The sequence below is a fragment of the Nelumbo nucifera genome, chromosome 3 (genome assembly GCF_055504915.1).
Source record: "Nelumbo nucifera cultivar China Antique chromosome 3, China Antique-T2T, whole genome shotgun sequence".
NCBI lineage: Eukaryota > Viridiplantae > Streptophyta > Magnoliopsida > Proteales > Nelumbonaceae > Nelumbo > Nelumbo nucifera.
The window spans coordinates 55,572,311-55,633,258 of NC_142651.1; the positions used below are offsets into that span (position 1 = coordinate 55,572,311).

General features: G+C 36.2%; 4 protein-coding genes across 7 annotated transcripts; 2 read left to right on the forward strand and 2 right to left on the reverse strand.

Moving 5' to 3' along the window:
* The first annotated feature begins 8,512 nt into the window (after nucleotides 1–8,512).
* Nucleotides 8,513–13,039, forward strand: PSB28 (photosystem II reaction center PSB28 protein). 4 transcript variants are annotated; one of them, XM_019198342.2, is made up of 3 exons: nucleotides 8,513–8,679; nucleotides 10,557–11,035; nucleotides 12,916–12,933. In XM_019198342.2, the coding sequence occupies exons 1-2, from the start codon at nucleotides 8,607–8,609 to the stop codon at nucleotides 11,027–11,029; spliced, it is 546 nt and encodes a 181-aa protein (XP_019053887.1). In that variant the 5' UTR covers nucleotides 8,513–8,606; the 3' UTR covers nucleotides 11,030–11,035; nucleotides 12,916–12,933. The 4 variants fall into 4 exon arrangements, with proteins under 4 accessions (XP_019053887.1, XP_019053886.1, XP_010262462.1 ...); XM_019198341.2 differs by having other exon boundaries at nucleotides 8,514–8,679; nucleotides 12,901–13,039; XM_010264160.3 differs by lacking the exon at nucleotides 12,916–12,933 and adding an exon at nucleotides 11,225–11,608 and having other exon boundaries at nucleotides 8,514–8,679.
* On the reverse strand, nucleotides 12,081–15,676 carry SDD1 (Subtilase family protein). The gene has a single exon (XM_010264163.3). The coding sequence runs from the start codon at nucleotides 14,612–14,614 to the stop codon at nucleotides 12,311–12,313; it is 2,304 nt and encodes a 767-aa protein (XP_010262465.1). The 5' UTR covers nucleotides 14,615–15,676; the 3' UTR covers nucleotides 12,081–12,310.
* A 22,037-nt stretch (nucleotides 15,677–37,713) lies between these two features.
* Nucleotides 37,714–46,857, forward strand: LOC104600985 (beta-phenylalanine coenzyme A ligase-like). The gene is made up of 6 exons (XM_010264165.3): nucleotides 37,714–39,545; nucleotides 44,089–44,275; nucleotides 44,657–44,802; nucleotides 44,926–44,993; nucleotides 45,164–45,266; nucleotides 46,140–46,857. Exons 1-6 carry the CDS (start codon nucleotides 38,526–38,528, stop codon nucleotides 46,272–46,274), a joined length of 1,659 nt encoding a protein of 552 aa, XP_010262467.1. The 5' UTR covers nucleotides 37,714–38,525; the 3' UTR covers nucleotides 46,275–46,857.
* Nucleotides 46,858–48,459: 1,602 nt separating this feature from the next.
* Nucleotides 48,460–50,978, reverse strand: LOC104600984 (xyloglucan galactosyltransferase MUR3-like). The gene has a single exon (XM_010264164.3). It carries the CDS (start codon nucleotides 50,474–50,476, stop codon nucleotides 48,821–48,823), a length of 1,656 nt encoding a protein of 551 aa, XP_010262466.1. The 5' UTR covers nucleotides 50,477–50,978; the 3' UTR covers nucleotides 48,460–48,820.
* Nucleotides 50,979–60,948: the final 9,970 nt, after the last annotated feature.

Here is a 60,948-nt window from a genome sequence, read left to right on the forward strand (position 1 = left end):
AAGCAAAAAGGGGGTTTGGAAAAAAGAGAGGCATGCTGATGTGGATATTTTTGTTTAATATATATAGTACTAGCGGGGACCCATGTGTTGCATGGGATTTGTTAAGCAAAAGCTAAATAATAGAAATGATCATTTACTAAAGCACCCCCTATTGTATCATGGATTTACTAAAATCTACCCCATAGTTTGTATTTTACTAAAACACCACTTATAATCAGCAATGAATTTAATCAATCTTCCATTAGATGATAGTGTCGACCCTAGGATGGCAATTTTCCCCATCCCCGACGGGGACACGACTTCCCTAACCCGATGGGGTCGGGGATGGGGATTGAGGTCCCCGTCCCGCCCCAACCCCGATTATGTATATATATTATATTATTTATATTATATATATTAAATATATATTATTATATGATTTATATTATATATAGATATATCAAAACATATTTAAAAATTATTTATAATTTAAAAATTTTATTTATTTTAAGTAAATTTATTTTTCAAATAAATATTGTTATCTAAAATAATTCGGGGATTCGGGTCCCTGCGGGGAATCCATTCTTGTCAGGGATCGGGAATGGAGGACAAATTTTATCCCCAACGGGGACCGGGGGCGGGGGTTAATTTCATAATCGGGGTAGGGGACGGGGAATATGATCCCCACCCCGAACTGACCCCTAATAAGACACGGACAACCACTCTATTGGCTATATTTGGTCAATTTTGTTTCTATACAAAAAAGTATTAAGGGTATTTTTAGAATAAAAAATCATGGGCTTAATGGAAAAACAAACACTCCTTAATGAAAGGTTGATTAAATAAATAACTTGTAAAATATATACGATATTTTAGTAAAATGAAAACTTATAAGGTTGGTTTAAGTAAATATGTAAAACTATAAGGTGTATTCTAGTAAATGACCCTAATAGAATAGATAAGAGCATACAATTGTTTTATATTTTCAACTTTTAAATAATTAATAGTTATTCATATTTTATATACTACTTTTAATATTTTTTTTATAATACAAAAATAACAATAATTAATTTTAGTTAGATTTATTCATCAAAATGATGAAACCGACCAACCTGATCAACTTGACCACAATTGGTTGGTTTTCTAGTATTTTAGGTCGGCTTTGGTTAAAAAATTTCCCAAGTCGACCAAGTTGGATCAGTTTCGCTTTGGCCATTTGTAAACCAACCAAAATCGGATGACCTTACAATTGATATATTTTAATATTTTATATTTTTAATATAGAAAATGGGAAATTTCCCATATTTCTTAGTCTAAAATGTTTTGTATCATAAATTTAATTTTTAACAATTGCACATGAATTTTTAAAATTTAAATTTAACTTTTAAGTTTAAATCTTTTGAACTGATTAACCAAACAAAAAATTTGACCCAACCCTATACAACCTGAGTTGGTCAGTTTTCACAAATGGTCAGTTAGTTTCAGCTGACCAACTCGCCAACTTGACCAAGTCCATTCGGTTGGCCAAACAGCCTACAACCAAACTGGACCAACTCATGAACATTCATAGTTTTAACTAAATTAATAGTATCATCTTTGATAAATAACAATAGTTTAATCTCCAATAATTATTGAAAATTTATAGCAAAAATACACAATTGTTGAAAATGTATTGATAATGAAAAGTACAATAATCACAAAAATAAATAAGTACTAAAAATATATTAAATTAATTAATAAATAGTATAATCTCAAATAATAATTTAATCTCTAATAAATATTAATCAATAATAGTAGTTTAAGCCCACTAATTATTGAAAGTTTTATGTTAAATAACAAAACAAAAATAAATTTACACATAATTATTGAAAAAACATTTATCAAAAAATAATAAATAATTACTGAAATTCAATAAATACTATATTAGTATATATAATTATATAATAAATATATATTAAGAGTTTAAAATTTTTATTAATAAAAATTAATTTTTATAGCAAAAATACACAATTATTGAAAATGTATTGATAATGAAAAAATACAATAAATACTAAAAATACATTAAGTTAATCAATAAATAGTATACTCTCAAATAATAGTTTAATTTCTAATAAATATTAATCAATAAGTTATAACAAAAATACAATAAGTACAACAAACAAAATTTAAAAATTTCAATAATAGTAGTTTAAACCTAATAATTATTGAAAGCTTTCTGTTAAACAACAAAACAAAAATAAATTTATACATAACTATTGAAAATACATTTACCACAAAAAAAATAAATAATTACTGAAATACAATAAATATTAATTTAGTATACATAATTAAATAATAAATATATATTAAGAGTTTAAAATTATTATTAATAAATATTAAATTTTATGAAAGTTATTTTCTCAAAATTTTAATTGCTATAAGTGAAATTAGTTATTTACAATATTATGTAAAAACATTAAATTATTATTAAAGTTAGTTCATTACTAATTTTGTACAATATTAAATTATTATTAATTTCAATATTCTGTTATAATTATTTTTCTACTTTTCAGTTTTTTTAATTTATTACATAACTTCTGTATTTTAATTAATTTAAAATATAGTTATATTAAATATTTTTTATTTAAAATATTTAGTTATTTAAATACTTAAATAATATGTAAAACATTTAAATTTTAAGAAATTAATTATTTATTGAATTTAATAGTCCATAAAATTATAATTTATACTAATATTACATAATTTCATTGTTGATTTTGTAAGATATTAAATTATTATTAATTTCATTATTATGTTATAATTATTTTTTTACTTTTAAGAATTTTCTTTTTTAATTTATTTCATAGTTTCGTTATTTTAACTATTTAAAATCAAGTTATGTTAAATATTTATTTATTTAAATAATATGTAAAATATTTAGAATGTTTTGTTACTTATTGAATTTAATATTTCATAAAATTAGAATTTATACTATTAATACATAATTTCGTTAATAATTTTGTAAGGTATTAAATTCTTACTAATTTCAATATTATGTTATAACTATTTTTCTACTTTTAAGAAATTTTTTAAACTTATTACATATTTTGTTATTTTAACTATTTAAAATCCAGCTATGTTAAATATTTAGTTATTTAAATATTTAAATAATATGTAAAATATTTATAATTTTTCGTTACTGGAATTTTATTTATTTAAAGCTATTGCATGTTACTAAACATTTTGTTATATAATTATTTATATATTTATAATATTTTGTTATTTAAGATATTTATTTATTGAAATATTTAAATAATATTTATTTTTTAATGTTAAGTTTTTATTATTTGAATAACTTTTAAATTGATAATCCGGAAAAAAAAATTCAAATTATTAGTACACAATTTCGTGATGTATTTAAAGTTATTATATAATTTTGTTAGAGTATTTAAATAATTCTTAATTTTTTTAATCCAAACTTTATTTTGAAAGAAATAGATAAAAAGTGGGGGAGAGGAAAAATATGAATTAGAGATAATTTAGGAGAGAAACTCTCTACTAAATTAGAATTAATTTTTTAGATAAATAAGAATTATAGATAATTTAGAAGATAAATAGGAATTAGAGATAATTTGCCAAAAAGTGGGGGAGGTAGTTTAAGAGAATTTTAGGAAAAGAGATTATTTAGGTTGTTGGGAAAGTGGATTTCATTGATTGTATCAAAAATGATATGGAATAAAAAAACCAAAAAGGTGAAAAATGAGAAAATTTCTTGACCGCTTTATTTTAATATATATATATATATATATAGAGAGAGAGAGAGAGAGATTAGTGGTCCCCATGTGATGCACATGAAAATTCGATGTCTAATATGATGACAGAAGGGATTATAAGAATATAATCATTAAATATTTTTTCTGATAACAAAAAATAATAATAGAAAAATGAAAATTGATCAATTAATTGCCAACAACGTCACAGAGGAATGCTAAAATTTTAGCATATAAAGTGGTGGCAAAAATTTTAGCTCTCCGTCTGAAGAAGTGTCTACACTCTCTCATCACCCCTTTCTAGAATGCTTTTGCACCTGGAAGGCAGATTCATGACAATAGAATTTTAGCTTCAGAAGCAGTTCATACAATGAGGAAAATGAAGGATTTCTGGAAATTCAAGGAGCTCAAGCCTCGTATTCAAGCCTGAAAGATATTGAAGATCTTAACCACCTCTTCATTCATTGTGAAACTATGAGGACTGTTTGGTTTGGTTCATGCCTTGCTCTTCACATGGACCTTTACCTAGACTGGAGTCTTGAAAGGTGACTCTCTCCTTGGTGGGATAAGAACAGTGAAACTCTTGAGGATGATATATCCTTTTTGAGTAAGTTTGCAATTATTCTCTGGAAGATTTGGAAAGCTAGGTGTAAAAAAGTCATCGAGAATGTGCCATTTGATCCCAAGACTTAAATGGAGAACTTAGTAGGACTTAAAATTTGCAGAAGGATGCATGCTCCATGCTAAGGGTGTCAATGGACTGGTTTTGGATTGGACTTGGATTGGACCCGTCCAATCCAAAACCAATTTGGACGAATTGGATAGATTAACAAGATATATTAGATTGGATCAATTCGATCCAAGATATTCATTAGATTGGACTGGACTCAATCCGTCCGTAATAAATTTATATTGGATTGCATTGGATTAAGCTAAAATCTAGTCCATTGATATAAGATAATGAACCGAGTTTGAGTTGAAACCAATATAAATTAAAACGAATTTGAACAGATTGGACAGTCCAAATATTGAATTGGACTGGTCTAAAATTGTCTAAAATATTCATTGGATTAGATTGAACCTGGTCCATTTGTAATGGATTCACACTTGGACTGGATCGGATTGGACCAAATCTAGTCCAATTGACACCCCTACTCTATAGTCTATACAACTCCACTCTGAGATCTCCCCCAGCTACTTGGAGTCTTGGTCAGCTCCCTCGGTGCCGTTTATCAAAATAAATGTGGACGATGCCCAGGACCCAAATAGTTCTGGCTTGAGTATTGTTTTGAGAAATCATCGAGGCGGTTTGGTCTTTGCATGAGTTGTAAGAACAGAGCTTTCAAATCCTGAGATCACAGAAGTACGTTTAGAACAGGACTACAATTTGCTTCAGATCTGAACCTGAACTATATTTGGCCTGAAGGAGATGTTCAAAAGATTGTTTCTTGCTGATCTTATTTTCATGGAAATAGATGCTTTGTTGCATCCAGTATCCTATCATGAATTGTGATGTAGGAATGGTAATGGGGTGGATTCGGGGCCAGCGTGGACAAATATCACCCCCACCCCATCCCTAATCCCCATTTAGGTTTCCCCAAACCTCAATCAATGGTAAAAAAAACCGCCCCGATCATGGCGGAGTCTCATAGGGACGGGTCAAATTGTCATATCTATTACGATCTTTGGTGCTATAATTGGATTTAAAAGGCACCACACGCCTTCCTCGTTGATAACATCTCTAGAAACTGGCATTCTAAATGTAGAAAATAAACAGAATGTAGAGAAAAGCAGAATGCAATAAACAATGTATACACATCTTTATGGGCTATGCAAGGATGAGGAAAAACTGTTTATGCATGCATAAAAAGGAGGTGGTTTGCTAGAGAAATAGAGATATGGCAATTTCACCATATCTATTATGATGAAGTTGGAAAGGGGTGCCACTTTGCTACATGGGAGGGCTAGGAAGGGGGACTGGAGGAATGATAGAGAAAGATATAGAAAATTAAGAATGAAGTTTGAAAAGGGGGGGGGGGGGGTTTGGAGAAAGGAGAAATATGCTGATATGGACAAACTTACTTTATATACAGGACTAGCGGGGACCCGTGCGATGCACGGGAAATTTTGAAAGATTGAATAATTTTATTTACTATTAAATAAATGATAAATTAATAATCAAAATTTGTTGTTAATTAACTAAAAGTATTCAAAGTTATTGTTAATATTTAAAGTTTTAATAATTCTATTTTCCATTTAATGTTGATTTACAAAAAATAATTATTGTTAATCTAATAAGAACAAATCTTTTTAATAAATTTAATTTTATTAATCATTTGTAGTAATTTTAATAACTGTTATTATTTTCATTATTTTTAAATGAAATTTTGATTGGCATTAAGTAAATAAAAATAATTACAAAAGCTAATTTTTTTATTAATTTCACTAATAATTAACAATTCTATAGGAATGACAACTATATGAGGCACCCCATCCTTGTCCCCACCCTATAGTCAAGACACTCTACTCCATCCTCGCCCCATCTCTAGTGTTAGGTGGGTTCAAAGCCAGGCACCCACTCCTCGCTAGGAATTGGGAATCCTTGAATTCCCCGCCTCGTTCTCAGTGGCGGGCGAGCTCATGGCAAGGCACCCATTCCTCATTAAGGATGGAGAATCCTTGAATTTCCCTACGCAATCTCTAGAGTTCAAGGCAAGGCACCCACTCCCCATTAACGCAATATTCAATTTGATGACAAAAATGATCAAAATGATATATTGAGTATCGACCACATGGTAAATTTCTAAAATTACACTAAATTGTATTTAATTTTCAAAAATGTAATTTTATGAAAATTTTGGAAAATTTATTACATTTGTGTAATTTTGAAAATTTATTCAAATTTATTTTTAAATTGTTATTAAATAATTTATTTTCTTTTTAAATGGTTTACTTACAGAATTACACTAATTTACCTTATATTTTCTAATATAAATTAATCAATAATTTCCTTTTTCCAATATTATACTAATTTATCTTAATAATTTTTGTAATTATTTGTTCAAATTACATTTTCCTTTTCCCATACTCATCTTTAATGATTTTCAATAATTTACAATGAAAATTATATAATTTTTAATAATTTTCTAAAATCTATCAAATGTAATAAGTTTTCCTAAAATTTCTAAAATATTCCAATAATTTTTAATATTTATTTAATACATTTTAAATAAACTTTCAAAAAGTTTATATCTTTTAATTTCTAAAATTTTATTTTATGAAAATTTTATTACATTTATGTAATTATGGAGATTTATTGAAAATTATTTTAAATTGTTACTATTATTTATTTTTATTTGGTAGTTTACTAAAACATTACACTAATTTTCTTTTTTTCAATATAAATTAATTAATAATTCCATTTTCCAACATTATAATATTTTATTCCCCATATGAATTCGGTTATTAAATATAATAATAGAAAAAACTAAAATTTTATACTTTTTGATAATTGTTAAATATAATTCTCAATTTTATAAAAATTAGTTAAAGAGTTTTCAATTTCTATAAAATTTTGTTAATTAACACGAATATAACAGTATTTATCCAAAATACTTTAAAAAGTCATGATGAGTTAATTAATAACAATATTTATTAATTTTTGGTAATTCACTACCCGTACTAATAAGAGTATTTAATTTTTAGTAATTTTACTAAGTGTATTTATTAACTTTTGGTAATAACACTATTTAATACACATTGAATATGAGTTAGATTAAATATTAACCGTATTTAACTATTTATTAATTAATATGAATATTTTAAATGAGAGAGTGGATATAGATTGGGGGAGAGAGATTTTAGGAATTGATTGGGGAGTGAGGTAACCTAATGGCTTAGAGGAGATACTTTAGGAGAGAAATTCTGGGAATATTTTTAGGTAGTTGGGTTGGGAATGGTGATATGGCTTAATGGGAGTGGTGAGAAGGAGAGAAGAGAGAGTTAAGGAAAATGCAGAGTATGGTAATGGAATAAGGAGAGGCATGCTGACTAGACCGTCTTGCCATAAATAGAGAGAGAGAGAGAGAGAGAGAGAGAGAGAGAGAGATATGGGGCCAGAAACCAACTATTGTCCTCTTAGCCTCGAGTTAGAGGTTTGGGATACAGGAATCAGCTCAAGCCCAGCCCAACTCAGCCCATTTATATTTAATGGATTCTGTCTCAATGTCTACGATGCTATATTATGGACCCAGAAAACAAAGCCCAGCTATATTCTGTCTCTAGCCTCGTGTTAGAACTTTGCGATAAATCAGCTCAAAGCCCAGCCCAACCCAGGCCATTGAAATTCAAACGATACGCTCTGTCTCAAAGTCTACGACTACGATGCTATCCTCTTTAATGGCTGAGGAGGATCTGAACCCACAACCGCAAAGCCTGAACCAAATGAATTCTAGGGTGGAGCCCCAGCTTTATCTATCCATCAATCCATCATCTTAGGCTGTTATTGATTAGAACTCTGCTCCAAAGATTCACTATTTGAGGAACAAGCTTTGAGTTATTGTTTTCAGATCTATAAAATCACTTCTTAGTTATCATATTATAATGAGCTTCACTGAAAGTGATTTAGTTCTAATGATTTTCGTACATCCAAACTAGAAGTGATTCTTAGAATCACAAAAAGCATGGCTCTTCTGCATGCATGCCAAACGCTGCCTCAATTAAGCTTTTGAGAAATAAGCGATGAATGGTTCTCCTTCTTACACCACATCACATTAAAATCTCCAACCCAGTACTTCTCTTCCCTCCACATGTAATCCTCCGTCTCCCCTTTTATTCCCTCTCCCTCCCTCTCTTCCTACACAGGCACACATACTCTCAATGGCTACGCTTCAGTTCCTTGCATTATCCTCTCCGATTTCCCACTGTTCACACCAGCAACGTTTTCCTTCAGGTAAATTTCTTGCTTTCTTTAAATTCAGACAAACAAATGATCAGTGCTGATTACTGGGTTTATCTATTTTGTAAAAATTCGACCGTAATTACTTGGCTAGATATATGGAGCAATGCTTATTTGGAGATGGGTGTTTTTCTATTCTGCAAACTTGGGAATTTACCTCTTCTTTTCTTGGCATCTTACACGAAGAAGCCATCTTTTTTGTTTTGGTATAATTGCAGATGAATTCATAAGAATGTAGGAGATATGTATGATATTTCTAGCGATTGATGAGGACAGGATAGTTGGAAGTTGATGAGGATGTAGGAAATAGTGCTGGGCTAAAAGTGGAGTTCATGATTTTGGTTAATCCATGATGCTTCCTGAGTTTTTAAATTGAGAAAGTACGGTTTTCCTGGTGGGAGGATTTGTTTTATTAGATATGATATCTGGAACAATTCACTAGTTGAAGTTAGAACACCAGCTGGCCAACTAAGATATGGATCCAGATGAGAAACGTATAGCTATTTATATATATATTTTTCAATTGTTTTCTTCATTCCATCAAACTCTAGTACTTATATAATATATATATATAGTTGAATAATGACACTGTGGAAGGCAATGGCTTTGATACAAAGAATGTGGGGGGTAAATAATAATGAAACTTGGGAAAATGTTATTTATTGTCATGAGAAATTGTTAAGGCAGCTTTATTTTCTCTTATTTGGTGGTTTGTCATGTTCATAAATAACCATAGGTTAAAATGTCTGAACAATCCATGTAGTTGGAAGTTTAACTGTGGAAACTAGTCTTAAGGTTTTGGGGAAGCTGCACTATCTCATCAGCTGGTGCTGGAAAGGGGGTTCATCAGCTCATTACTTCATCAGTTCGTCTTGCTTTTGTCCTTCCCTAGTGATTTTCATATTTCTTCTTTGATGAATTGAGTTATTTCTTGCATTTGAGTACTCTGAGGATAAGAGGCCCTGTAATAGTTTCTGTTTTATTGTATTGGGTGCAGGCACCTGATTAATCGATTCAAAGATGTTTTGTAATACTGTTTTCTGCAAATGAATTCTTTTGCTTGGATGTGTCACTTTTTTTTCTTAAATTGAGTTTACACTGGATGTTTTCACCAAAAAGTTAGTATCATGTGATGATGATTTTGTGAAGGGAAAATGTTTGTACTTTGACCATGCCATGGTGTCTGTCAGTACACCTGTTGCATTGTTTTTCTTTTCTTTTCTTTTCTTTTTTCTTTTTGTGTGTGTGTGTGTTCTTGATCTTGTTACTATGAGTTGTTTCCTTAACAAAGTTTCTGGTGTATACATTTGCCATTTTTATATAATCAATATGTAAAATGTTAATAGAGCTTGAAATTCATATTAAGTATATTTTAACTGTTTTTAACCAGACTTAATGCTATTGGTTGGTTTCAAATTGTATGTCTTGCAGATTTCTGTTGAATTGCCACCCTGAGTCACTATTTCTGTTTGTCTTGTTTTTATTCTTCGAAGATCTTTTGAAAACTTTCATCCCTCAGGTCTACCTGCTAATAAGTCCAAACAAAAATGTATGCATTTCCAGAGACTTTGCTGGCAAATCCCATCATTTTGGTTCCAAAATGTCCCCAGATATTAATCCAGATGTGCTTGTTTAAGTATAGCCTCCTTTTGATTTATGTTGCAACATAGTTTTTATGAAATTTCCAACAGCAATCAATCCGTTTGAAGTGAGACTAGTTGTATGTTGTGATATTTACTTTAGGAATAACATTAGTACTAACCTTAAACCAGGGAAAAGAATTTTTTAGCAGACGGGAGTACATAATCTGGGGAAAATTGTTTGGTTCCTGCTGTTCCAAATAAATTCCAAATCTCTTTTAACCTGTGCAGGTTTGGTTTCTTTACCTGGGGTTTGTCGGAGTGTGCATTCCTCCTTCAGTGGCCAATCACTGCAGCTACCCCATCTACGGTGGGCCTCATTAAGAGGAAGTTCCCAAACATCTGGAGTAATAAAAATGATGGTCAGGCCATCAATTCAGTTCATCCAAGGAACTGATGAGCAGACAATACCAGATGTAAGGCTAACCAAATCAAGAGATGGAACAAATGGTATGGCGATATTCACTTTTGAACAACCATCTGTATTTGATTCCTCTAGTGAGCTTGGTGACATCACTGGATTTTACATGATTGATGAAGAAGGTGTTCTTCAGTCAGTTGATGTTAGCGCCAAATTTGTTAATGGAAAACCAGCAAGAATAGAGGCAAAATATGTAATGCGGAGTCCTCGAGAATGGGACAGGTTCATGAGGTTCATGGAGAGATACTCAAATGAGAACGGATTGCAGTTCATCAAAAAATGAGGCAATGTACATCCTTCCCCCTTGTCTGCCCTCTATTTTCATTTACCGGTTTGTAGCTTTTGTAATTGGCTTACCTGAAATTTGATAATCTTGGCTACTGGCAATGTAACTTCAATTCAAGTACTATGTTTTAATCAGTTGCCTGTTTTGGTAATGTTCAATTCGTTTCTAAAAGCAGTTTTTATATATATACAGACTACAGAGTGGAAAAAATCATGCTCATCTCTCAATTTCAGCACTAGCTGGTTTTCATATTAATCAGAGCAATATAAAATAGTGCGCCATTAGAGAAGCTAGAGCATTGGCTCGCACTTGAATATCTCATTCAAGTGGGTACCCAGATCTGTCAATGCCTTAGCTGGCAACTTAGCAAGAAGTGGAGTTAACAGGTCTATTCTGCTATGGGGACAGGGACACCCGGACCAGGGATGCAGCAATGAAATTAATTGCTGCTTGTATTTGATTTCGGTGTAGCAAGTCTTGTATGTTGCTTTTTTATTTTTTCCTTCCTGTTAGAGATATTAACAACAAGGCTCTTCTTGGTTCTATTAAATTGATGAAATTTCTTTGGTCTTGCTATATATAAAGTAGTGCACCAACGTTGCGTGTTAAGAAAATGCTAGTTCAAAACAGTTACTCCTAGGGTGTGGTATTGCATAACTTTTGGACATGGAAATTCTCAAAATCTCATTGTTCCTGAAAATATGGCTTCACTTTGTTTAGCATTGTGCAGTAATGCTTACGTGTGCTATATAAGAATAAGATGCAAGCCTGGCTAATTTGTAAATCTAAGTGAAATGAGACTACTTATATGAGAGCATTATATGTGGCCTTTTAAGGGACATTTATTTTCTTATCTTCCAAATATTTTGCAACTTAGTACCAGACAAGTTAGGTAATAGATTTTATGCATTGAAGAATTCTGACACTCAAAACCTGTACTTCCCCATCTTATTCTATGTCTGATATAATGAGAATTTGGTTAGAGTATTCCATTAAATGAAGAGTGGAATATGCCGGGCATTCAGTACTGGTGGTTTGAAACAATCAATTTGACTATTTGAAGATTCAAATAAATCCAATATTGAATAATAGGAACACAATACATTTTCTAGAACTTAATATGACAGTGACTTGACTTTTCCCTCTATCGAACGATAAAGAAGCTTCACTTTTGTCTCCTATATGTAATTCTACTAGAGCCAATAATACAAACTGAATTCAGATAAACCATCAATGTCACCTTAGACAATACTATTGCCAAAGGATTTCTTACTCTTACTACTGCTGCTTGTTTGTCCAAGTAACTGAAATTGGGCTTCTTACCCTGTGATGGCTGAGTTGAGTATGTACCCATGTCAAGTATCCTTCTGCGTATGTGAGCTTCTCTGGTCCCTTCTTGGATATAAACCAGACATTGTATGTCAAACTGTGGTATACATGATTGAATGTCAAATGTTGTGGTTTAACTATTACTTTGACCCCTGGAGGTGCCATAATCTCCACTGAGTAAGTGGAATTAGGGGAACCCACATTTGTTAGTCGCCTTCTTATCATCTTCATTGTTTTCCCAGCCTTGAAAGTCACAGACATGGAGGGGTAATTAAGGCTGAAACCCCTGCTCTTCGCCATGATTTCATGGCAACTCACATTCATGTGAGTGATGGTGAAAATCTGTGAACTTGTGTATCCAAGAGTGCAGAGATGAGTTACATATTCACTTGCCCTGATATCGTAGACCAACCCTGGGTCAATTGCTCTATCAGGGTTTACATGTCCAGCTCCAATTGCTAACACTTGTGCTGGTTTTTCTCCGTCCATGATTGGCTTTCCCCAATGGTCTGTCACCTCAGCTGTTGTCATGATTGCAGATTTAACTGCTGCAGGGCTCCAGTCAGGGTGAAGAGAACGTACCAGAGCAGCAATCCCACTCACGTGAGGACAAGCCATGGATGTCCCTGACAAAACAGTGAAATTCACTCTCCTTGAATCTTCTGGTAGGCCTGAGGGACCCAAGTTTTGAGGCCAGGCAGCAATGATGTTTACTCCAGGAGCAATAATGTCTGGCTTGATGATTGAAGGATTGGTTAAACTTGGCCCTCTCGATGAAAACTGAGCAACTGCTGGTGCTCTGCTTTTCCCAATCACTGTTCCTCCGAATAAAATTCGAGCTCTGGGTCTCCTTGTAGAGTTTATGTAACTCTTCAATTGTAAAGCTTCTGTATAGCCAATCAGTGTTGCTGGCAAGACATGAACATCAACTGAATTCTCCTCCAGGTTGAGCTCCGTATTTGCTACAATCATCGCAGCACCGCCAGATTCCTTCACAACTTGTCCCTTTTCGGCCCTTCCATTGGCACCTCTGTCACAAACTACCATTTTCCCACGGACTTGAGCTCTTGGGAGGGAGTCTTTGAAGCAAAGTTCACTCCCCTTATCCCCGCCAGTCACATACACCAGCTCAAGCTCTTGCTCACTGTTGGGCAACTGGTCTCCTGGATACAGAGACTCTCCATAGAGGAATTGACCATTGCCAAGCCGCACAATGGCCGGAAATCTCCGGTCAAGTGTACTGGCACCGACAGTTGTTATCCAAGGAGCCTCATTGGCAACTGAACTTGGGATTGGACCGTTGTTACCAGCTGCGCAAACTACCAGAATACCCCTTGCCATAGCTCTAAAGCTGCCTATTGCAATGCTGTCATCAAAAAGTGGTATTGGAAAGCCGCCTAGAGAGAGGGAGAGGACATCAACTCCATCTCTAATTGCATCGTCCATTGCTGCTAGAATGTCTGAGCTATAACAGCCATTGAACCAACAGACTTTATATATTGCAACATGGGCCCCGGGCGCCATACCTCGAGCCACGCCTGCAGCATTTCCTAGCACATTTGCCATTGGGACAGAAGCTCCTGCTGCCGTCGATGATGTGTGGGTGCCGTGGCCGTGTGAGTCGCGTGGGGATATGTATTCTGTTACTTCAGTTGGTTTTGGGAGAGGTGAAGATGTCATGTGCCCTTTAGTATAGAACCGGGCACCTATGAGCTTGCGGTTGCAGTTGGAAGAGTTGAAGTTCTCTCCCTCTTGGCAGATCCCCTTCCACTTCTTGGGCACTGGAGGCATCAGATGATCATTGAAGCTCGGACTCTCAGGCCACACTCCAGTGTCAAGTACCCCTATGACTGTACCACGACCGAAGCCTGACCGCAACCAAGAACCATCTTCTGTGGGGCTTAGTCCTAAGAACTTGTAGGAGTAAGTGGTCTGTAACTGGAAAACATGATCGGGTCGAATTGCAATGACATGGTGCATGCTTCTCAGGGCTTCATATTCAGACTGCGAGAGACGAGCTGCGAAACCTTCCATGATAGAATGGTACGAGTAGAGAAGGCGGGAAGACGGGGTATCTTCTGAAGCAACGATTCGGTCGAGGAATGAGAGATGCCACTCCAGCCTTGTACTGAAGGCTGAGTTGAGCATCCCATGTGGGTGTAACTGAACAATGTAGGTCTGGAGATCAGAGGCATGAAGGGAAACTAAGTAGTGGAAGAAGGTGAAGAAGAAGAAAATTTGTTTGGTTTCCATGGAAAGATAAAGACTTGTGTGGCTTGGTTAAACTGCATGTGCTTGGGAATGAGTTGCAGGGGTATTTGAAGGTGATGGGTGAGAATTTGAAAACGAGTTCTTGGAAGCATTTCTGGGAGAAGAAGATGAAACTCGTGAGGTTTAAGGGCTCTTCATCACGGGGATCCTTTGTTGGGGAGAGTTTCTTTGTTGAGGAGCTGAAGCTCTGGGCGCTGATCTTGCTTTCACGAGATATCTTGGTCGGAGTTTATTACATCACATGGTTTATATACAAATATATAGCCGTTATATTCAAATTCCATCAACCTTGTTCCTATCGAGTTCCATGTTTTTCTGTGGTTGTGCACAGTAAGAATAAATTGTACTAGAAGTAACCAAAGCGAAGGCCGATGGGGGCGTCTTAAATGCCTGTTGTTCCATTCCAATGCTTTTATGTGCACGCTCTCGGTCCGACTTCTGTGGCAGCTCCCAGTTCACGTGCAGTTCGTGTGCTTGGAAGCCATGATTGCCTACATCCTACCCTTGTTTTTGAACCGTTTGATGGTTCACATGTGCAACCTCAGTGCCTGGCCCCACCAAATTCTATTACCATTTGATAATTTCAAGTAATTATCATCCTAAAGTCTACTAATTTGTGATAATTTCTTTTGATTTATTTTTAGTAATTTTTATAAATATTGGTAATTTATGCCTAATAATGGTAATTTCTTTTCATTTATATTCGATAATTTTTATAATTATTTGATAGTTGTTATTGTTACATTATTTGACAATTTTAGGTATAACAGTTATCAAATTTCAAAAAAAAAATCAAATAACAATATTTTTAACTTACAATATGTAACAATCTTCAAAGCACAAAATCTATAAATGTAAACCAAAGAAATTCAATGTTCAAAGTATCGACACATATCGGCCCGTATCAGTCGATACGTATCGTGCTGGTGGCTTCCCGATATGCCTCTATAGGGGTTGTATTGGGTTAGCCACTGGTTCAAAGGGTAGCCAAGCCTCAAACCGGCCCCTCCGAACCAATTTTGAAAAAAAAAAGTAAAACATAAAAAAAAGCACCGACATAGGGCGTATCGACCCATGTTGATATTTAGAAACTTAAAGCAAATCATTAAGCTAAATGCTAATAGCATTTTTAACTAACACTATGTAACAATCTTTAAAGCACAAAACCCAAAAACTTAAACCAAAGAAATTCAATAAGCAAAAAGACAAACATTATTTTTTCTGATTTTTATTAACATTATTTAAATATTTAATTATTAACAGCATTTATCAATAATAGTAAGTAATTATAATATTTTATTAAATAATTAGTAATGATAGTTTTAATAATATTATTTAGTTATTTTTATTATAACAGTAACTATTAAATTTATGAATATGATTTATTAACAATATTCATTAAATTAATAGTTACCAAAATTAAATTAAATTAACAATATTTATTAGTAATAGTCAGTAATTATAATATTTTATTAAATAATCAATAACAACACTTTTAATAACATTTTTAATTATTTTTAATATAACAATAATTTCTAAATTTGTTAACAATATTTATAATTTTAATTTAAAGTAAAACTAAAGTAAATATCTATTTATTAACAATATTTATAATAACAGTAATTATTAATTATTTATAATAACAATACTAATGGGGTGGCTGCTATTACCAACCACCCCATCAGTAATTAAATTACTGCCATTTGGCGAAAGGGGAGACCACCCCTTTGGTATAAAAGATACTTATTAATACATCTATCTTATATTAATATTATATATTATATTATACTATATTATATTATATAATATAAAATAGTTTTAGATAGGCGGGGATCCCTATTTCCCGACGGGAATGGAGTGAGGATCTTTAGCCCCGCCAGGATTCAGGATGAGTATAGGGTGGGGAATTTAAATTCGGAGTCGGATATGGGGCAGACAAAACCTGGCCATACCCACCCCGCTGCCATTCCTAACGAATATACCAGCACTTGCATTAGGATGATCATTTTTTACCCAATCTACCTTCTCTACAAATTTCTGGGCCAGGGTAGTAATTTTTCTTTCAGGCCCAGCCCAAAACTTACGTACAACATATATGGCATCATATCGTGTATAAAAATAAAAAATGAATAATAAATGATAGGCTTTCAGAGGTGTAATGTGGGTCATACCCACTTTTGCGGGCCGTGCCATGCCGGTACATAAGCTTGGGCATGCCATTCCATGCCAATGGGGCTGTACCTGCCTGGCCCAAAAGAGATTACGTCTCCGCCCCATAGTACATCTCCGCCATGTATTAGGAATATCTCCTAATGATGACATCGTCGATTCTGATACTATCATCCGAGATGTTCCTAAAATATGGCAGGAACGTACTGGGAGCTTATGTCGTGTTGGGCCATGCTTGGACCACAGACCATGTCATGATTGGGATGCTGGCTGTTCTGGCACGGGCCGCACAGCCCACTTTTTCGTATTGTGCCATTGTGGCCTCTGGCCTGGTGGCTTACGGGCCTCAAAGCCCAACACTCGTACAACACTGGGGTTTGGGCTGGCCACGTCACGTCTCACTTTACAGCTCTAACCAAGTTTGGTCAATTAGTACATTCGGTTATGTTTTGAAAATAATAGGAGAAACGGTGAGCAAGAGAAAATATTAACTTTTAAGACCAAAATACCCTTTGTTGAAAAGCTCACCTAAAAACATTCTTGTACTTAGTCCATGTGTCTTCAAATTCGAATGGTTTGGGGTTTTCTCCATCTCCCGTAGAAAATGTATGAGTCAGTCCTCATCCTTGGTTTCCATATGTTCATCACTGCTATCTTTCATGCTAAAGTAGATGAGGAAGGGTTTTCATATCAATTTGGTCGACAACAAAGCTCCAAAGTTTTTAACTCTTTAAGAATTCCTTTCCCATATGTATAGCTTGAAAAGTTTAGTTCTCCATAGATCATATGCATGCTCTAAATAATTTAGGTTGGTCAATACAAATTTTAGTTTCATGCTTAAGGTTGTGCTTGGTACCATTGTCACTTGCAAGTTTTAGGTTGGTCAATACAAATTTTTAAGAAATTGTTTTGTTACATCACACCAGAAGACCACTTTCACTAAAAAAAATATACAAATTGGATTGAGTGTTGACATCTATAGTACAAACATCAAATTCGATGTTTCGTTAAGAAACACCAATGGTACCAAATGTTGTATTAATAACTCAAAACACTTGTGATAGAAAAAAATATATTAATCTTATAAAATTTGTATTAATTAATCTAAAATGTTGCAAATAGAAATGACAATTTTCGCTTTTATTAGAAAATTGATAGACACGTTTTGAGAATCCAAACCCTTCCCATACATGAAAATGCAAAACCCTCTCCAATGCTACCCTCCCCACATTCATGGGTAGGGGTGGGTTGGATTTAGAACCTACATCTAATTTCCTATTATTTTTGACATATATAAGCAATAAATAAGTAAAATAACATGAATAAACAACAAAAATTCCAATTATTTGATTAAAATATATAAAATACACAAATTATCAGTTGTCCTTCACATAAAGTTCAAAATATTATTAAATCCAACACTTAATTTATAAAGCTCATATGCTTTCTAACAATATGCGGATCGGGGAGAGTCATGCTTAACCTAATACCATACCCGTACGATGTGAAGGGATGAGAGATCCATCCTATGGACGCCCAAAGATTGCGGAATAAGGGGCGAATTTCAAAAAAAAATTTATCTCTCCCTTCAACTGGGAATCGTATTCCCTATTTAGAAAATCATATTTTCAAGGATCAATCTTGAACCATAAACTGAACCAGATCTGAACCAAAAGGAGTGGGAGAGGATTATACCTGATACGGAGAAATACTATCTCCCAGTGGAGGTATTCACACCCAAGGAAGGATCCAAAATCTGCTCCCACTGAAGATGGTGCAGTGAAGGATGGAGCAGAATCAACAATGTTCTTCAAAAGAACTTGACCCTTCGCAAGAATCAACTGGACGGCTTGTGAGTACAGCTCCAACCAATCTTTTCCCAAAAGATTGAGATCAAGATCAAATCTTGATTGCTCCCAAGAACTGGAGATCGAACTGAAGGAATGGCAATGGCAGGAAGGTGGCGGTAGGAGAGAATTCGCAGTATGCAGGAAATCTCTCAATCTCTCTTTCTTCAAAGAGAAGAATGTTGTTGATCATGTAAAAGGCTGCCGCCCCCTTCCCCTTTTATAATCTCAAAGGGATCAGCTCCTAATCAGATTAGGAGTTGCTAATCCAAATCATATTTGGGTTAGAAGTCCCTTAATGATAAGGGATAATCCTTATCTTATCTGCAGATCAGATCAGCTATCTCCTAATATAATTAGGAGGTTTCCAGATCTAAATCTCATTTAGATCTTGGACTCTCTGAGTGGATAGGGTTTAAGCCCAATCCTTTTAGCTGACCCACTTCAGAATTCGCCCCCTTTAAATGACTGATCAAATCAGCCTAGTTCGAAATGGGCTTAAGGCCCATTTAAGGTTATGTACTCAAAAAGCCTTCCAAACTGTTGCCCAATTGGGCTTCCTTGTATGGCGTGGGACCCAAGCATTGATCTACACATCAGCCACATGGGTTCAGCCCAGCCTTTGTTACAAGGCCTGGCCGAATGCACTACTGAAGACAGTGTACCCCCTGAAACCCATCAAATGGGCTCTATGGGCCCAACACTTACACTAAGTGGTCCATGGGCCAAGCCACCTTGTAACACCCAGGGACTGTGGGCAGATGCAAGATTAGCCCATCAGGTGTTATTCTCAATGGTCTTACACTTAACCTCTTAGCCCATAATGATCATACACTGCCCGACAAGAGAGGACCTCTCCCTCGGCTGCAAGGAACAGTGTTGCACTCTCCACTCATATGGATCCCGGAAATTAAAACCTTCTTGCAAACATTTTAGAAACTATAATATATATACTTTTATATCTTATATAAAATATATTTTGCAAAACAAATCTCAATGGTTGAAATCGGCTACCGGCAGTCTTGGTTTCCATCAGTGAGAGTGCATCCCCGATCATTACCTTTGTCCGACAAAGGGGCTGATCCTGTCACTATGATCACCCACTTAGATGAATTCTCGGACTGTCCCAACATACCCAGGTTTTGACCCCCGCTAAGGATCTCACTGATTGGTACATCAAAGATAGCCTAATCCGACACCTAGTGTAGTATCATAATCAAGTCTAGGGGTCGGGTGTAACTTTCTAGTTTTGCCCATCAATCTCCAAGGTCCAGGGCAATACTGGAAATCTGGTCCAGTTCAAAGATTCAATTAATCCTACACTGTATGTGCCTAGGGTCTCACCCTGGCAGCTGAGACAGGCCACCCCAACCGACTTGGTGGCACCACAGTGTCAGCCTTGTCAGGATAGGTCTCCCCAGACCGACCCACTGGCTATGAACATTCTAAACTAACACGAGTCTCATTAAGTGTCCAATTTAAGGGTATTACACAGAAACATACCAAGGGAACATGAATCAAATATGTATCTTTATTCATTTACAATAAACTCATAAAGTACATCATTCTGATTGAAGCTAAGGGCATACAAAACTGTCTAACACGGTGTACAATCCAAAAATCTGTCCCCGCCCCAAAATCCATCCTTTAAGCATAAAAAAAAACTTGCCCCAATAGGATGGGTAGGGGTAAATACCCACTGGGTAGGATAGAAATTGCCATATAGAATCCATTATCCTATTCGAATGGGACGTGGATGATTTGATCGCCTTGGTCAGTAGGTTATTGTCCAAGTCAATGGATTTTAGTTAAGAAATGGTTCAGGGGTGAAACAAAACCGATTGTCTGGATGGTTTTTGGGTAGAATAGTCCAACCATCAGGTCAACAACGGTTCAAAAACCATGATTAATACAAAGACATGGTTGTAGTTGGTGTTGCTAAAACAAGGTCGATCAACATGGCTGAATATGATTGGACCGAGCATACACGACTCAAGGGCAACACTTCTAAACTTTTACTTACAATTAGGGAACGTGTACCAAAATCATTACAAAAATAATTTTAAGTCTATTTTGTATTCGAATTTTGTTCTATTACTTAGAGGTGTAAAACGGGTTGTGTCGTGCCAGCCTGCGGGCCGTCTTGGGCCATGCCTCCCTCCCCAAGGATAATTTGGGGGTTGGCCCAGCCCGGCCCACGGTCGAAGCCTATGTGGGCTGCAAGCCGTGCCGTGGGCGTAGGCCATGTCAGGCTGGGCCTTAAGCATGGGTCAAACCGGGATAAACTGGTTTTTTTTGTTTTCTTTAACATTTTTTATTTTTTTATTTCTTTGCTAAGTAAAACTAAAATATTTAACTTTCCTCTGGGAACTATTTGAAAAAATAAGAAATCTAACAAAGAAATAAAAAAAATACTTAACTAAATAAGAGGTCAAAGAGACAAAGACTCAAAGTGATGAATAACAAATTGGAAGAAAAATAGGAATTTTATTTCATTTAAATTTGAATGATACAAAGCATACAATGGTTGGATGAATGGAATATGAAAATTGGAAAATAGAATAAATTAATAAAATATAAAAATACAATATAGTTACAATTTGAAAATAAAAATTACATTATTAAAAAATATCAAATAAATTAAATAAAATTAAAACAAAATTTGCAATAATTTGAAAAATGCTATACAACTATTGAGTATACAAAAAAGATTGATTTTTCTCCTATTGTTCTTGACTTTGATCATTGCAAGAATTGAAAATGGAGGATAGAACTATTTATAGGAATAGTTGAGTTGGTGTGATGAGAATGGTGGAGGATAGGGTATTTATAGGAATTGAAAATACTTCAATTGTTCAAAATACCTTAAAAACTAGCCTTTTTTAGTTGTTGGGAGGGGTATTTTGGTCATTGTAAAGTTATTTATCACTTTACCCAAAATGCCCCCAAACTAACTGTTATATAGCTGTTGGGTGTCATTTGTGTCATTCTTTCTCCCCCCAAAACCAAAATATATAAATAACCCCCTATATATATAGTTGTTTATAATCGTTGGGGGGTATTTCTATAAAAAAAAACCCAAAAAGTTGAAACTAGCCGTTGGAATCATCGGGCGGGCCGAGTGTGGCCCATGGGCTGTGCCACGGGCTAGGCTGTGCCAACATGTGGGCTGTGAGCGGCACAACACGCATAGTCATGCCGACCTGTGGACTTGGAACCCTAGGCCTAGCACAGCCCGTGTGCCATCGTACCGTGCCGTGTCAGGCCGATGGGGCAGCCCGGCCCGACTCAATTTACACCTCTACTATTACTTCTAAAATGGCTGTTTAGACATCCAATAATCAATTATTATTATTGTTTAGAAGATTTTTTCCAAAAATGATGCAGTTTTTTTTTGTGTTTTTATTTTTTCCTTCTTTATACCTTTTCACAAAATCAATATCTTGAATTCTAATTACCAATCTGCTCCATGACCCAATCCAATAAAATTGATAAAAATACAAAGAACAAAAAGTTCATAGTGATTTATGGTAGAAGCAAAGGTCCATAGTTCACCCCACAGCATAGACTTGCAATGTTAAGGAAAACATAATTGAGTCAGTTGTATTCAATACTTGAAAGTATCCAGAATCGCTGTAATGGGACTCATTGGACTTTGGACTTGTAGCAAGATCTTGCGGGACTCACAAATCCGTTTCTTATTAAGGGTCCATTTGGTTTGTAGATGAAATTGGAATCGGAATTGAAATTCTCCAAAATCAGAATCGGAATGGCTCATTCCCATAGTATGTTTGATTTAGACAGGAATGAGAATAGGAATTAGAATTAATCGGAATGGCTAAGGGCACTCAAATGTGGGAATGCCATTCCAATAGAAATGAGAATGGAATTCCAATTCCGCCCAATCATTGGACCATTCCAATTCCGATTCCAAACCCCTACTCCCGCGAGCAAAATTTTGTTTGGCTGACCTGGTTTAAGGGTTTCTCATAAAAATAACCTTGTACCTTGCACAAAAATCAATCTTGTATCTTGGGTGCCAAGAAAGGAGAACAGGAGAATATGCGAGATACAGGGGAGAAGAAACTTCTGTATTGGGAGCTATGTTGAAAAGGCTATGTAACTAAAATTGTAACCGCAAATTTCTGTCCAGGTTTTGTGTTACTTTATTTTGCAAAATTTTCCTATTTTTTCTACTTGCCAATTGTTTATCTTGTTTCTGGGTTTATTTGTTTCACAACATTAATTAATAATTTATTTTAAAAACCAAAGTTTCATTCCTAACAACATTAAGAAAGAAGGTAAATATACCTGAAAGATAAATATGATATATAATGCCACAAAGGTAAGATATACGAATACCAACTGACTGGTTACTACTGTTGATATCGCTTATTGATTGGTTATAAGCAAAGTTCAAAATATCAATACACTTTGGGTGTATCTGATTATATTGAAAGGGATCGATTTAAGGCCTATCTACCATTTGAATCAAATTATACCCTAAAACACCTACGATACGATATGTATTAATCATCGATACATTTCGAAATTTTAAACCTTTATTTATAAATTTATTATTAAATATTAGATACGATGCCTTATCCCAGTATCATAATCGGGCCCAATATTTAATATTTAATAATGAGATTTAGAAATGTAACCGGTCCCATATAGTTAGTTAATGGTTGAGCTTGAGACATGGTTTAGATAGGATGGAATGAGTGGGCATAACTTCATAGAAAACAAAATTAATGCAAAAACTTTTCTCAACCATCGTTAGTTTTAAACCCGGCCCCTTGTCACGTTGCAATGCATTAAGGCATTTGAATAAGTCTACAGTTCAATTCGCAAATGTAGAGTGGACCAATTATGATACACCAGGTCAGTTCTATTTATACAGGTTCATATAGCAAACTACTGATGATTGGTCCAATATCCTCGTAGAAGACAAGACAACCTGTAAGGCTGTAACAAAGACATCGCCTTCAGCTAATTTCTGGGCCCGGGCAAGTGGGCAACAACTTTTCTTTCAGGCCTAGCCCAAAAACTTACATATATGCCATCATATCTTGTATATGGGTAATAAATGAAGGACTTCTTGCAAAAATGTGGGTGGTGCACACTTACATTGTAGCAGATAGTGTCATGTCGGTACATAAGTCTGAAATCCTTCAAAAGTGAAGCCTAGTACATCTCACAGCGTGAGGAGATTCTTCTTGATCAAATTTGTACTTTTTAAAAGAAATACTTTTATAGTTAGTTACTTTGTACAATCTAATATCCTAAATTATATATCTAGGGCAATATCATAAATGAAGCATAGTAATCTATAAACTAAGATAAAGAGAAGAATTTACAAGCATAGTAATCTACAAACTCTTTACTCTAGATAACTATAATTATTGACAAGAAGAAGCTCATACTAATAAAAGTAAAAGAGTCTAAAACAGAACAAAATGAATGGCTTAGAATTAAAAAAAGTTTAAAAACAAAAGCAAATGAAGTTATAAATTGAAAATGTCAAGAGATGAAAATTTTGATAAATACAAAGAATCTATCAAAAACAAAATGATTAAACTAAGCTTTAATAGAAATATCCCAAAGACGAAAGGACAAAAATACAGAAATGTATTAAATTCCTAGTAAAAATAAATATAAAAGAACTAAGATAACTAATGAAGTAATGAATCTACAAATATGGATGAAGCAATTATTAATCTACAAATTAATGATCACAAAAATCATTCAAAATTAAACATGCGTCAAAATCAAATGAATTTACAAACTAAGAGAACAAAAACTAACAAAACTAATAGAATGAAAATAAATGAACTTAAACTTCATTCAAAGTCAAATGAGAAAAGGAACAACAAAAGCTCAAAAAAACAGAGTTCGGACTTCCATAAGAGAGTGCTGGTTGTTGCTAGATATCACTGGTTCATTAAGCTAGAGACTGAGAGTGAGAAGTGAGAAAGTTAATACAATCGATCAAAAGAGGGAAAGGGTAAGTCGAGTTAGGGTTTAGAAATTATAGAAAATAATTATATATTTTATATTATATAAAAAGTCAGGTCGGGCTTTTTTGACAAATCCTGAGCCCGACTTGAAAAGTAATCGGGCTTGGTGTTTTAAGCCTAAGGTCAAGCCCGCGGACTAAAAAAAATGTCCAAACCAGTCCGAGGACTAAGCTGGGCTGCGCTACCCGGCCCATGAATAGGTTTATATGGGAGAAACCGCATTCAACCTAGCCTACGGTACGGAAGCAGTTACCCTAGTAGAAATCAGTCAATTGATGCTTCAAAATGAAGCATACAACGAGGTTGAGAACAATGGAGAGCTCCAAAATAACCTTGACTTATTGGAGGGTATTCGAGAACAAGCCCAAATCAAAGTTGCCACCTATCGACAAAGGGTGGCACGATACTACAACTCTTGAATCAGAGAGCGTCACTTTACGGAGGGTGACCTCATTCTTAGAAAAATCATCCTTCTTGAACCTCGCATTGAGAAGCTTGGCCCCAATTGGGAGGAGCCTTATAGGATCAAACAAGTAGTGGGACTAGGAACCTTTCGACTTGTATACCTCGGAGGAAGATTAGTACCTCGTACTTGGAATTCAAAAAATCTCCAACTATATTATCAATAATATAAGCCAATATACGCAACTACTGATGATAAAAGCAAGTGTTCCTCTTCACTACTTTGTTCTTGTTTATTTGCACATATACTTAGGCAAAATGCTCTTTATATTAATTGGAAATTTGTACAAGTGTATAAAAAAAAAGGGCACCTTGACCCTCACAAAAAAAAAGAGAGAAGAAAAAGGAGAAAAGTATCATAAAAAAGGGCATGCAGGCTAGTTGTACAAGTGTCAACAACTACTACTTTCTCGAAGAAAGATTTTTAAGACTGGGCATCCCTAGTCTACCCCTTGGCTTTGGTGTCAACAATAGTGACCTCCTGCCCGCCATCCAGATGAAGAGAATTTCCATCTTGGACCTCAGTCGTCTTTGGATTCTTGGTTGTCTTCTAGCCCTGATTTCCCCCACTAAAGGGATCCAAGTTCTCAGCATCGAAGTCTAGAACGATCTTCAGTACTTGGGCCTTGCAGTCTTCAAAACCTTCCAGATATGACAGACTACCAAAGTCAACCAAGTCCTTCTTGTACTACTCCGAAACCTTATACTTAGAGATGGCACTAGCGGATGTGTCCTTCAATTTGGTAGGTGCCACCTTTAGTTTATGCTCCATGGATTGCAAATCAGACTTTGGCATCAACCTTGGTTTTCTTTCAGCATCCACCCGCTTCGTGCATCCTAGCCTTGACCTCCCTCTTTGCCGCTTGGAACTCAACAGCCTTGCGCCTAAACTAGTCGATGTCTTCCTTCGCCTACCACAGTTGTTGAAGCTGGAACTCAACCTTGTCTTATAGGCCATTGGAAGCTGAAGCCATCTATAGTAAGAACAAGTCAGAATCATGGGCCACAACGCGAAGAAGTAAACAATATAGAGGAATGTGATGCTTACCTCAACCACCTTGTCTAGTAGCACCTCATGGACGGGGTGCACAAATTGCTGACTCCATGATTACTAGTCCTCAGGGAGGATCATCCCCACAACAAACTGATGACTAACACCTTCTATGGATAAAATCTCGCCTTCCCTAACACTCTACTTAGGTCTGTAAATGCATTGGTGGGCAAGCGCGTCATAATCTTCTAGTGTGTCAGTGATAGTGGAGTGTGGCACAACCTAAGAATGGTGGGTGTTCGAGGGCCCCTCATTTTGGCGGTCCTTCACCGTCGCCTTCTTCGGGGGCCTAGTATCATTCCCCTCTTCACTAGGTCGCTTCTGCGTGACAACCTTCTTCTGGGTAGCCTTGTCTTTGGCCTTCTCCTTTCCTGCCTCTTCATTAGTACATCGGTAAGGCATACCCTCAGTCACAATTCATTTCTTTGCAACCTTTGCCTTCTCATCAACCTACGCTAGCAAATATGCCTTTTACAACTTCCTCATTTCTACACAAGAGAAATATTTAATCAGTAGTAATGAAACAAAGCTAAGACGCACAAGACAACTAACAATAGTGTTGTTCCTACCAAGGGGCAAGACTAAGACCAACGATCACCAAGGCCTCCTTCATCAGGGGTCCAGCATGGATCGTCCCACCTAGTCAAAGCTGACTAAACAATGCCTTCTCATTATTGCTACAAAGTGGTGCAATCCTCTTAGCCACCACATAGGGTTTCCTCAACCAGATCTGAAGGGCCAACCCTCAAGGTACCTCATGAAGAAAAATTTCTTCTTCTAGTTGTGAATAAACGACGGGTTATCCACTCTTACCTTAGCTTTGTTTTGTTACTTATACAGTCATACTGATCAAATATTTCTCTTATGTAGAAATGGAGAAGTTGTAAGAGGCAAGACTAAGACCAACCATCACCATGGCCTCCTTCACTAGGAGTCCAGCATGGATCGTCCTGCCTAGCTAAAACTGACTAAACAACGCCTTCTTGTTATTTCTACAAAGTGGCACAATCCTCTCGGCCACCACATAAGGTTTCCCCAACCAGATCTAAAGGACTAACCCTCAAGGCACCTCATGAAGAAAAATTTCTTCTTCTAGTTGTGGACGAACGATGGGTTATCCACTATCTTACCCTGTCGTCCCTAAAAATACCATAACTCGTTACCCTCGGGGTGCTTCCTCAAAGCAAATAAATTCCAAAAAAGGTTCACTATCATTGGAACCCCTTGTTTATGGGCTACAACGATGACAACAACAATGGTCCTAACCATATTGGGAGTGAGTTGTTTAAGAACAAAGCTATAGTGATTTAGCAACTCAAGGATGAGGGGATGCAATGGGAAACACAACCCAAACTGTAAATGATGTTAATGGACACACACCTTGCCCTCCTTGCACAACCATGACCTATCACCAACTCGAAGGACTCTACCCCTATAGTCCTCGGGTATGAAATACTTCTCAACGAGTTTTAAAATGTCTTCTTGACCGAAGACACTATCCAAGCTGGAACGTGTCAGACGTACATTTCTTTCACCTTGTCCTTCGACCCCTTCCTCCTCATCGGCCTCACCCTCAACCTCTTCTTCATCTCTGTTCATTGCGTATACTACCATAACACTGCTTAGAGCATCACCTCTTGGCAGCACCACTATGGGACCTCCAAGGGTGTCACCCTATGGTCTCATCGACCATGTTCTCTCATCCATGAATTCACTCTCCTAGTCGCACTCGGCCTTGTGAGATGCAATTCTTCTCTGTAAGACTTCCACCTCAAAAGGCTAAGGACTCTTGGAACTACTACTACTACTACTATCTCAGGTAGGGCTACTACAAGGAATGGTTCAGTCACGGAGTGAGTAGGCCTTGCGCCAAGAATCTAAAGTGGATATGGTGAAAGACGAAGTCTTCCCTAAACAAAGAGAAACCAAAAGTTGAAAACTTTTAGCGGGAGTGGAATGCTAGCTAAGGTCTTTGGGATCTCCAAACAGTAGCACAATCGCTAAATGATGGACTCCCTTAGACTTTCTCCCTCCTATTTAAAGAAAAGCGGACGGCTCGGGTATTCTTCATCCAACAGTCACCAACGCACTGCCTCAACCACCCACACCAATAGCCACCATGTGCCATCTACCTTGGAATGTTAAATGACACCAAGAGGTCTGGCCCCGATTCTTTTGCACCCATCGGGTCAGACTACATCAAACTGGCATCTCCAACCATCTTGACCCATGATTGTCACCAAAGACAAGTGTACGAAAACGAGCCATCTAATCCTTAATCTTCCTTTTACTCCCTCCAACTGAAGCCAATGCCTATGCACCTAACCAATCTCCAGCCTTGACCTTGGCCTCGGGAGTGGGTGGCAAGTAATGTGGGTATAATTGGCTACCTTACCATGTGACGACACATGAAACTACGCAAGGGAAATTTCGTCACCTTGGCCTCGAGAGTAGGTGGCAAATAATGTGGGTATAATTGGTTGTCTCACCATGTGACGGCATGTAGCACTATCCAAGGGAAATTTCATCACCTTGACCTTGACTAAGGGCATTGTCATAACTTCCCTATGTCATTACTATGAGAGCATTTACTCCAAGCATTATGATATCAGTTGAAGCTCTCTCCCCGGGTATTAATGATGGGGTAACACTTGGCCAATGGGATCTTACCCCTATAACAACCACATTAATGACCAAGATTCGTAGGACAGTTACTGATTACCCATTACTGGGATCCTAGGTGATTCTAACTATAAAAGGGTAGCAAAGCCTAAGGTATGGACTTACACACACTTGATTCTTCTACTTACTCTTTTGTCATGACCTCGGCTATCCAATAGCCCTCGACTAACTTAACTATCAGAGTCCTCACCCCTAGGAACACTCTAGGGGCCTCTAACATATTTTCACTCTTTGCAGGTGAGACCCTCGGCCACTTGACCTCGGAAGTTACCAAACCGCCTTCAGCTCCAGTTTTGGTAGCAACAATGTCAATTATTGCTACCCCTATGTGGAGCACCTCATTAGCGAGGCCGAGACCTTAGACATTTGATCGACCAGAATAAGCAATAACCCTTGTAGCTACAACGACAATAGGACAATGCTCGAGATCAGTCAAGTGAGGAGCCAACCAACATAAACCCCATTTTAATGACCTCTAGAGTCAGGGATAATTCAATGGTAGACAACTAGTCCCTAGAACCGGCTCAAAAATTGAACCTCGACGAGAAGACTAAGGATATATGAGCTCTACTTTTGTCAATTGAGAGAGGAAGAAAGTTGCAACTCAACTTCGAGTAGTAGTTATCAAATAATCCTCCCTTCACTGCACACATCTGAGACAAGCCCCTCACAACCAATTTCAAGTTGTCAAGCATACAAGCCTACGATGACACTAGAGGTCCTATAAACCACTTAGAAAACTTTAGGGCTCTTATGCTCTTGCATGGCTATAACCTTTCGATAACTTGTAGAGCCTCCAAGCAACAACCATGAACATAGCTCAACAATGATTCTCCATATAACTGCCTGATTTGATTGGGTCATGGGGCTAGTTTGCCCACTTATTTGTGAACCACTTCATCAACAACAAGAAATATAGGAGGACCTCAACATCGCTAATGATGAAAACAAGATGAGCCACTATGTGACTATGTTAAAAGATTAACACCGAGCCCTTATAGGTAAGGGACCTCGACCCCTCACTCGTAGTGGTCACCATCACCATTGGCATTTGAAATTGAGAGTTTAGCTTCTCCTTGAAGAAACCTCTAAAAGAAATGGCTAACCTTCTCCTCTGAGCCAAGAAGTACATTAGTGCCAAGGAAACGCAAGCACACCACAAGAAACAAAGGAAGAAAAATTAGATTAAAGAAAAAGAAACCAAAAAAAAGAGATGATCATAGAAACAAAGACAAGAGCAATCACAAAAGAAGATTATCTCAATCTCACAAACGAATATCCTACTTGAAATCTGAGATAAATTCTTTCTCAAGTGGCCTAGCAAGTTCATATCCAACTAAGGAGACCAGGACAAGTACTATAGATTCCACCAAAGTCATGGATACGACATCGAGGACTGCAAAGAACTCAAAAGCAAAATCAAATAACTCATCCAACGAGAATGCTTCAATAGTTATATCTCCCATGAATGCCCCAAGGGAGACAGGACCAAAGAATAAGAACCTAAGCTAGAAAACTAGACAAAAATTAGTCATAGTTGTCATCTCAAGACTCTCATGATGTAAAATCACTTATTTGGAAAGAACTTGACCTGTCGTAATAGGCCAATCAGTTGAAGAACACCTCTTGTACCTCGAAAACTGCAATTTAATAAGAATTTTGTTTCTATTTTGAGCGCAATTCTCTTCCTTTATCGACAAGACAACAAGACCTTGAAATTCCGAAGACCGAACCAAGCTTAGGCTCAACAAGGAATGACAACTGGGTACCAAAGGTAATACCGATGAGACGAAGCCCGATAACCTATATAGACCTAGCTCGACCATAAAGGGATAGGCGGTTCAGCCAAGGAGTTGAATGGCTGAACTCTTTAGATAAAGGCCTTGCATAGGATATTATTCAATGGGACAGTGGGATGATCGAGTTATCAAACCAGCAACCCATGACTTACCCACTACTAGAAACAAGGCTCGACCACAGGACATTGGGTGGTTAATCTAAGGGTTTGAATGGTTAAACCTTGCGTGCAAGCATCATTCGGTTAGGCCACCACAATGCTCAGATAGGGTGCCTTGATCACTGACTTGCAAAGAAACTTTACAAATGAAAGAAAAATTGCAAAGCACAATAGAGAAATGAGAAGTCTAAGGGCACAAAGGCTCAAAGCGTTATAAAGTTAGAAGAAAACAAAAAATCATCAAGGCTCCTCCTTACTAGAGAACGGTTGTCTTGTCACCCCATTGCTAGGTTTTCTACTCCTCCAGCATGCTCCTCTTGCCTAGGCAACGAAGTCTTATAGAGTAGAGAGAGAGAATTAAGGAAAACAGATTTTTAAGGTAATAAAGATTTAGGTTGCATTTGCAACAATTTCTGATGAGTGCTTTATGTGACTTATTGCTTATTAGAAGACAAAAGCACCCAAAAAGGCTATAAATATCAATTGGTGAAATAAATCCAAAAGGCACATTTAGAATAAGCCAAAGATTTAGGCTTTGGGCTTCTTACGTTTTGAGAAGCCCTTTTATAAACAAAAGGCCCATTTAGGATGTCCCATATAATGCTCAAAATGTATTTATCTAATAACTAGGGGTGAGCATGGGTCGATTTTGTTTGGTTCCACGGAAGAACCTAGAACCTACCCTATAGGGGTTGGTTCCGGGTTTTTGGAATTGAAACCAACCCTATGAAGGTTAGTTCTAGGGTCTACCCATGGAACCTATTCTTTCTTTACTCTCCCCCTTCAAAAAAAATGAAACATGTCCTTTAAAAATTTGATTTTCAATATTGATAATATATAGTTTAAAACTTATTATTTTATTGATTAAATTGAATAATTTAATATGTAGATTATCATAATATTATTAATATATGGTTCAAAATTTGTCATTATAATTTAAATTTGATAAATATTAACTTTTACGTTATTTATTATATACATTCAAATATTAAAATGAAAACAAATGATCAAATCACTTAAGTAACTCAATGGTAAAGTGAGACCATGGCTTTTGTAACCATGAGTGCTTGGGTTCAAATCTTCACACCCTTAAAAATATTTTGGGGTTTATATCAAGGTAAGTTCAGTTCCAAAGCTGGTTCAACTAAGGCCAGTTCATCAGATTGGTTCGGATAGGGTGAACCCCTAGACCTTGGAACCGACTTGGGTGGGGGTCAGTTCCATTCGGTTTCTGGTGGAACCTACCCATTTACTCACCCCTACTAATAAGCACTTATTCAAATTCCCGTTTGAAAAGGAAGTCTCCGTAAACATCTCCTTAGGCTGTGTTTGGTTGTCGTGTAATCTTATTTGCACTAGTACAAATGCATGGGAGTGCAAATAAAAATAATGCAAAATCTGGTTCAATTTTATTTTGGGTTTTATTTCATTATGTTCCACATCTTATTCTACTTCATTTGTACTGCAACGATAAAAACCATAAGGTAAAATTTGAAACAAAAATAAATCAGAATTTGCACCCAAATCATTTCATTTGCACTACCATTAATTTGCATCAGTGCAAATTTATTTGCACTGCAACCAAACACAACCTTAGGCTCTATAAAGTTGGAGCTTTTTTTGTATTGGAGTCATGAAAATGTCTAAAATACCCGTGCACTTACTTTTCACGAAAATATTTATTTTTCAAATTTTCTCTTCATATGAATCACTAGTCTAAGCCCTTCCAATCTCTTTTCTGAAATTGATTTATTTTTTAAATTTGTCCTTCATATCAATCACTCAAAGGTAAAGCTGTAACTTTAAAATTTATTTTTCTTCTTTATTGTTATTATCTTTTTGTAGAAACTAGCCACAATAATAATTGCATGAGTACTTTGGACTTTTTCATGACTCTTGTTAACTGATTCTAACAAAGCAGGTCTACTTGCAACTGTCTGAAAGTTTAGGGAGGTGGTTGTAATTACTAAACTTCAGGGAAAGTTTTAATAATGGCCAGAAACTTCAAAGGAGGTTTCAGAAATTTATCCTAACTTTTATAATTTAAATATGACCTCATGTGTTGAATTGCTTACCTACTACTAGGATAGAAGAATCGTTTCATTTTTTGGTCAGCTTTAAAAAACATGATTTTTATATATTGTTAAAGTAATGTACATAGATTTAATTGAGAGTGGTGGAGACGCCCCTATTGTGACTACTTATAAATAAAAACTCTATTGTGAAGTAAAGTAGTTAGTTTGATTAATTAAAGCGTCCAAGTTGGATTATATCGTAATAATTATATGTTGAGTTGGTTTCTCACCCCAAGTAGTTAAGGTAGTTAGTTTGAATAATTAAAGCCAATTTTCCTGTAATAACTATTGTGATACCAACCAATCAAGTAACGTCCAAATTGGATTATATGGTAATAATTATATGTTGAGTTGATTTCCTAACTAAATAGTTGGTTTCATTAATTAAAGCCAATTTTCTTATATTAACTACTAAGAAAACTAGAAAGGGGGCTCTTAAAGGAAATAGAAATACTTTACGAACCAACTGTCCTTCATGTATAGATTTGTTATTTAAGGCATGTTTGGAATTGTGACCGTTTCTCAAAAAAAATGGTGCTATATCGGATCTATATAGGCATTTCAATAAACGTTCATATTTTTCATTGTTTGGTTCAGACGCTTATTGAAATGTCAAATTTAGCGTTTCATGCATCGGTGAACTATTGCCTTCAACAATTAAGTGAGCTAGCGAATAGTGTATCCTACATGGCGCTTATGTGTAATCTGAATTTGCACTAGTGGGAATGTTCTGGTGCTTCTCGGCCCACTGGAACATTAACCCAATAAATGGTAGGGTTAAAATGAAAATCGGTCCTCTTCTTTCTTCTTTCCGCCAAACATTATCTTCTCTCACAAAGCCTTTATAACCTTTGCTCACCGAAAGTATCTTCGTCATTGTTGTCGCCAGAAGAGGTTGGTCGTCGCCGGAAGAGGATTGTTTCTATACTTTATTTTTTCTGTGTAAGCTCGTTTTTCTCTGTAAAATCGTTTTCCTTTATGCTTTATTAATTACTATTCTTAAGAAATTTTCATAGTCACTTATTATTTAGTATATCGATCATACACACTGATAGCTTCTTTGACCAGATGACAAGCAGGTTTTGTTTCACGCCGTCTTGAACTTGATCTTCAATGGTTCGAATCTAGAACGCAGAGCCAAGTGTCTGATTCCATCCTGGATAACAATGCCCAGTTCTCCGCATACTGGTCTGTAGAAATTGCAGACAATAGGGCAGAAAACAAGCTTGTAATCGTTGTATACTCTTATGTGTTTCTATCATGAAAATTGACCATGAATAATATACTCTTATGAATAATTATTAAGGATTGTTTGTTTTTCCCTATATTTTGTTCATGTTTTTTCTCTATTTTTATTGGGCCTGTTTGCTTCATGGGAATAGAGGTCTAGAATTGGAACCGGAATGGATCATTCCGATTTTAATTGTTTGGTTGGGTGGAATTGGAATCTCATTCCCATTCCTGTTGGAACGACATTCCCCCATTTGAGGAAATGACCATTCCCTCCCCCTCCCTTGGGAATAAAATCCCAATTCTAATTTCCATTCCTATTCCTGTCTAAACCAATAGACTATGGGAATTGACCATTCCAATTCCAATTCTGAAGGATTTCAATTCGGATTCCGATTCCAATTCCAACTATGAACCAAATAGACCCTTAATGTAATGTAGATTTGTTTCATGGATTTGTCTATTCAATAATAAAATGTAGCAAGAAAGAACTTAATGTGAGTCTTTGGTTATCTTCATCAATTCAATTTTGAAATTGTTTTTTAACTGGGTTATTAATCTCATGCTAAGCACACTTTTTGGCTTTATAGGTCTACACTCAGGAATAAAACCCAAAATTCCATCTTTCTTTTAAGTGCTTATACAATAAGTAATTATTTGAATTTGTTCTTCCAAAATTGTCCTCAGTTAGATTTTAAAATACCATTTATGCCCTTCGAATGTAAAAAATGTATGGTTTGGCCACTGTATCCTTTCTTCTCCATGTCTTCTCCAACCAATGGCAGAACTTCACCTTGGCTGATCAAAACGAGGGCAATTTTGCTTCCACACTTGAAAAACAAATTCACCTTGGCCGATTAAAATGGTGGAAAGCTCTAAAGCTTTAGAGGTGGAGCAAAACAGAGAATGTAAAGAGATTATTCTTCTAATGGGTTAGAATGGGAGAGGGAAGGAAGGATGTTTGAGGTGGATCTTGTTTTTGAAGAATGTTAGGGTTTTAGATGTCAAAAACAATGGCAAGATCAGGGGTAATAAGGGTTTGAGAAAGAGGCATCAATCTTCTTCAACTCCTTTGGAGATGGAAGCTCTTCCTCCCATCCGGAAAACTAGTTTGATTCCTCCGCTCTGATTATTTCTTTTTCTTTATAAATTAAACATAAATGAAAATCAACACCAACTGTAGGAATTTTTGGACCTCTTTTGTGCATCTTTGATTCTATATTCTATTATCTTGGTTTCGTTCAATTTTTGTAGAAAAATGTTTGATTGATTGGAATTTTTGGACCTCTTTTGTGCATCTCTGATTCTATATTCTATTATCTGGGTTTCGTTCAATTTTTGTAGAAAAATGTTAGATTGATCGGTATCAAGGAGGGAGGGAGAGAGAGAGAGAGAGTAGGACAGGGAAGGAGGGATGTTCGAGGTAAATCATGTTTTGTTAGGCTTATCTTTTTTTTTTTTTTTTTTCTAAATAAACACTTAAAAAAGCTAACTATCAAACACAATTAAGTGTGTATTTGAATAAGCCTTTATTTTTAAGCATTTATTCTTAAAAGAAGCACTCCTAAACTTGGCCTAAAAATAAGTGCTTATTTGAATAATCGCTTATTTTGGACTGGAAGCTTGGGATCACACCAATAAGCACTTATTGGTATTTGGGAAATAAGTCAAAAATAAGTATTTATTTTAAAAGTGCTTATTGAATAAGCCCAAATTTCCAACTTTTTAAAGTTCTTATACAATAAGCAATTATTTGAAATTTTGATTGTAAAATTTATTCCCAATTAAATTTTAAAATGACACTTATGCCCTTGGATCGACCAAAAGCAAACATAAGGTTTGGCTCTTGGACACTTTTTTCTCCATCATCTTCTCCAAACTAGCGATGGAACTACTACTCGACCGATTAGCCAGGTAAGGTGTCCTCTCTTTTTTCGTTTTCTCATCCTCAATGATCAACCTAGTAAAGTATTTTTCTTTGTTTGGTTTTTATCATGTTTCATTTATTCTTTGAACTAGGATAGATTCTTCCTTGTCATCTTCTCGAAAAACCAGCAATAGTACAACTCGAACCAATCAACCAAGCAAGGTATCCTCTCTTTTCATTTTATTTATTTTATCATCCTCTATCGATCAACTAGGCATTCATTTTTTTTTATTTTTCGTTTTGTTCTTCGAACCCGACCTAATAAGATGTGTTTTCTTTTGTTTCGAGTTGGGGTTTTTCAAGCTCAAAGTTGGATTTGCGTCCAGGTTAGTGAAGTCCTCTCTAAATGTCTGTTTTTTTTTTTTAACTGAATATTTAAAATGGTTTTTCCCCTAAATTCAACCATTATTATTATTATTATTATTATTATTATTATTATTATTTTATTTTTTGTGAATATTGACTGTGACTTTTCTCCTTGTGTTGTGAATATCTGAAAATGCTCCTCTTTAGCATGATCATAGCACGATTTGAATTCAGACCAAATTTGGATAGGTAAATAGGACAAGTTCAAACTTGGCTCAACAATGGACACCCCCCAAATTATAGTTCTACAATTACAGTAGATTCCAAATTAGACCTAACAATGGGGTTTTTTATAAGATTTTTTCATTAACTAATCTTAAGAGTACTAATTGTTGTGTCTTGCATGACAATTCACAATTTCATGGCAGCGGGTTGTTTATTTGCACAGTATGAGAATGAGGAAGAGGATGTAGTGACACCTACTAGGTAAGTAGGAATTAGGAAACTATTCAAACTAGGAAGTAGGAACTACCAAATTAGTAGAAGAAAGACTAGTTCGGTTCGGGTCGGGTCAGTTTCGGTTTTCTTATGTGAAAACCGAAACCGATCCGAGATATCGGTTTTTGTATGTGCCCAACCCGAAACCGACCAGTACGGTCGGTCCGGGTTGGTTGGTTTGGTCGGATTGGGCATTCTTATGAACAGCTCTAGGAATGAGAATCCTAAACGAGGGGCAATTTTGTCATTTTCTTAATTTAACTGAACAAAATATGGATATATGATTTTGTTGTGGCATCTTGGGAAGTTGATTAGTTGGCAAAACAATCAGACGTTAATAGATCAATCGGCACGGCACTCCTAAACAAGGGGCAATTTTGTCTTTTTCAAATTAACAAAGCATAATTTGTTAGAGTTGATTGGAAAATTCTCATTTTATTCGAATTAGCAAATAATGTGCTAGGTTTACCATTTAAAAAATCTGTTAAATGATTGTACATGTGGCACTCCTAAAATGAGGGTTAAAGAATAAAAGATGTCTTTTTTAAATGAATAATTGTTTATGGGAGAAAAGGCCATCAAACGCCCAATATAAATATAAACTAGGGTTCGACTATATGATATAGAAAAAATATGATATCTGAAAAACTTTTGATCAGTCAATTGGAATCATAAGTGTTATTTATCAAAATTCATGGGTGGATTTTGATTGATCAAAACTCTTCCCATATCATCATACGTTTTCTTCATCATAGATTTTCTCTATAAACTAAGGTTTCAAACACAAATAAGTACTTATTTTTAAGTACTTATTCAATAAACAATTATTTTAAAAAATAAACACTCCCAAACTTGACGTAATAAGTAGTGATGTAGTTGATTTGATTAATCAAAAGCAAGCCAATTTTGCATTCTAATAAGCAAACTAGAAAGGGGGGCTCTTAAAGGAAATAAATCAACAACCAACTGCCCTTCCTGCTCAGAACCCATATTTTGTGACCCATTATGATGGGGTAGCCTCTGGAAGTCATTACTTTGACAGATCGACCTTAACCTTTTAATACCCCAAGCACACTCAGCTGAACGCTTAGTTAGAGTTGGAAACCTGTTAATTCGCTTTATCAAATAAAACAGATTCATTGCAAGACTTCGGGGCCTGAATTCCTGCAGTAATTCAATGAACAAACTTTTGTTTCTGGACCTCTCCTCGGGAATCCCTCACTTTCACGACATGATAATTAATAACTTCAACCATCCAATTGTCTTTCCGTCGTCTCTTTGCTTGACGGATTCTCACTTTCTCAGTGTGATTGCATTGCTGACCTTTGACTGAAAGTTTTGTATCAAACATGGTGTCAAGTTCACATTGTGGTTGTGGGTGCAGTCCCCAGCCATGCATTAATACCAAACCTTCGCTTGATCCATGCTCAGTCTGTCTTGTCAGTTCTCAGCTCTATAAGTCGTACAGTAAATACTGTAGACAGCAATGCGAGTCAATGGGTAGAGATAGGAAAGTTAAAGCAGGAACAATCAAACGGAGCATTTCCTTTCGCCCTACCAATCCTATTTATTGCTCTCGCATGGTCGATGATATATATCCACCAGGATCGATCGAGAGAGTACGTCCAGTAGAAGGTAGACTGGTAGAGAGAAAGCCAGAAAGAGAGAAATGGAGGTCTCTGTTGAGAGTGGGTACTGCCCATCAACCGGCATCTACCACAGCAAATGGGACTCCCCAGTACTCCCCCCTCATCAAAACCCATCTCTCTCCCTCCCTTCATTTCTCCTCTCACACCTCCCTCCTCGCTCACTCCACAAACCCGCCTTCATCGACTCAAAATCCGGTGACTCCATCACATTCCAAGAGCTCCGCTCCCTCACAGTGGCCGTCGCCCACAGCCTACGTTCGCTGGGCGTGAAGAAAGGCGACGTGGTGCTTGTCGTCTCGCCAAACTTCCTCCATTTCCCTCTGCTAGTCCTAGGGGTCATGCACGCTGGTGGGATTTTTAGCACGGCCAACCCTTTAAACACCAGACTGGAATTCCACGCCCAGACCCAAGATTCCAACCCAGTTCTGATCCTCACTTCTCGTGAATTCAAACCGAAGCTAGACGGGCTGATCTCAAAGCCTGTTGTTTTGGTGGAAGAATTCATAAATGAAGTACTAGTGCAAAGTAGTAGCCGGCAACCTTGCACGTCGGCGGCATTCCCTAACGTGGTCACCACTCAGGCTGCAGCTAACCCTGCTGCTCTCATGTACTCATCAGGGACAACCGGAAAGAGTAAGGCCGTGGTGTGCTCGCATGGCAACCTCATAGCCATGAGCGGCCTGCTGAGGCACGTATGGGATGCAGAGGGTGGGGCGAGCGACGAAACTTACTTGTGCGTGGTGCCGTTGTTTCATATGTTTGGGCTGTCAGTGCTGGTTCTGGGAACGGTGTCTGTGAGAGCGACGACGGTGATTCTACGGAAGTACTCCATGGAGGAGATGCTGAGAGCAGTGGAGGATCATCGGGTGACAAGGCTCCCGGTGGTGCCGCCCATCGTGCTGCAGCTACTCAGATATAGAGATTGGCTGAAGGGATTTGAGTTGGGTTCTCTGAAGGAGGTGATATGTTCAGGGGCTCCCTTAGGGAGGGATGACATGGAACGTTTTAGCAAGTACTATCCCCATCTCATACTTTCTCAGGTAAGCCCTCCTTTCTCTCTCTCCTGTTTAATTAACAGTTATGACCTCTCTCTCTCTGTTTAATATCAAAAAATTTATGGCACCTACACTGATTACCAACAAAAATAATATCCCAATTGGCTAATAATCAGTTTACAAGAAAACCTTACCCCTAATTGCTCATATCAGAGAATTCTTGATTCTCCACAGAGAGGGTCTATGTTCTTCTTAAGGCATTCAAGAGGATTTTGGATTGGCTCCCCACACGCAGATGTGCCGTGGGTTGCGCTCCGTGGGGAGTCAATGCAAATTCATAAAAGAGAATCCCCATTAATGATAACCCGGTTGCAGCTTAAGGCTCAGGTTGCAAGGAGTATTAATACAAATATGTACAGTGCAAATACATAAAAAATAAAAGTTTTGCATTCTATATATTAACTGACCCTTAACCTTATATTTTTTGTATTCTTTTAGTTTTATATATATATATATATATATATTTGAATTTATACTCTTTCTAAACTGAGCCTAGTAGTCCCTGTTCTCCTAGAATTGACATCTGCGCCCCACTGCACATCCCAATGATGTCTTATCATCTTGTGGGGTGCAGATGTGAACTCGTTCTCCTAGTCATTTATGGGTTCAAAAACAACCAGATTTCATTTGTTGAAGAATTACCAATAAGTTTGGCTAGGGTTTTAATGTCAGTATCTGCCTCAATCAATACAACCTATGGCATGGTTCCCCCCACCCCTTTTCTTCCTTGGAGGTATCGAAACTGATGATTTTCATAAAATTTTCAATTGGGGCTCTTCTAATGCCAATACTTGCCTCGTCCACACCACCATATATATCAAAACTATGTACTCAGCTGCACTTAGTTTATTTTGAACCAATTCTTCAAGTATGTACATAGATGCATACAAAAACAGAATCACAAAAAATTATTACTATTCCTCTTGTAAGTTTTAGAACACCTCTTTCTTACACAGTGTTTGAGAAATGCTACTTAAGACATATATGAAGGATTTATTTTGATTGAAATTTTAGGTATTTGTTTCACTCAAAATTTTCATATGAAATTAATAATTATAAATAACAAAAAAAAAATGCTCAAATATGTTAATATTTAAATTCAGTTATCCAATTAAAGCATCTGAAGAAATACACAAAAATTAAAATCTAAATATAATTTCATCTTTTCAGCTTTTGCTCTTTTATCTTTATTTGCACATAGGCATGATATTTCCCTTATAGTAGTATTATAAAATACTAAAACATTATAAAAATTTTGATTACTGAAATCGTTATTGTTTTGATTCATCAAATGCAATCCATTCTTGGAAGGCAAAACACTGAATCAGACCGGATGAGCTGGTGTCTGGACCATGCCGTATAACTTGAACAGACCTCAAATTTAAAAACCTTGATGCTGCTTTATTCAATTCCTGCATTTAGTTGCCACATGGACTCAAGAAGGGAGTGGGACCAATGAAAATTAATATCAGGTCTTACTTTATAACATACATAGCGTGTCCTTTAATGGGGCAATGAACACAAAATTGCATGGTTATGATTGGTTCATGGTTTTATTTGCATTCATGAAGCTGGCCCAACCGCCCAATACAAAATTGCACTGCTATCGACGGAGTTTGGTTTGGGTTGAAACTGCCCCCATCAACGATTAAAATACTGATATATTCGTATGGTATTTTAATCGGTGCATGTATATATCGATATAATTTTTTAAAATAATTAAGATTTTAAAATTCTGAGTAGAATTCTTTAATGAGTGCAGAGCACCTGCCAATAAAACACATTCCAACGCCTTACCAACATCATCTAACACACCGCACATCTCATGCATGGCGGGTCCTACTTTTATGGTGGGCCTCAGTTTCTTAGTGAGATGTGTGGTGTCGGATAAAATTGGTAGGGTGTTGGAATATGTTTTATTGGCAGGAGATCCCAATTCCTTGCTTAAATACTTATAAAATAGAAAAATGGAGGTATCAGTTATATCTAGGGCTATTCACGGGTCGGGTTGGGTCGATTTATTGAGATTTTTCCAACCAACCTGTTCTGGTCGGGTTACCTAAAATTGAAGCCGAAACCGACCCTGTGTTAAGCAAAACCGACCTGGTTGGTTTGAATCGGGTTGGGTCGGTTTCGACTCTAAGTTCAACCATGCTTGAGAGTCAAATTGTATTAAAGATTGTGCTTGAGTTGAGAGGCTAAGGGGGGCAGACCAAGTTAGAATAGAAGTTATCAAGAAAATAGAAAATCAAACTGTATTAGAGAAAGAAGACTGAAATTTGTATATTTCAAGAAACCTTCTAATCTAAGTAAAAAATGACACTTAATTCTAATTGTAATTGGTTACCTATTTGGTGTAAAAGACCATAGAAACTAGGATCCTTTGATTCTTTTCTTTAAACTTTTCCAAAAAAATTCATTGTCTAATTGTCTTACAATATTTGCCATTAATGTCATTCCTAACTAGAAGACTAGAAATTAAGTTAGGTTCTAATTAGGATAGAAACAACTTAGTTAAGTAGGAACTAAGTAGGTTGTAACTACTAACTACGAACTAACTACTAACTATTAAGTTGGTTTGGTTCGGACCGGTTTCGGTTTTCACACATGAAAACCAAACCCGACCCGAACCATCGATTTATAATTTTTTACAACCCGAAACCGACCGGTATTAAAGAAAACCCAGCCAAATTCGGTTAGATCGGTCCGGGTTGATCGGTTTGGTCGGGTTGCGTCTTCTTATGAACAGCCCTGGTTATATCGATATGCATTGATGCCCACTTGAGGGTATTGGGTGTAGTAATATTTTAATCACGAGGCCCATGCAAAACTCAACACGAACCCGCTCAAGAAAGTGCTCAAATCTGTTACCCACAAGCTGTTCTTACATCCCTATCCACCGGACATCATAGCTGTGCATTGAAAATATCTTCCTTATCATTCGTGGAAAGATGTTTTCAATATACAGTAGTAGTGTTCTAAGGATGTGGTAATAATTTGTGGGTAACAGATTTAAAGTGATGATGGAGCACCCCCTAAACACAAGTGAAACTTAATGGTTATATGTCATTTTATGAACAAACAAGTCATGTGTTTGAATCTTACCATAAAGCAATGACTTTGATGACATTTGAAACCGATCGGATTGCTGAAAATGGGTTTTCAAAAATACGAATCCAAAACTTTTCTACTTTTCCCGGAAAGGAGTTCCGCAAAGTGGGCCTCTTCAATCTTTTCTAAGCATTTGAAAGGATTAGCTGAACTTCATAGCTCTTTTATGTGGGATCAATTTAAGTCCCACCGTAGCAGTAAAGAGCACATGGTCTACAATATTGTTTTCAAAACCGGATCGGACTGGAAAAACCAGGAATCGGTCATCTGATCGGTTTTGTTTTCCTTCAAAACCATTTTTTCCTCTAAAATTATTGATTTTGGTCAGTAAATTGCTGAATCGGCTGATTAACCGTTCGACCGTTTTCCAATTTTTTTAATTTTTTTTGTCAGAATAGGTTGATCGTTCGGGTCGAACGATCGGACCATTCGAACCTGTAACCGGACCCCTGATCAGTTCGGTCACCAGTTCGTTTTTAAAAATCATGGTCTACAACCACTAGGGTTGTGTTTTGTATCATTGCTATTTATATTTTTGTGTTGACCTGGACGATGGGACCGTTCGACCTGAAAATTGTTCAGGCAATAAATTCCATTTCACCCTCAATCCACTCCTTGGCTATAAACTGTTGATTTGGTTAGTGATCCGTTGACTCAGGCATTCGAACCGTATTCATTTGACCCAAACAACATTTTTTGGTTGTTTTTTTATTTTAATTATTTATTTCTTTATTTTTTAAGTTGGAACAAATGAGCTATCTGTTTGAACCGAACAATCAAACCACTGACCCGAGAACCAGTGACCAAAGCGGTTCCGGGTTGATTTTTAAAACCTTAGTTAAAATATAAATTGTTTTGTCATATAATCAGAATCGTTTATTGGTTGATCAATATAAATTTCTATTGTTATTTGAAACATCAAATGATCAGTCCCCACATACATTTTTTTTTCGGTCGAAGTTACTCCCTTATTTAATGTAACAACTCATCTTTCTCATCAATTTGTATTGATCAACCCCAAAACGGTTCCTGAACTGCAATGGTATCACTTGCATTTATGACTGGTATAGAACAAAATGATGAATCCAACAGCCCATAAAACAACTATGAACTATCAAGTTCACTTGATATGTACTCCATTTAAAGGTACCCACATCCTAAGATCTATAAGTTCTTTGCCAAACGTCCAATTCTAACGAATTCAGATTGACACCCCATGGACATCTCAACATGCATTGAGAACTTCTCCCACATGGGGAGATGTTTGGCACCCATAAGGATTCAATTCTAATATTGGAATTTTGATTGAGAAAATTAGCCATCAGCCAAAAAATGTCCTTTGATCAAAATGATTTACGTACCATACCGTTTAGGGTACCATAGCGGGACTCATTTTTTGTTGATTATGGTGATGCAGTGTTACGGGTTAACAGAAACAAATGGCCCCATTACATTTTGCAACGGGATTAGTGGTAGAATCCATGTTTCCATTGGAAGGTTGATCCCATTCATGGAGGCCAAGATCATTGATGTGCGTTCACAGAAGTCCCTCCCTCCTCTCAAACACGGAGAGCTTTGTGTGAGAGGGCCTCCTGTTATGCAAGGTATCTTCTTTGCCTTAACATGTTGGACAAATTGTTTTAGGAAAAATATATGATGCCAGAAATATATGCAATACCAGAAAAAACTATTACCAATCAAAACTCCCATGAATTTTGATGAATACCACCTGATTTATTGTTAATTTTCATGGTATTGGTTGATTGGTTATAAGTTTTTCTGATATCATGTCTTTTCAGTATCATAGTCAAACCCATTTTTTTATTGCCGACTTGAAGGCTTCTATTACATGCCATGCCTTATTGCATATGAAGCTTTGATAGAATAGGTTCTGAATTTGAGGAGCACAACAAATTAAATTACAACTTAGAACTTTATACAAACATATTGAGGCTGATTACCACTCGATCGCCTGGTCTTTCTAGGTTACTTCAAGAACCAAGAAGCCACATCCCAGGCTATTGACAATGAAGGATGGCTGCATACTGGAGATTTGTGCTTCATTGATACTTTTGGACTTGTCTACATAATCGACAGGATCAAGGAGCTCATCAAGTACAAAGCCTACCAGGTATGGTATTGTTTGGTTCTTCCTTTGTTCAATTATTTCTGTTCTTATGCCTTATTGTTCTGCTTGTCTGTCTGCCTTGGACGTTCGAGTTGCTCATTTCTTACTCTTATTTTGATCTACAAGGTTGCTCCGGCTGAGCTTGAGGAAATACTATCCGCCCATCCTGATGTAAATGATGTTGCTGTGATTCCGTAAGCTCATACAAAACCTATTGGAGAATTTTTGACATAACGGATAAGAATAATTAGTGAAGATAGATAGATCAAAACTATTAGACTTTCTATTTATTTTTCTCATTTAATTTAGGAAATATTCTAAGTTTACAGAAGAAACGTGTAAATATCCTAAATGAAATGAGCAGGTACCCAGATGAAGAGGCAGGAGAAATCCCCATGGCTTGTGTAGTGAAAAGGGAAGCAAGCAAAATCAAGGAGGGAGACATTATAACATTCGTGGCTGGCAAGGTACTTACATTAATTCCTTGAATGGTTTGTTTGGTTGAAGCTATAAGCCTATATTGGGGAGGGCTTTCGCGCAGCAGCTTTGACTTTGCGCTTTGGGGGGGAGGGAGAGGAATCCAGAAAGCCCAAGTAGGCTGTTGGTCTGCCAAAAAAATTGGCTTTCTAGTAAATTTTTTTAGTAGTTTTTTCGAAGTGGCTCAGTGAACAATTCAAACAAAGCTTAAACTCTTCCAAACAGGCCCTCAAGAAAGGCATTTTTTTGGCTTTATGGTAATAATGGGTCTGAATTGCTCTACTCTAAAGTCTAAACAAGTAAGCCCATGCTGTACATGGATTTGAATAGAAATTCCTTTAATTGTAAGTTGGCACATTTTAGTTTTGACATCAGTTTGGGTCCATGCAAGGCAGGTCCATGTTTATAGTTGATCTTAGGTTGGACCTCAGCCAATCCAACCCAACCCATGTAATTTATTGTTTTATACACATGTATCCCTGCAACCCCACTTTAAGAGAGAGAGAGAGAAATTTAAAAATGATTTTATTGTAACTATTTATACTTTAATAACCATATTTAGAAATAAATAACACACGTATGAGAAATGAGGGGAGAAGGAGATCCATGTGCTCATTGAGGTAAGGTAAGAGAACTTTTGACTTATCTTTTTCCCTCCATATAGAATAGTTATAGATGGTATAAGTTTGCCCTTGTTTGTGCTTTTGGAGTGAATAAATATATTCTAGAAGCTTTTTAGCGTTACTTTCACATTGTACAAGTCTATTATCAACCAAACAACCCCTTACTGTTTATTCTTTGTTGATTCTAAGTTTTTAACTTGTTAGCTATGGTTTTCTGATCAGCACATGATATATCTTCAGGTAGCTCCCTATAAGAAGGTTCGAAGAGTGGTGTTTGTGGAGGCTATCCCAAGGTCACCTTCTGGGAAGATCCTGAGGAGACACCTTAAGGCCTTATATACACATCAACGGATGGAAATCTCGCCCAGGTTATGATTCAAGAATCATCAATCGCTCGTGTCTAGGCTATATTATCTTTCATTATATTTTGATTTTAAGTAATTCAATTATTTATTTACTTATTTTTTAATCCACATTGAGGAAAAGGTGAATGTCATTAATTAAATAAATACATGTATAATTGGATGAAGATGAACTATCTATTTCTTGTGTTTTAATTAAGTATATGGATGGAAAAGTGCCACCATGTGACAGTAGAGGGTAGTCGACAGGTACTTGTTGCAGCTAAGCCCATGGATCTCAGGCTTGGGCCAGCAAATGAAGGGATTGTTTGGGAGGCTGAGCTGAAGATTTAATTAAGCTGGTTCAGCTGCTTTGTAGCACTCTTGATAAGCTATTCAAAGAGACTGAACGGACGGCCCTTCATATGATTGACCAACAGCCGATTTGGGCTCTCCAGAGTTTTCACCAAACATAACTTATTGGCTGTCCGTGTGAGCCCACCTTAGAAAGCCAGAAGCCACTGTGCTTTCAACCCACCCAAATGGGCACTAAGAATAGGGGTTTTCTTGAGGATGTGATAGTCATATTTAAGGTGTGATGGAATGTGGAGTTCATTGTATGTTCAAAGCGCCAATCTGATCCAATTCTTTTGGCAGGTGACAAGTCACTGCCGTTTCTGAATTCATCAATAGGGGCCTTGGATACAAATGAGAATCTTTAGAAGAGACAATGATCATTATCCAAAAATTGATACAATTGGAATCAAGAGGCAAGTTAAGCACCAATTACAGGGTTCAGAAGTTTATCAATTGAGCAAAACAAGAATTAAAAATAACAATAATAACAAAAAGGCTATAAAATACTTGAGAGTACAACTGATAAACCCTACTCCATCTTTAGCTGTCAAGGAGCTCACAATCTCATTGAAAACCTTCTCACTAAGGCTGTGTTTCGTTTGATAGGAAATAAGAGAAACACAGACTTGAAGGAAAGTTCTCAAGGAATTTTGCAAATTTTCTTATGAACTTCCCCTCAACTTTCTGTTTCTCTCTTATTTCCTATCAGACCAAACATATCCTGAAAGAAGAAGCAATGTGATTCTATTCATCCACTTCAAACATAAATTTTCAAGTTAGATAAAAAGTAAAAACATGTTGCAATAGCTGAATCTGGTGTGCCATATCTATTTTCTATGAAACTGCTGTCATGGTAAGTCCTGCTAAGGTATCAGAAACCTCAGAAGATGATGATTTCCATTTAATCTGCAATCCTCATGATCTCTCAAATAGAAAATTCCAAAACTTATGCAGACACCCCTTTGACAACCAGGAAAACTTTTAACATCTGGAACTACCTAAAGCCAACCACGACACCCCTTCCACCATGCAGTAATAATGCACACAGCATCCATCAATAAATAAACAATAACCTTTCTTCTCTTTTTTCTTCAATTAGGGTGGGGGTATCCAGATGATAATGATAAGATAAAATGTCTAAGGGAATCAGAGGGAGAGAGAGAGAGCTACTTCTGTAATTGATGTATGAACCACACACGTCTGGAGTCTGGACAAATCTTGGAGGAAGACCAAGCCACATGCACAGACATATCTTAGCAAATAAAAGTTAGTAGAGCAAAGGACTTTTTTCCTAATAAAGAAATTTAATTGCAAATCATAAAAATATACATGTTAAACACACTTAAACACATGCTAGAACATTAAAGATAATAGGGTTGGGTATCAAGGTAGATTACTTGTGCCAATGTTGTGATTTCAATGAACTTTTCCATAAATAAGGGTGCATAGAGAATATAGAACATAAATACCTACTGAGTAATATGTGAAAAATTAAAATCCATCGTTTCATGCTTTATGCCAAGCAATATGCAATGGTACACATAAAACCTAGATGGGAGAAATGGCAAACAGTATTACGTGATTGACATCAATACAGAAAAAATGGTTCTCTCCACATTACCATTTGCCATGTCAAATTTGTAAATATTCTAAGAAAACCACTCTACACTGCACTGGTGCCACCGGAGGAACAGCAATCCACACGTTGCAAATCTCTGATAGCGTTATAGATTGTGAATATCAAATATTAAACATGAAAGTAAGCTTATTATGTTCCAAAGGTCATTTTAATGGATTTTTCCCTTCATAGGTAATAAAACAAGTTATTGAACCAAAATATTGTGCTTGGAAAAGAAAGTTACTTTTGAACAATAAAATCTCATCGCTAATTCTTTGTATTCTTTGAATGGATCAGAAAACATGATTATAGCTCATCTTGGCATTACAAAGTGAAAAAGAACAATACAAAGAATTACTGAAAAATTAAATATAGCTACCCTTTTGAACAAACATATCAGAATTATATATTTAAACAAGGTTTTACATGCAAAGGTGTGACGAGGTTGATGGCAAGTTCCCCATATGATTGCATCGCAGGTTCTTGATCACCTTACCTGCCATCCTTTTTCACTCACTGCAGGCGGGCTTATTTTAAGTTCCCGAGGGCAAGTATTAGAAATGATTCGAGCTTATACGATGCACATGAAATTTCTACCACTCCAGTCATGATTGATCCCTTTGCTCACTCTTCCAAGAATTTTTAGCAGCTTCTGCAGATTCATCCTTTGGCTTCGAGAAGAAAGGGTCCCATTCATGAGGCCCTACTTCATGTTGTCCTTCTTCTAGTAAGGCATATTTCCAGCTATTCTCCTCCACAGAATTATCATTTGTACGACCATCAATAATATCCCTCCTCAACCTGGTAACTTTGTCAATTATGGCTTGTACAGCTACATCAAAGGCATCTTTAAGAGTCTCCAATCTTGACCGAGGATCTGCATATATCAACCTCGGGATGAGACTTATAACCTCCTCCCTCATGATTTTTACCTGCTCAGAAGGAATTTGGCTTAGTCTTTCCTCAATACTAACATTTCTCTTACGAATATCATCCTCTGGAATGAACACAGAGTATTTTGAATAATTCTTAGGAAGATGCCATGTGTATTGTGTGTAAGCTGAACCAGGATGGAAGAAGACAGGAATACAACCAGCCAAAATTGAGTCAAAAGCTGATCTTCTGGTGTAAGAATCACCCTGAGGTTGCAGGCAAAACAGAGAACTCTGGAACATTTGCATTATACTGCTTGGAGAATGGCACTTACTCTCCCCAAAATCACATTCCAGTAGTTTGCAGACCTTGGACTTCTTACACTGCTCAATGATCTGCCCTCTAATTGACTTGAGGTTGCCAGGACGTGGGGCCCCAGCAAATGAGAAGAGCCATGGGCGATCCAATTTCCTCATGCGGTCTTGCCAAATGAACACATCATTATCCTTTGCTGGATGGAAGTAAGTAGGGTATGGGATACCGAAATCATTTGCATTCCATGGGCTTGATTCAACTACCAGCATCGACATGTTTTTAGCTGCTGGAAGAAACAAAAGCTTGTTACCCCAATCTGTTTCTTCATCCGTTAGTCTCCTAAAATCCCATGTTATCCTTCCTGCAACCAGAAAATGGTCTTTTCCTCCCATAACCTTCCATTCAGGCCTCTTAACTAACCAGTCTACCAAATCAAGAGAAGCAGCATCCCTAACCGATATGTTATATCCCCAAAGATAACGGGATATATCAAACCCAGCATAGAATGGAACAAAAATGGCAGCAGCAATAGAAGAATCATTTGTCAAGCATTCATACTGCTTCATCCGGTTGCTGAAAATCACATCAACAGCAAATTGGTTTGTAGCATACCATCCAGTATTGGAGAAGACCCCTTGCACATTCTCTAATGGGGGACCAAGCCCATCATTGGTGGTAAATTTACACATATTCGTCCAGAGGCTGAGAGACCTACACTCCTTGAGCATGTCCTCATTGAACCGAGGAGGAAGATCATGGACATATATGTACCTTCCTCCACAAGGATCGCTCTTGTTCTCTATGGTTCTCAAAGCCCTCACAAATGGATAACTTTCAGGTGCACGACGCGCCTTGGCCTGTGCCTTGGCAGACTCGGTTTGGACAGGAACGGGTTGTAGTTTTACAGATTGATCAACGGTACCACTTTTAAGAACAACAAAATGGAAGTAAAACAACAAGAACCAAAACAAAGCAGACAAAGACACCAAGAAACAGAGACGAGTCCGCTGATTCTTCCCTACCGCTTTCTCCATCTGCTCAGGAGGACTGCTCGCCGTCTGACGGCGTCTCATCAGACTTTAAGCAAACAGATAGCGGTCAACCAGAACGAGAACTCAGAATGATCTTGCTAGTTTGGGACACAAATCTAAGCTCTACCATTTTCAGAATCCGAGCTTATAACATGGAATAAGAACAGCCAAAACTAGACAAAGGGTACCAGAAATATGACGAAGAAACAACGAAGTCCAACCCTAAGTACAAAGTCAGTCTTAGCTCTTCATCTTCATCAACAAACTCAGCATATTAAACTAGACAAAGTCAAACCATAAAATTTTCTTCAAAACTCAAATTAACCCGGAAACCCCAATTCGAAAAACTTGAAGCTGAATCAGAACCCCAAACTCAAAGAACAATACAAACAAAAAAAAACGAAGAGATTCCCAAAATTCTCTTTACTTTACTCGATATTTACACTTCCCAAGAAACACAGAAGCAGATCTGCGGAACAATCTAAACAAAATTTGAAAAGAAAACCAATGAAGTAATTAAAAATAAGAAAAGCTTACAGAGAATTGACGCCATGAGAACACTCGGTTGGCTGTATCTTTCTGGAAGGTTTCTGAGTCTTGTTCATGGAAGCTAATAATGGCGGAGCTTATAAGCGGAGCAAGACAAAGATAGCGTATAATAGCATACCCTGTGCGGCTGCGCCCTCCTCGGCTGCTGTCGGTAGGCAATGGTCCTGCTGCCATGTAGGATTAAGGGAGTTCGTCATTGATGATGACGTCACCAACCGAAATTTACGTTGCATGGTTCGAACGCAGATCCTCGGTCTCCTTGATGACAGGTGATAGAGCCACGTTGATCATGGCCTATGTATATGTACAGTCTGCAACTCCTGACTTGATGGGCCCCAAGCGATGTGGGCGGCCAGGTTTTCAGAGGAGAGGAGAAGAATCCTGGCCATTCAACCGGAAAACCTCCCTACCGACGAGACCGGATCTGCTCCTCACATAGGGCGCCTCACACGCACATCCTACATCTTCCGTACTTGTAAATTATTTTTTTCGGAAGATATTCCCAATGCACGGTGAATGCATATGTGAGGCGCCCAAGTGTGAGAAACAGATCCCGTTCTCTGCCGATTGCTTCCACATGTATTTAAGTATTTAACCATGGTATCTAATGAAATCGGATCTACTCCTCACATATGACACTTTATCGTACAATGGCAACATCTCCCGTATTTCTAAATTATTATTCACGGGAAATGTTATTAATACACAGTGAATGTACATGTGAGGCGCTCCTGCGTGAGGAGCAGATCCCGTTTCGTCTCTGATCGGGTCTGCTGGATTTATGCTTTTGGGTCGGATCTATGAATTTGCAAATTTATGATCCATATTCGACTTTGGATCGGGCTGGAATTATTTTAGAATGTGGACCGGTCCATTTCAGGCGACCCAAGTAACTCTCGTGCCCCCTAGAATTCGGTTCATGTAATCCTTAGAATGTGTGGTGATGGAAATGAAGTGATGTTTTAATTTAGACACGTGGCAAAATTTTTGGTCTGATTTGACTATGACTAGAAATAAAAAGTGACAAGCTGAAATTTTAGTTTGTGTTTGGTATAGTTTCTGTTTATTAAATAAATTTTTTATTTGAATTGTAGTATTTGATGAAGTGTTTATGGACAATTAGGCATCATTAAGCTCTATTAGGCGCCACATCAACGAAATAATGAATAAATGCTTAATTGTTGGGGAAGCGTTAAAATGAACATTCTTCCAACAGTTGGTGTGCATAGAAATCAAAATTCACTTTTGTGAATATTAATGCATATAGATGAATATGATGGAAAAATACTGATTTGGTGATGACATGGTGGCATTTTGATAAACGCCTATCACAAAACACCCACGGTACAAACACACATGCTATGTTGCCATTTGAAAAATTCATGCTTCTTCTATCTGATCAACTGTTTAAATCACCGGTTTAAGGATTTGGTCAATGGTTCATTTTAGTGATCAACATTGTTTCTTAGGTGCAATTGGTTTTGTAAGTAGGCATGCCAATGATATCTAAAAATTCGAGGCCCGATCTGACATTCGATCTTATTTTTTTGGATTCAGATGATATATTTATGTAATCAGATTGGATTTGGATGTTACAATCTACATCTGATTAATAATCAGATCAGATTCAAATTTGACCCCATCTGATCTGGTTATATTATAATATTTATTAATTTTAATATATAAATTCTATATAATTATATTAAAAATATAAAAATATACTTTTATAATTATATTATATTTGAATTTATATATTTAATAATTTTAGTATGTTATTATTAATTTATTATATACAAAAGTTGAAAATAAATAAATTTTTAATTTTTCTAGTATTTTAGAGAATTTAAAGTGGAGTCGGATTAAATCCAAATCCAATCCGAATCCGTTAGGATTCGAGTCTTCAAATCCGATTAGATTTCAAATTGAATTCGGATGTAGGATCTTAATATTTGGATTTTGCAGCATCCAATCCGAATTCGATCCAATTACAGCCCTATCTGTATGCATTCTTTAAGGCTTTGCTTGAGAAAGCTTAGGATCCATTTAGTTCGCGGTCAGAATTGGAAATAGAATTGGGATTGAAAACCCATGGAATTGGAAATTGCTTGCTTTCTTCGCCTGTTTGGTTCATACGGGAATTGAAATTGGATTCCATAAAAAATAAACAACCCTCAAGGGAGTTGATATGGAGTAAAGAGAAATAGAATTTGGGGGTTTTTAAGTCACTTGGCCTTTTTCCTGGCCGATTGAAATGAGAAATTGCCAAGGGGGAGGCCAGAGTGACCATTCCCTCAAATGGAAAAATGCATGGAATGAGAATCAACGTCCCATTCTTGTTGGAATTAGAATGGACTATTTTAATGTTGACTCCAAACCCCTATTCCTATGAAGCAAATGGGCCTTTAGGGTTCGTTCATTTTTCAGATTTTGAGAAGAGAAAAAATTGGTCTATGGGATTCTTATTTTCATAGAATGAGATAGTCATGTTCTTTTTTTCAAATTTACATGGGTCATTTTTCATAGGGCAAAATAACTTTTCCACTGAGGGAAAGTTGTCCATGTTTAGATGGAACAAAATTATGCCTTTTAAAAATGACTTTTTATGGATAAAAGGGTTATTGTCTTAATTTACTTGAAAAATAAAAGAACTTGGATAAATAACTTCCAAAATTATCTCTTTGAAATGACTTTTCCATGGTGGTTTTTGGCCGTGTAAGGTGCATCACACTCACACCCAAACAGTTTATGAGCAATTTTGGTGGAAAAAAAAAAGAAGTCAAAAACCAGAAAACCCATTTTTACCATCCTTCCACAAGAAAAAAAAAAAAAAAAAAAAAAAAAAAGCTTTCTGCTAAAGCTTCTTTTACTAGCTTTTCCAAAGTGGGCTGACAAAAGTAGCTCAACCACAGATTCATGCTTCCAAACGTGCCATTAGAGAAGTTTTCACATTATGATTATGGGCTCTGCAAGTTGGGCCCACCTAAAAAGCCCGTAAAAAGAAACAATGTTTGGTAAAAGATGGAAGAGCCAAATTTGGTTATTCCGTACAAGCAGTTGGCAAGGCCCCGTCAAACAGGCCCTCACCCTCAAGTTAAGATTGGGCTACTCGACGCCTTGGCGGTAACAGCTAATTGCAAGACCCCCCCGTACTAATAACAAGGCTTTCAAGTAACGAATCCGTGCTAAACTGTTAACCCTACCACCTCTATCAATATCATTTATTCGCTACCAAAGACAGACAAAAAAAAGGAGAATGACCAATCAGCCCATATCAAAATTTTATATCTCTATAATAGAGGGGGAATGCATCTGACCGTGAATTGATGTTAAATTATAGAAGGGAGAGGGCTAGTAGTAGGGGGGTGGAATTCAGAATTCTGCATCGGGTGTTAGCTTTTTCCATTCTCAAGCCAATCAGCGAAGATGTGTAGGGAGGTCAACAGATCGTTTTTGCTACTGATTCGGGTCAACTATATCTGACCCGATCCTATCTGGTCACTCGAACACGACTTACCCCATCCTATAATGTACTACTACATCTATATTCAATAAAATTTAGGGTACCTAAAATTTATTTATATAAATATTTCAATGTTGTAATGTCAATGGATTTGGGTTAGTATAGACCCAGTTTAACATAAACCCAACCCAAAACTCGATTAAGGTTGATCCAACCCTAACCCTATCCACTTACATCCTTAATAATATGGTGAGTTACATGGTTTTCGAACCGCCATTGATCCGGACGGTTGGACCATTCGACCTGAGAACCATCTAGACAAACTGATTTCGTTTTACCCTAAACTCAATCCCTGGCCAAAAACCGTTGATTCGATTAATGACCCGTTGGCCTGGACGACCTAATCATTGACCCATCAACCCATTTAACAATTTTTGACCATTTTTTATTTTTTTATTTTTTATTTTTATTGTCAGAATGGACCATCAATTCGAACTAGACGGTCGAACCATCAACCTAAAAACCAATAGCCATAATGGTTTCATTTCCAAATTGTTTTTTAAAACCATGTAATAGATAGAGTGCTTTCATTTGAAAATTTTGGAAAATTTGAGCTTCATTGGCTTGACTCGAGGTATTGAAATAAAGTCTTTAATATATATTAATTTTATCATCTTGGGTATTTATTTCAAAGTTTCTAATTTGGAATATACCAACCTAACATTGAAAGTGGATGTGAATGTGTATAGGATAGCAATTGCCTTTTTTTTCCCAAGCAAAGGAGTATACTTTTTAAAAGCATAAAGGGTCAATTCAAAAAGAATCATTCCAAGTCATTAATGTAGAAGAATTGCTCAACGCAAATCTGGCCACAGGTTGCGGTAAAACAAATTTGTTGTAGCTTTCGCAAATCACATTTATGGTTTATTGATTTATGCCCAAATTAACAATAGTGGCTCGTAGATTACACAAGTTGCATTAACTAAGAGCACGTCAAAGGTCAAACCAAACACAGCTTTAAGAGCATACACATCTTGTATCAGTTCACGGAAAAATCTATGATATGGGAAAGATTTGGTAGCAGATGAGTTTTGACCAATACCCCTCCTGAATTTTGAAGAATACCTCCATGTTGGCCAGTTCTCACTATTGGATTATGTTAGCTTCGTGAAGTTATCTTTTGATTCTTTTCTTACTTCTACATACAAAATCTTTTATCTATCTATATATACACGGGGACGTGAGATGTATGGGATTTATCAAAGAAAAGTGAAACAATGAAAATTTATAATTATATTAATAATTTTAATATCTTTATTTTAGTAATTTGTTACAAAAAAATAATTTATTAATTACTTAATAAATAAATAATTATTTTTCATATTATCCATTAGTATTCTATTTTATTTATTTTACTTTATCAATAATTAAAATAATCCATAGGTTAACTTTTTTTAGTCATAATTAAATTAATCTAAGCCCAAGCTCAAGGTTTAAGACTTTAGGTTAGGCTTTGGTTGATCTTCAACCTGACCCAACCCCTTAATTTGCACCCCTAAGAGAAATGTGAAATTTGTAATTATGCTGAATCAAATCTAAGCACAACCCATGCATGCATTATTTTTTGGGTTTGTAACTATTTTTAAATAAAAATTATTAATATTGAATTGAAGGAACTATGGGGGTTGAGCTACCCCCATTATGTAACATAATTAACCAAAAACATAAAAAGATCTCAAAACAAGTTTTGATAGTGTATTAACAATTTTATAGGTTGCTTAGTCCAACCCTGCCCACACCCTAAGCATAATAATATTTGTTTGGGATTGGGATAGGGATAGGGACAGGCTCACCCATGTTAATTATAAAATTATGGCAACGGGGTGGGGACCATATTCCCCGTCCTCGATCCTGACTTTGAAACAAATCCCCATCCTTGACCCCGATCCCCATTAGGGATAAATATGACCCTCTATCCCTAGTTCCTAATAGAGACGGGTTCCTTGTTGGGAACCTAAATCCCAAGATTTTTTTAATTAAAATTATTTTTCATAAAATATATTTACTTAAAATAAGGGAAATTTTTTAAAATATAAAAATATTTTAAATATATTATGATATAAAAATAGCATAAATAATATTATATATAATTGGGATTAGGGGTGGGACGAGGAATTTACTCCCCCATCTTCGTCCCTATCCTCGCTTGGATATCACTATCAATTATCGTCCCTGCCAAGGCAATCTCCATTCCTGACCCAATGTTGAGTACCAAATAGGATGGGGAACATTGCCATTCCTATTCATATTCAAATCTTATTAATTGGTTAATTGTCAAAAAACTATAATTTGAAACCTAATAACTAAAATTAATAAAAGTCTAACCCGAAGTCTTAAACCTTGAGATTGGGCTTAGATTAATTTAATTATAACTAAAAAAACTATGTATAGATTAATTTAATTATGGCTATAACTTAACTTTATATATTTAGCTTTGTTAACAATTATTAATATAATTAATCAAAATTACTAAATCATAGCATTAATAAAATAGATTAATTATTTTAAACAACATATCATTCCTTCCTTATAATAGTTGTCAGTTTCCATTATTTCACTTTTCGTTGACAAATTCCGTACATCACAAGGGTCCTTGCTAGTAAAACATAAATTAACAAATTTCTTAATAGATAAATGGTAGTGAGAAAGGATATCCATGCTACACTACATGTCTTATTATATATAGGGCATATCCAGATCCGATCTAACCTGGAGATCTGGTTAGATCTCACATATGGTGATTCAAATTTGAATTCATTAATGACAGTCGGATGTCCGAATCGGATCCAATCTTTAATCGGTTGAGGTTAAACAATAAAACATAAAACAACAAATTTCTTAATTAGTATTTATTAAGTTTGATTTTAAGTGAATTGAAACATATTTAATTATCATTTGAAGGAAACCAAATTTCTTAAATTTTATTAACTATCATAAGATAAATCTATTTTAAATTTTTACTTAGGTTTGTGAATAATTATTATAATATTTTAAAAATAAGATTGAAATCGATCAAAAACAGAATTAGAATCGAAATCGAAATCGAAATTAGAATCACCTATTCCTAACGCCTGTTTGGTTCAGCTGGGAACCAAAATTGGATTTTGATTGTTGTTATTTGGTTCATTTGGAGTTGTTATTTTATTATTAATTCAATACTTTATTATTTTATTACATTTTATTTTCTTATTCATTTATTAATATTCTGTTAATTTATACTATTATTACTTTAATTATATTATATTATTACTTATTTATTATTATATTATTAATAATATTTTGTTAATAGTTTATTAATATTTTATTAATACTTTTGTCATGAGCCTCTTTAAAACTCTTAAATGGGAATTCCATTATCTAGGGGGCTTAAAATACCCAAACATCCTCTCTCTCTCTCTCTCTCTCTCTCTCTAATAACATATTGCATTATTGCTTGTTTTCAAATCTGAAAAATCGATTTACTTGCTTTGATAGTGACTCTAGTCTTCGTGGGAATGGCATCGAATCAAGTGATTCTAAATCCGAAAGAATTGGGGGAGGGGATGTGTTAGGCACCCTTTTCTTTAAGCTGTTGTAGAAATCCAAACGGGAATTGTTCATGCTCAATTTCTAACGAAACACCACTGAAAATAGTTGCGAGCTCCTAAAATCGGGCAAAAATGCTTCCAACTTCACCCAGAATTGACTTGAGGTGATATTATCGAGTATTAGGTACTGATTTTCCTAAGACCCTTGCTTCTCTACCTCTTTTTTTTTTTCAATCTGGAAGAAACTAGGAACACAAGTTTCTTATGGTTTCGAGACTTTAAACAACCCAAAGCTAAACTAAGAACAAAGATTACAAGTTCAGGTTCAAATGTTAAAATGAGAGACTTACCTCACATGTACAACCTTGACAAAAGTTTTCCAACAGTCAAATTGAACAAAAGAGTGGTTGGATGAACTTGAAAGAGGTTTGAAACTCATGAATACTTGGAGTTTTCGTGCGAACAATGCACCTACGAGATCTAGGAATACTTCTTGGATCTCTCATTTATTTTTTCTCTCTTTTCTCTTCATTCCCCCCCCCCCCCCCCCCCCTTTTGAGCTCGAATTGGATCAATATTTATAGAGAAAGGGAGGGGGATAGGTTTGAATTCGTTCAGATACAGTGTTTGGGATTCAACAGAAAATTTTCATGTAAATAGGCAAAGATTCTTTAAATAAATAGATGCCAGACAGTTAAGCTTTCCTACATGGTGCAACATTTTCTTCAATTTGGGAGTGGTTTTCATGGGTTTTGTGCGTCCAAAGGGATCTTGGGGCGTGTTGGATGTTGCAGTCTCGTATTTGAGCATGAAAATGGCAAAAAAATGTAAATTTAATGAACTTTTAAAAGTGGTTTTGTCTTTTCTTACTTTTAAGTGAGGATATCTTTGGATTTTTAGGCTTTTAGGGTCTATTAGGCTCAATTTCATTGGTCCAAATGTTTGAATAGGTCAAGAATGGGTTTAACATCAGCTATCATACTTTTGGGGTTTTAGATTGTGATAGATGAGGTGTGATTCAATTTGTTGCGTCGAAATGGTATTTTCCTAGTTTAATGGTCAAACGGGCAAATCAGGTCATGAAATTTGACGTGCTGGGCTTTTCTGGGTCTCTGAGCATAGTGGTGAGGTCTGATTAGCCAAATAGGGTTGGGATGATGGAGATCTATGGCTAACAAGTTCAGATCAATGAGATTTGCTAAAATAAAATCTTTATTTGATGAAGGGTCAAATAGAGGAATTTTGGGATGAAATTTGGTGGATATGCATTTTTGAATGTCTTGAATCTAATGGAAGTGATGGATCTTTGATCAAAGGTGTGGATTAACAGATTTGGTTTGGGTCAATGGTTTATCAGTTAATGAGATAGTCTGAAATGGAATTTCACTTTTTTCAATGGTCAAATGGAGGAGTTTGGTTATGAAATTTGACGTGCTGGGGTTTTTGGGTCTCTAAATACAATGGTGAGGTCTGATCAGTCAAATGAAGCTAGGATGGTGGATGATAAGCTCTATCGATGAGATTTGTTGAAATAAGATCTTAGCTTGATGGTGGGTCAAACGGAGGAGTTTTATGATGAAATTTGGCGGATAGGCACAGATTAAGGTGATGAGTCAAGTGGGTGGTTCTGATTTAAAAGATAAATGTTTAATCTAGGTTTTCAAAATCAGGTCCGTCAAAATGAAATTTTGGCACTTTCAAAGTTGATCATTGTATACTTGCAGTGGGATTTGTTAGTTGATTGTATCCTAATGATCTTGAGGTGATGCATGTGTTGGATCAGAGTAATTAGAAAGGAAGTTGGCATGATAAATGGTGGATGTGTGACTAATTTATAATTTTCTAAGTCTATAGGCCATATTTGATTAGATGTCGATGTTAATCTCCAGGTTTTCATTTATCCTATAGATTATATCAAAAGAGGGATTTTTGCTTTGTAAAGTTCTCAAATTGATCTGGTTGTGATTCTAGGTTTTTTGGTCTGAAAGGAGGGTATAAAGAGGTAGGGTGAATGAATCAAACAAAAATTAGGTGTTAACAGCTGCCCTTCTTTGTCGAAGGTAGCAAGCTGTTGAACAACAAAGAAAAAGAAGCACATAGAGATTTTTGTAAGGGAGAACAGGTTAGAGGAAGAAATTTTGCTATTGGAATTTCAGTCAAGGTTGAATTTGATGTAGTGCAAAGCCTTTGCTGGGAAGGTATAGTACTATCCCAAGCCCTATAAGGCAACTATAGTTGTCATGCAAACATGAAAAAAACACAGTGGTGTCATCCCAGAAATAGATAGTATTAGTTGATGTTTTATTTTGACTTTTGATTAATACTTGCATTAGTAATTGATGTGTCAATTTGAAGGGTTTGATAGAGTTTAGAAACTTATTGTTTGATGCAACTTGTTAAGTTTTTATAGATTTTGATTTTTGGGTATAGGGTTGTTCACGGGTTGGGTTGGGTCGGTTTACTGAGGTTTTTCCAACCGACCCAACCTGGTCGGGTTACCTGAGATGGAAACCGAAACCGACCCAGTGTTAAGCAAAACCGACCTGGTCGGTTTGAGTCGGGTTGGGTCGGTTTGGGTCGATTTCGGCTCTAAGTTCATCCATGCCCCCCATGATCACCTAGTTTTCTGGAAATATATTTAAAACTGAAATATGTATTTTAGAAATATATATATATATATATATATAAACAAAAATATACATACAAATATATTGGAATATATATTTTCTAGAAATATATATCTTACATATTTCATAATATATATTTTTTAGATATAGATATTGGAATATATATTTTCAGATATTTCAGTTTTTAGTTAAGTAGGAACTAAGTTGGTTCGGTTCGGGTCGGTTTTGGTTTTCACACAAGAAAACCGAAACTGGCCCGAACCATCGGTTTATGAATTTGTACAACCCGAA

What these genes read in the sequence shown, in the direction of transcription:
- PSB28 (XM_019198342.2), top strand. Translation starts at nt 8,607, where the DNA reads ATGGCTACGCTTCAGTTCCTTGCATTATCCTCTCCGATTTCCCACTGT. An exon ending in CCAGCAACGTTTTCCTTCAG is followed by an intron (nt 8,680 to 10,556) that starts GTAAATTTCTTG and finishes TAACCTGTGCAG; the next exon opens with GTTTGGTTTCTTTACCTGGG.
- SDD1 (XM_010264163.3), bottom strand. Translation starts at nt 14,614, where the DNA reads ATGGAAACCAAACAAATTTTCTTCTTCTTCACCTTCTTCCACTACTTA.
- LOC104600985 (XM_010264165.3), top strand. Translation starts at nt 38,526, where the DNA reads ATGGAGGTCTCTGTTGAGAGTGGGTACTGCCCATCAACCGGCATCTAC. An exon ending in AATGATGTTGCTGTGATTCC is followed by an intron (nt 44,994 to 45,163) that starts GTAAGCTCATAC and finishes TGAAATGAGCAG; the next exon opens with GTACCCAGATGAAGAGGCAG. An exon ending in TAACATTCGTGGCTGGCAAG is followed by an intron (nt 45,267 to 46,139) that starts GTACTTACATTA and finishes ATATATCTTCAG; the next exon opens with GTAGCTCCCTATAAGAAGGT.
- LOC104600984 (XM_010264164.3), bottom strand. Translation starts at nt 50,476, where the DNA reads ATGAGACGCCGTCAGACGGCGAGCAGTCCTCCTGAGCAGATGGAGAAA.